Below are 72089 nucleotides of genomic sequence, written 5' to 3'. Positions count from 1 at the left end.
GCCACAACTTTGTTAACTAACCACTGTAGGGGTATAGCCGGATACCCCTACCACCCACCAGGTTCTGAGTCACCACCGAGCTCGAAAACCTACCAAAGTTCATAACGAACCGCTTAACCAAACTCTTGACCAGCAGCCCCTTACAATCCAACTCTCAATCCCCTATGCCCGCCTCCTAGCTCTGTCAAGGCCCCTTTCCACTAAGCTGTGCTTGTTCCATAGGATTACATTACAAAGAGTTCACGGTGTTGGCCTCCAAATTCCCCAGATCTCAATCCGATTGGCCATCTGGAGGATGTGCGAGAACAACAAATCTGACCTATGGAGCCCCCACTTCGTAACTTACAGGATCTGCTGCTAATATCTTGGTGCCAGATACCACAGGACACATTCAGAGGTCTTGTGGAGCCAATGCCTTGACAAGTCAGAGCTTTCTTGGGTGCACAAGGGGAATTTACACAATATTATTGTGTACTGATAAATAGCAACTAAATATCTAAAAGTCCCTTCGGCTATTAAATCCACATGCACTTTCCATAATTATTCTCAAGCAACTAAAACCAAAAGAACAGTTTATGGTGCTTCCCTATCAGTGCATATACGATCCACAAGTATAATGGTAACTAATTCTTAAATAAATAAGGGAAAGAACCCAGAGCCCCTGACGAGCATGTTTCCTCTCTCTGTTCCAACTAGCAACTTCAAAAAAAAAAACACCCCTCTTGTATTTGGCTTAAATCTAATACTGAACTTTTATTTTGTGCTGGGTTCAACAGCTTAGAACACCATAATTAGTCGTACGTAGTGATTTCAAGACTACAACCGCTAAAAGCACAGAAATTGCATGCATATAAAAACACGGAGGATAAATGAACATAACACAACTTCAGAGCACATATAAGACACTTCGATAACAGAGTCATTTTCGCTCAAATGTGTTCTGTAGAGAAGAAACATCTGGAAACCAGTTAGTATCACATTCCTTTATTCTGATATAATTACAGATATCTAGCAGATATGATTTACCATAGTTATTGACATTTGACAACTGCATTCAAAACCCTATTAAATATTTGTGAATCTGGATAACATGGATTTACATCTCGTGACCACTAGCACATCGTGAAGACACCGTGCATAACTCAAACATCACCCGTTATGCTGACAGCACTTGTCGTCCACCCAGCAGCCGTGACTCACAGAGAACCCATAACTTAGCCCACTCAACATCATACGTCATTGCATCTAAATGTGCAACACATCTCCCCAAAGAAACCCTTCCAAACACACTACATGAGAATGTTAGCAGAAAGGTTAGCTAATAGAAAGGGCAACAATAAAACTTCATGGAGTTTCTAATAAATGCATTTTTCATACCATTTATTTTTTTTCCCACCACTTTTACTTCCCATCTGTTTTCTGCCCCTTTCAATGTCTCACTCTTCCTTTTCTCCTTTTTTTTTTTTAACCTCCTATGAAATGGCTTTCGGATTCCTTGATTCCTAGATTCCATGAATCTAACTCTTTATCTTAACTTCCAACTGTCCCGATTTAATAGGGGCAGTCTCCATTTTTGGCCCAAATCCCTCTGTATTTTTTTCTATCCTAATGTCTCTCTTTTCCAGGAGCTCTATATTGTTGACACACTGCACACGCTACTATGGGCACACTTTGACAAAACATACACACAATGACACATGCTGTACACATTCCCAGACACAGTATATACACACTTATTCAAACATTACACACTCAATGACACACACTGCTATACACAGTATACACACAATGACACAATACTACACACACTCAGACACAGTATATGCACACTTATTCAAACAGTACACACTCAATGACACACACTGCTATACACAGTATACACACAATGACACAATACTACACACATTCAGACACAGTATATGCACACTTGTTCAAACAGTACACACTCAATGACACACACTGCTATACACAGTATACACACAATGACACAATACAACACACACTCAGACACAGTATATGCACACTTATTCAAACAGTACACACTCAATGACACACACTGCTATACACAGTATACACACAATGACACAATACTACACACATTCAGACACAGTATATGCACACTTGTTCAAACAGTACACACTCAATGACACACACTGCTATACACAGTATACACACAATGACACAATACTACACACACACTCAGACACATTGTACACACACTGGCACACTGCCACAAACACACATAGTATAGAGACTGACACACATTGCTATGCACACACTCACTCAGAAACAGTATACAAATACACTACTACACAAGTAAGTATTTTTTTAGTAATTCAGGGAATTTTCACTTACTAATATTTTTTTTCTCTCATGTCACTATCTGTGATGCTACATAACATTGGGTAATGTCACGCATATATAAATAATTATGCAAGTTAGCATGTCAGGTATTTTTTTCCAAGAATTGTGGCAAACCCTAAACGTACCCCATTGTTGGCAAGTCCTATCACAGCAACCTAAGGGCTGCTTTTATGAGATTAACCCACTTACTTCAGATATCCTTCCTACTGGGGCTCTCTACAGTGCAATGGTAAATAGGGCCATGGAATGAAGCACCTGTGACAGAGAGGGATGCAAAACTGGGGAGTTGGCCTGGACTCCCAAATATGTTGACATATGAAACCAAGGGGGCTGCACTCACCTGAATGTGTATACATTATAAGGGTGCTGTTGGGGCCAATTTATTCAACATACAAGATCCAGTTTCTATGATTGGGTCTGCCAAGAATGGGGTACATTGACGTTGTGGCAGGCTTATATATACACTCCCTCTAGCATGTAAGCTCATTGAGCAGGGCACTCAATCCCTCTGTTCCTGTGTGTCCAACTCATCTGGTTACAAATACTCTCTGTTTGTCCAACCATTGTGCAGCGCTATGGAACTTGTTGGCGCTTTATAAATAATAAAAATGAATAATAATATATTGTGATAATATACTGTAACTAAAAGTTGCAGGACCAATCTGCATCTCTAAATATTTATAATGGTGATAACTTAGAGGTGTTGCATCTCAAAGCATTTCTTTAATATTCCTAGGTGGTATTCCAGGTATTATGAGAAAATAGCTGGTCTGGTGCAGACTATCAATTGTCAAGGAAATAACAAGGAGCAGGAAAACAAGAGTTCAAATAAATAATGTACAGTTTGTAATACTGTTGTATGCAAGAGTGATACGGCTCAAATCCAGATCCAATAGATTTGTAATGGATGGTGGCAAATAAAGTGTATACAGTCCTGAAATAGAGTCCCCAATATGTAATAACTAGCCCAATTAGGAGTTTTCTTTGTTTTGTATGCAGTGGGGAGAGGCAAGTCTGTGTCCAATTGATAAAGTAACAATCACATTTAAATTATCATAAGAAGCACTTGTGATTCTGTAAAGAATCCGCTATGTTTGGAGTATTTATAATGGTCAAAGTTTGTTTGCGTCAGAGGTGGGTTTTCGGTCAGCTGGCCTATGAAGACGTGCCATGGCAGCAGGAAGCATAATGTGTTAGGTTGTGTTGATCAGGTCAAAGACTTGGGTGCTGGGAAGAAAAGGTATACATGGTGCTCGGTAATTTCATCCTCCAGTCAAAGAGCTGTAATAGTTTGTTGATCTAAATCTTTGGCCAATTTGCCATGGTCGTCTGGAGCTCAACAGGGATGCATCCTCTCATTTGTGTGGTCACGCTCTTCCCTGTAACTGTTTCCGATTTATAATGACTTGGATACAAGACAGGCATTTTACTAATGTTGCAAATTGGCTATTACTGAGGCTGTAAAAAGTTTGATTCATCCACGTTCTGGGAGATACCATTTATGAGTACTGTATGCATGAAGTGACCTGGTAAACATCTCTCAGACAAGAGCATGCATTCTAACTCAAGGAGAGGTTAAAAGTCAAAATAAAACCAACAGTGCAACATGTCCCAAAATCAATTACATGTAAAACCTGTGACGTAAAAGATGATAGTCAATTAAGCCATGATCTACTACAGCTCTAAAATATTTAGTGACTTCACTGACAGCTAAGTTGGCTAAGGCACATGTTGTTGTGGATGAAAACGAAGGTTTTTGGCATTACCCACTGATCAACCAATCTGTTCATAACGTATCTTACTGCCTTTGACCCCAAATATGTTTCCTCCAAACATCTGCTCATTTTGAAGCTGCTTTAGGTGACATTTGGCCCCCGCTGATTTAGACTGTATACTGCATTAGTGACTATATGAGTTGCAGAGCTATGGGCGTTGGAAGTCACCCCTAGTTGTGTTTTAATCTGTTGCTAGGAGTGTCCTACTTTGGATTCCAGGAGAATTATGAATTAATTGCAACCCTGGGAGTTTACAATCTCACACATTGATACCAGTGACATTCCAAATGTGATTTTAAGCCACTCTTAACTCATTAAATCTGTGTTTGAATCATACCTAAATTTGGCCAGTGTTTGGAGTTTACAAATACAGAGTTCACTACTCTAAGACTGCAAGAAGTCGGCCGGATTTCCATCATGGTAACAGAAAGTCAATCGGCGTTAAACAAAATAATTATCATATGTTTTTGTATTTTCATTATTCAAACTCCTATGATTACCTTTCATAAACAATTATTTACTCTTAAAATTCTTTAGACGTTTTACATTCTAGGACAAGACCAATCTTTTTTGAATTTTTATTATTTGTTAATATGTTGTTTCCCTGTTTCTCATGTTTTAAAAGACAGATGCTGTGTTATTTTAATACCATATCGGGAGATATAAAGGGGATGCTCCCCTCTTGGAGTGGAATCTCAGGGGGTGAATTTTCGATAGAAAGAACAAAATATAGGGTGTGCCAAAAATAGGAGGTGGGAGCCAAATGGGAGATACGCTAATAAAACAAAAACAAACACAAAAAAGGCATAAAACAATATATAAGATAAAAAAAATATAAAACAAACCAAGAAAACAGAAACTTGTAATAAGATTGTGTGGGAGGGCCTCTTCTTCTTCCTGAAATTCACTGGTCACAAGAATACTCAGAGTACGTATATCTATAGAGTGCTGGTGTCTTCTTATCCTCTGTGTAATCATTGTTTTCCTCGCTTGGTGTAGCAGGACGAAAGCCACTAATACACAGAATGCCGAAGAGCATTCCTCCCAAAATATAGAGACAGTTTTTAAATTAATAAACTATAAACTAACCATATTTAGTACAAAGTGAGACAGCATAACACCATAACCATAATTAGTACAAAGTGACACCGCATTACACAAGTGGAGGGAAGTGGGACTTTGAACAAAATAAAGCAAAAACAATCTGTTCTAATCAGATGATTTATGACCATGCAACCAGGCAGAAAATAAAGCTTCTAGCATTAACAGCACCTGTAAATATTTATCTATTCATTAGCCCACTTTTGGACTGAACGTCTAGCTCTTGAGCCTATACAGCTTTTTATATTAGGGTACTTCATTGACAATTACTATATTAAATAATATCTAGCCATTTAGTTCACTCACTTGTCCACACCATGTACTGCATATTTGTCGAGCTATTTCTTAACTACCTGTGAAATCAATGTTGGATTGTCTGTAGGTGTCTTGGGACAACTTTGTGGTTGCACTAATATAAATAAATAAATAAAACACATGTTATTGATGGTCGTAAAGGTGTAGTCTGTAGACTACTGATATTGTTTTCCTTGTGCAAATTTTCAAAAATAGAAAATATATACATTTAAGAGACAACAAATGTATTATATCAATTTTTTAAAATGATTACAGTTTAGCAGTTCCCTGTTCCCCCCTTCCTCAACAGCAGTCTGACTGATAATGATTGATGGCTGCCATGAAAAGGAGTTCGGGGCAATTCGACATATGAAAAACTTGAGTTGTTAGTAGAAAATGTCCACAGTGACTCTAGATCTCAGACATTCTTATTGGCTGTAGAAATTATTTATGATGTCATCCATTTGGTTTGCATTGGGACGACTGAATCTGGATGTCCTACGAGAAGACATGTATATTATAAGTAACCCTATAGAGCAGTTAACTATTAATTAGAAAGTAGACTCATAGATATATCATCTTTTTCATAACAGAATTTTTTTTACTTTTTTTTTGCTTATTGATGTTTTTAAATTATTATTTTTTTATCATCCTCAAGTATATTTCAATTAGTAATTTTATGCGCCAATGCAATATACGTTTATTACTATCGTAACGGTTTTCACAGTACGCCCGTATGGAAATTTAGACAAACTAAACAAATTTCAGAGTTGCTGTAGAGAAAACACATAACGAATGGGCTTGCCTATTTATTTATGTCTATGTGAAATAATATATTCACCACATGTAACGTCACAAACATGTTTGAATTTCATATATGACTTTTTTTTCAGGTTTCCAAGCATCTAAAATAATTGTAGCATGTGCTGCTCCACTGAGCCTGAGATTGTGCTGATAATTATTTTGGAATTCAGTCCATACGGTTCTCAGACTTGTCCCAACTGACCAATCTTCTGCTTTTTCTCTACTTGACAGTAATCATAATGCAGAATGCAGTCACAGTTGCTGCTAGACTGTAAGCTCCAAAGCAGCAGCGTTGCATCACAAATCCATGCAGTCATTCTATTCTGAAGCTGTTGCACTCCAGATAATTATTATATTTTGGGTTTGGCCACATCTGATACAAAGGGGGAGATTTATCAAAGTGCAAGACTATATTGCACTTTTTTTGTGTCATTTGTTTTACTCCATTTGTTAAAACTTTTGCTGCTTTGTTTGCGTCCTTTGATTTTTGAACATTCAATTTATCAATCTTTGGTAGACTGTTTCCTCTAGAAAAGTGTTCTGTTTCACTTCTATTTTTCCACCACTAAATTTGGCGGCCTTTTCTGAAATGAAACGTAACTTTTTTAAGAACAAGTGAATACATTTTAACGGGTTAGATAGTGTTGAGTAACTTTTGCAGGTAAACTACATTTTGCAGTCATTGTTGAATGAGTACAGTTTATAAGTCTACATCTGCTTTAAACAACAAACTGAGTTGTAAAAACTGGCTATGAAATTGTAATTGTGTCTCTTCTAAGAAATATATTTAATTGTTTCTTATGCAACACGTTTGTTCCTCTTCTCATATTTGCAAAAAAAAGTCTACATTATGTGACTTTGTTAGCACAAGTACCTCTCACGCCTTTAGCTCATCTCAGATGGGTTTATATGAGAGCGAGGAAGATCTGGCTGACAGAGATGTTACCTACGGGGGATGCCTAGGATTCAGAGGTTAGGTGGGTCTCTGACGTGGCCAACATTGTATATAATAACCATTGCTTTACGAAGAGTGAAGATGGGGGCAAAATGGTACCCTGCCTAGGATCGATTAAAATAGGAGATAGGTTTTGTGACACTCAGTTGAATATAAAATATTTGGTCTCTGTGCCACAGGAATGAACCTTGTTTACCAGGCCATGAATCTGGTATGTAGAGGCAGGGCCGGTGCTAGGATTTTTAGTTACACAGGCGAAGATGCATTTTGGCGCCCCCAACCCTCATTAAAAAAAAAAAATGCATCTTCACCTGTGTGTCTTTCCTCCCAAGCCACAGGCACACAGGCATCATTTTTCAGTCACACAGTCAAAGTCATACAGGTACACTGTCATACAAAGACAGAAATAATCATACAGAGACATACAGACACATACAGTCAGAGACATACAAGCAGAGATATACATGCATACAGAGACATGCAGGCATATAAAGACATACATGCATACAGAGGCATACCGTCATACAGACACATACATACAGACAGGCATACAGAAACATACATACAAAGACATTCAGGCACATACATACAGACATACAGGCATAAAGAAACATACATACAGAGACATACAGGCATGCAGACACATACATACATACAGAGGCATACCGTCATACAGACACATACAGAGGCATACCGTCATATAGACACATACATACATACAAAGACATACAGGCATACAGAGACACACACATACGTACATACAGAGACATAAAGGCATACAGTTACATACATGCATACAGAGACATATATACAGACATTCAGAGACAAACATACATCCAGTTACATACATGCATACAGAGACATACAGAAACATACGTACAAGACATACAGACACATACATACATACAGAGGCATACCGTCATACAGATACATACATACAGACAGGCTTACAGAAAAATACATACTCACACACACACACAAACTCACAGACACATACTCGAACACACACACACTGACAGACACACATACACACACACACACACTGACAGACACACACACTCACTGACAGACACACACACACTGACAGACACACACACACACACACTCACTGACAGACACACACACACACACTGACAGACACACACACACACACACACACACTGACAGACACACACACACACACACTGACAGACACACACAAACTCACAGACACATACTCGAACACACACACACTGACAGACACACACACTCACACTCACATACACACACACATACACACACAGTAATTAATTATCTAAATTAAATGTAAATTTCCCACCCAGCCTCCCTACCTGGAGTGCTGGCGTGGGTCTTTCATTGGTGGTCCAGTGGGGCTGCTGGGAGGCGTGCGGCTGCAGTTGATTAGGAGGCGGCGAGGGAGCTCTCTGATCTCTCTGACCGGCTCCCTCGCAGGCTGTTTTCTGATGCCGCGGGAGCCGGAATATGACGTCATATTCCGGCTCCCGCGGCATCAGCAAAAGGCGCGCGAGGGAGCCGGTCAGAGAGATCAGAGAGCTCCCTCGCCGCCTCCTAATCAACTGCAGCCGCACGCCTCCCAGCAGCTCCGGGGATCCAGGAGGTGACCTGGCAGGAGGGAGCACTTCCCTCCTGCCGGTCACTGGAATTTTGCGCCCCCAGCGCCGGTGCGCCCTAAGGCGGCCGCCTGTGTCGCCTTATGGACGCGCCGGCCCTGTGTAGAGGATAGAGCCCTCAGCACGCGGCGATGTGGTATAATGGCTATTTTATTCAGCCCTCAAACAAGTTGTGACAATGTTTCGACAAGCCACTTGACAAACACACATTGTGTCAAAATGTTGGCTCACTTTGTTTGATGCCTGAATAAAATCACCATAAAACTGTTGGTGGTCCATGAGGACTGGGTTGGAGAACACTGGCATAGACAGCAGGAAGTCTAGTGAAACAGATACATTGAATGATAGTTACATACGAAGGTAAATGGGGCAAGGAGATGTTTCAGAAGGCACTGGTCAACATTCCAATTTGTAGTTTTCTTCAGTGCCCAACATGCAAGAAACTGTTAAGTGTTAACTATTAGTAAGTGATGTTGTTTTTTTTCTATTACAACATGCACATCAAATTTACTGCAACCAAAAAAATTAAAGTTGTTGTGTTTGTTATTTCATGCTTAAAGCCTCGGATAAAAAAATAAATAAAAATAGGAGATTAGGCACTAAATTATGTCACCTTAAATATTCTTAAATCTGGCCATTGGAAATGATGTGTGTCTGGAAGATGTGACCGGTGTGTTAAGATATCCTGTAGAATTCAACTTCCTATCGTTTATTGCCCCTGACTGTTCTTGGGTGTCTCATAAAAGAGTTGTTATCACAAGCTTAACAGCGTGAAGAGTGAGGTCAATAGTCAATAATGTCTACAGGTGGCCTCCAGACTGCAGCCAGTTCATGTGCACGTATGTAATGAGGTCAAACTTACTGATTGATAAGAATCACCCATTTTTCCTATACAGCTGACCACCTACAATTTCCAAGCACTGTGCGATGTGCAATATACGGAAATATCCAATGTTCATGAAGCAATTAAAAAAGATCTTACCTACTGGAAGCACAAGTGATCCAGGATGCATATACATTTTTTTGGATATAGAGAAGTACACATAAAGAGACAGTCAGGACACCATAACAACTTCAACACAGTTGTTATGGTGCTTCCCTACCTTTAGTTGTTAAATTGTTCATAAATGGTCTAGCCCCAAAGTTGGCTCTTCTGCACCATTCTTCGCTGCCCCCGTCCACATCTGCTTTCTTAAATAAGCTAGAGGAAGCCATGGACTGCCACCAGACAGGGGCACCGCTGATTGGCTTTGATTGGTCAGCCGATGCTCTAAGCCACTCAGTAGCTCTCCTTTCATAAAAATGGCATAAGAAAGGTACTACTGTGAAGTTGTTATGGTGCTCAGAGTGTTCTATTGATATGTCATATTTTAGGTAAAAAATCCCTCGAGAGGTCAGAGAATCCAATTTAAAAATAAATAATATTCATTAATCCAGGAGATCAGTATACGATAGTCTAAATTACAATGCAAAGATTTTTGATACACTATGAGAGTTAACATTTTTTAAATTGTGAACTAAGAGATGGCAAGACCCACAAGAAAATACACAATAACATAATGCAGTGTAATTATGTTGCAGAAGGTGTTTGTGAAGGACAAGGCTGGTCTGCAAAATACAAAAACATCTGCCAAGTTCCACTTGTATCAGCTAAGAACTGGAAGATGGGGCAACGTAATGGATTAAAATAGAATGAAAGAAAACTGAAAAAAATGTAACCTAGTTTGACAAATTATGATTTTTTTTTTAGTGTGGCATGTATATACTAGGATTAGAATTTGACATAACTCACATGGCTATGGGCTTTAATATGTCATTGGCTCACCTAACGGGCTATGACAACCTCCACAATTCTGGGAAAGCTTTCCATTAGGTTTTTGATTGTGTCTGCAGGAATGTTTGGCCATTCATCCGAAATTGCATTTGTAAGGATCAGCATTCCAATTTATCCCAAAAGTGTTCACTGGGGTTGAGGTCAGGTCTCTGTACAGCCCACATTTAAGTTCCTCCACATCTAACGCATCAAACTATGTCTTTAATGGCCTCAATGTGTGCATAGTCATGCTGGAATAAGAAAGGGTTGTCACAAAGTTGGAAGCACCAAATTGTCTAAAATATCTTTGTATACTGTAGCATGCAATGCCCATTCACTGGAACTATGGAGCCAAACACAGAGAAACAGCCGTAGACCATTATCACTCCTCTACCAAACGTTATAGTAGATAGATGCCAGGTATTCCAGTAGCTAGCTTTGTCCTGTCACCAAACCCAGATTCTTCTATTAGACAATCAGACAGTGAAAAATTATAAATTACTTCAGAGAGCACATTTTTACCACTCCAGAGTCCGGTGTCAGAGTGCTTTACACCACAACAGCTGTCACCTGGAATTGCGCACGTTAATGTAAGACTTGTACGGCTGCTCGAGCCTGAACACCTGTTTCATGAAGCTCCCGATGCACAGTTTTCATGCTGATGTTTTTTCCAAAGGCAGTTTGGAAATCTGCAGTGAGCGTTGCAACAAATTATCAGAGATTTTTAGACACCACAAGCTTCAGCACTGGGTGCCCCCTCCCCCCTTTCCCCCCTTTATGATTTTTGTGGTCTACCATTTTGTGACTAGGTTGCTGTCGGGCTTCATAATGGCACTTACAGTTGATCAGGTCTAGTAGGCCAAAAATTTAATGAACTAGCATATGGCAAAGGTGGCATCCTATGACAGAGCCACGTTTAAAATCACGAAGCTCTTCAGTAGAACCCACTCTACTGACAATGGTTGTCCATGAAGAATTCACTGCTATGCTAGGTTTTATGTACCCGTTAGCAATCGTTGAGGCTGAAACACCTGAACTTAATAATTAGTAGGAATGTTAACATACTTATGGCGATATATGTCCTAGTTCTGCCTGAAATGTAGGCCTTAAATATTTCTGTTTACAGTATTCTTAATTAATTTAATACAATATTTATAACTAACCAGAGATTTCTGAGATTTTGTTTCTTTGGACCTTTTAGATTTTCATTCTGGTTGTTTTAGCCATTCTATTTTAGTGAAAAATTCACGTGAAATAAATCCTTCGAAATGACAGTTCCTCTTTAAGTTGTACTATAGTAACACAGATATTTACTTTTTCTTCTAGTTAATTGTGAGTACTGGCTTGTTACTGATCTTTGCATTTTTATCAAAGATGAGCAAGACTTTCACATAGGCCTGGGCACTCGTAATAGGTAACTTTGGGGGTATAATCTGGGTATACTGATTTATTTTAAATCTTCTTTTTAACACAATAATGTGACTAAACCACAAGCCTCAATAACGTAAAGGTACACTATAGTCACCCAAACATTTTAGCTTAATTAAGTAGTTTTGGTGTATAGATCATGCCCCCGAAGTTTCACTGCTCAATTCTCTTTTGTTTTTGTTTATGCAGCCCTTGCCACACCTCCCGTGGCTGTGACTGACACAGCCTGCATGAAAACAAAATGGTTTCATTTTCAATCAGATGTTAACTTACTTTAAAAGTTTTTATCTCCTGCTCTGTAATATGAACTTTAATTACATAAAGGAAGTTCCTGTAGGGTCTAGCAAGCTATTAACAGAGTAGAAGATAAGACATTCTAAATTAAACAGAATGTGCAATAAAAGAAGTGTAAACATTAGATGACCCTTTACAGGAAGTGTTTAGGCTGTGCAAGTCACATACAGGGAGGTGTGACTAGTGTTGTATAAACAAAGTGATTTAACTCCTAAATGGCAGAGTATTGAGCAGTGAGACTGGAGGGACATCTATACACCAAAATTAAAAAAAAAAAACTTTTTAAAGATAATGTTGTTTTGGTGACTATAGTGTCCCTTTAACCCGTATTGTGTCTATTCAGTGTAATATAGCGAAAGTTGCATCCTCCAGAAGTTCAGACCTCCCCCTCCTGCCTAAAGGTGGACAGTGTTTCTCATGAAATCATGTGGAACAAGATAATGCATTTTTTTTTAATATACTATAAATGAGATTTATTGCTAAAACATAGAATTAATTTATACATTTATTAGATCAGAGAGATAAAAAATAGGATCGCTTTGTTTTAATCGGATTTATGTAACAAAAATACATGTAACCCAGCCACTTGATCTGTTCTGTGCAGACCATTTACACTAGTATTTAAATCAGTTTTGCGGAGAAGTCTGAATGAATTATTCCAGGCATTTCAAAATATTTTGATACATGTGGCACTTTCTATAGTAACTACAGACATGATTTGAGCGACTGCATAAATTAAATACTTCGTAATTCTCCCCTTTTCCTTAAACATCAGGCAGAATGAAGAGGAGATCGCACTGGAAAAACGAGATAAATTAGTTATTTTTTTAATTGAAACTATACATTTCAAAACCAAGCCACTTATGTAAACATGTATAACATTGAAGGAGTTATTTATTGAGCAGGAAAATCTAATTCAGTTTTGGACATGAGCCTTGTGATTGGTCAGTATCCCAACCTTAGGTTTGGGAAAAACCTTTGGTAAGATAAACATCGCAGCTACTAAAAAAATCCTCCCTCCTCTTTCTTTCCCCTATTCTGCTCTGGTGTGCTTTGCTGTCGTCCAACCAAGGCCAACTATTTCTTCCCAGAAGCCTTTGCTGGAAGGTGCCCAATAAATCCCTAAGCAATGGTTCCCATCATCGTCTTGTCAACAAGACCACCGCTCAGACCACTGAACTCTATTTAGTCCAATCAGTGAGATTACTGAAGAGTCATCCCACGGGAGGCTTCAGATTTAATACTCTATCTACTTCTTTGTTGACTTAATGTGCTGTGAATTTTTTAAGCAATAGGAACGTAAGTAAATGGTGTACAGAGAAATGATGAAAGCTTTATAACATGATGTTGAATCGGTAAAAGGGTCAGACCTGAGTTGCAGAAAATTTACTTAATCACACGGATCCTATATATATAAGCAAGTCACAAAGTGTCATAGTTCATTAGATCCTGGACAGCTAAAAAAAAAAATCAAAGCATCTTTAACTAGTCTTCATATTTGCAACATATGGGAGGAGGTTGTTTTTATAGATGTGTGAGGTCAGCACGGAAGAAGGGAAAGGGCTTAGATTTCAGGTGGGTTACCCCTTGTGGGCACAACATGTGCAGGTCCAAATTCCTTTAAAGTGTCAGTGACCCATAACGATTCCTCACTGCTTTCTATTACAACTTGGCTGTTAAAACACAAGAATCACAGACCGCTTCCTTCTGATCTCTCCTTACCACAACAAACCTCATATGCTATTACCACTTGGACCCACATTTCAGTTACTTCTTCCTTAAAACATACACGTAGAAAATGCACATGTTATTATCATATTCTTGTTGTTTATAAAGCACCAACATTTTGCAGAGCACATTTGAAGCCCCTAATCTTTTATAAAATTGCTGTCTTATTCCCATGAGGGATTAGCTGATCTATACCTATTCAAAGCATTTATTTTATATCGCATTAGTATTTTAAAACCTAGTGGGACTGCAAGTTATGGATGAAGAGAAAGTGATATATAAGTATCCTCTTGATCTTTCTTTCTTTTTGGTTTATAGTGTGTAATTCACTCTTTTACAAACCACATATATACAGTTTAGTGCATTAGCCTATAGCTAGTAACATCTGCTGTTATAGACACCAGATACTTGCAGACTAACAAATTGCTGGTAAAGCACAGAAACACAGATCTTAGCATGCGTCCTTCACTATGTTCAGCAAGTAGCAAGAGGCTAATAGCGACTGGTCGGTGAAACTTAGCAACAGGGTTCTAACAAGTCTTCTTCTAAAAAAAATAGGATGAATAGGGATTTATCTGTCATTAAAGAGACACTCTGTTGCCTAAATAGAAAATGAATAAAACTCACTGTTTAGTAGATATACTCAAAATGAAAATGTGCATGCATTTACTTTTCATTGGGGGTACATCTAAAAACAGCTTGCAAAGGGTGCAGACAGGAAATCTGTAGGTTTTGCAAGTCCTCCTTTTTTCTAACCCCTCCCAGAGTTTCTGTGGCTGTCCAATCATAGACTTCTCAATGCAGTCTTTGCAAGTAAGGTGCTCTGGGCAATTGCTGCCTCTTGAGTTTAGCTCCACTGAACTAAACAACCAGGAAGTAGCAGGATAGTTGTCTGATTGACAGCCAGAGGGGTGTAATCAGGTTAATTTATAACAGTGTCAATTTCGCTTAAAATGTGCACTTTTTACAAAAAAAAAAATTAAAAATAGGACACGCTCTTCATATACAAAACTTTTTAGCTTTAGGGATCTGGAGTGTACCTTTAATCGATTTACACCAGGCCAGAAACTGGTGTTAAACTTTTTAGGATTAGAGGCAGCTGGTAATTATTATTGGCATTTTTATAGCGCCCAAAAATTCCATAGCGCTTTAATGAGTAGCAACAAGATTGTAAACCAGTCGCTTGTTTATAGTAGTTAGCAGCTCCCGTGAAAACAAATTGGGAGCCATTAGCCGCTACTTAGCGACCAGCTTTCAGTAGCAGCAGCCATTATCTCTCTGTCGCTGCATTTGACATTTTGCAGCTACAATAGCAACAGCCACAATAATGAATAGTGGCTGCTCACAAAAAATACTGAAAAGGTTGAAAATTAGCCCAGAGTGTCAGCGAATAAACAATTTTAACCCCTTAAGGACACATGACATGTGTGGCATGTCATGATTCCCTTTTGTTCCAGAAGTTTGGTCCTTAAGGGGTTAAGTCGCAGTGATTCAGTCTTTATGTGCAGTATGCATGGCCGGCCTGTGCGGTGTGTGAGCTGTGCAGGCGTACAGGGCGCCATAGCAGCCATGAGGATTGAGTCAGAGTAAGGACAGGAGGGAAGAGAGGCAATATGAAGGAGGGGTAGAGAGAATTGGGTTAAAAAATAAATTGACATACACAAAAGACCCCCAAAAATACCACACTGTATGCACACAGGCTGACAAAACACAAAAATACACTATTTTGTACATGCTGTTCAAGTATACCCCCACATTTACACACGGCTACCTTACACATATTTATATTTACTGTCACAGTACACAAATACTCCCTCACATTTACACACTTCCATGCTGCACATGTACACCCCCAGGTTTATACTATCATGCTACAAATTACAGGCCACACTTACACTGCCACGCTACACAAACAACATCTACATAATTACTTTGTGGCGGCGCCCTAGTCCAAGCAGGGACTCTCCTCCACTGGGTACTCCAAAATATACTCAGGAACAAGTAAAACACTCCAATGGAACAGTCAGGCACAGTAAAATAATTCAGGAATCTCCCACCTCAGCCCCAGTAACTGGACGACAATCAGCTCTGGGGGTATATCTGAACTTTATTCACACATACACGGCTTTTATGCCATCTCCCATGCAAGGGGTTTCACAGGCAGAAAATGCAATGGTTTCAATCCCAGGATCCCTTGTGCCTGAGAGATAATTGCCTGAGTAAACTCCTCCAATTTAATTATCTCTCAGAAACAAAAATCCCCAAAATATCCCACACCCCAAAAGTCCCCCAAACATACATAGGAACCTAACAGGGTAGTACTAGCGCTAATTTGCAAAGTGAAGAAAACGGATGAGCAACTGTAACACCAAGTTCTTATCTTAAAAGTAGGTCTAGTGGTAGTGTGCTGGTGCAGCGCTAGAAGTTTATATAATTTTAACAGTTGTGAATATTACTGGTAACACTTGTGGATCAACTTAAAATGTGGGTATATACATGGACAGTACCTTTTGGTATACAAAGAATGTCCTAAGTAGATATTCAATACCTTAAAAATAAACAAAATATACAAAACATAGTGTAAACTGTGACAAAAAAAGTGAATTTCAATTAAGAGTGAAAAGTTCCCACTCACACTTTGGAGAGCTAATAGTATATAGCTCAATTTGATAGCTTGTGGGGTCCGTGAAGGCGACCCTATCCCTTCTTTTTTGCTGGATATTCTTTTCTTTAAATTCTGAAATGTTGAAACATATATATGGTGCAGTACCGTATGGTTCCAAATATGTATAAAAAAGAACAGGTTGGTACTTACAGACACAGAGCCATCCACATCGGCTCTGATCAAGGGTATATGTGGTTAAGGACCACACACCTTCTTTAAAAGAGCAGGAACAATGCCAGGAGTGTTGTAAAAATATCTAAGTATATTTATTAGCATAAAACTATATATAACAATATAAAAAACTATGTATAGCAATATAAAAACACTGGATAGGCATATATAAAAGTCCAAATAGATAAAGACCGGTGTATTCCAAGCTCCAGTTAGCTGTCACTAATAATGTCACTTACCTGGCAGAGATGGTCCCTCCCTGGGTTAGCGACCTGTTGGTTTTCCCCGTTTGTATACAGCGGCGGGGATGGGGTAAGGAAAGTTAAAGGAAAACGGGCCTTCTTAGTTAATATAAGCAAGGGAAGTTAGTTGGTCGGTTCAAATGGTATTCTGTTTGTACATGTTTGGTAGGTTTCAAGCCTGTCGGTGGCTCAGAACCTCAGTGTTGTGGGTTATCTGGGTAAACCTCTACCAGGAGTAAGCGAAGGAAATGTTGGCACTTTACATGTTCATATTTATATGGTTGTTATATACTGTTAAATAATGTTGATGATATGGGTCACTGTCTTTTATTTGGTATGTTGGAGATGTTATAATGTTGGGGGTTGGGGTGGGCAATGACCTTAGTATGTTTCTTTATGATGACTTATTATTATTATTATTATTATTATTATTATTATTATTATTAAAGCTGTTTAAATATTGACCCATACACAAGAGTGTTGGTGTCTTATTGGGTGCGTTTTGGGTTAAGGTACTAATATCCCTCCCCTGCCCATATGGCGACTATGCACCTGTCACGACACAGTGAGGACAGGAGGGAGCGAAAATAACAAAATGCACAGACATTCCACATAAACACTCCTGCATTAACAGACAAAATCATACACTCCAATATAGATATAATATACTCAGACATTCCATACACTCTCACTTCTACATTCATATACCATGATATTTGACACAAATAAACCTCCACATTAACAAACACTGACTCCACACAAATACAATTCAACATTCACATAAGCAGTAACATGCCAAACATTATTTTTTATAGAAATTTTGGAACAATATATACTTCCAGTCCTCCTCCTGAGATTGGGCTCTGAATCTGTCGGTGTTCTAAACAGCATTCAATTATTTATTTTTTTAGAGATGAAATAAGAGTACATGCAGTCTTGCAGGATGAGTACTTACACAACAGCAAGTATAGACGGGCTAATCCATCATATTACTGAATAGACCCGTACAAAGATTTGTTGACTATAGTCACCAGAACAACTACAGCTTATTGTATTTGTTCTGGTGAGTAGAATCAGTCCCTTCAGGCTTTTTGCAGTAAACAATGTATTTTCAGAGAAAAGGCAGTTTTTACATTACAGCCTAGAGATACCTTCACTGGCCACTCCTCAGATAGCTACTAGAGGTGCTTACTGTGGCAGTGCTGCCCAGTGACATTAAGTGTCTCCACCCTCTGCATGGAGACACTGAATTTTCCTCAGAGAGATACATTGATTTAATGCATCTCTATGAGGAGATGCTGATTGGTCAGGGCTGTGTTTGGCTTGTGCTGGCTCTGCCCCTGATCTGCCTCCTTAACAATCTCAGACAATTCTATTCTTTGCTATAGAGTAGCAGCAAACTGGAATAAAGCTAAGGTATTACTATATTTAGAGGGGGCAATGTTAGATAGTGTTTTTAACACTACAGGGTCAGGAATGACCCTATTGTGTTCCTTTAAGAGATTCATCAGAATAAAATTCCTGGCAATCCTCGAACGAATTGATTCTAAAAAAGATTTTTTATTTCAAACCAGAACCATCCGAATTAAAAGGGACACTATAATCACCAGAACAACTACAGCTTAATGGTGAGTATAATCATTCTCTTAAGGCATTTTCATGCAAACACTGCCTTTTCAGAGAAAAGGCAGTGTTTACATTGCCCCCTAGGGACACCTCCAAAAGGCCACTCCTCAGATGGCTTCTGGAGGTGCTGCCTGGGGCAATGCTGCACAGTAGGCAGGACTCCCGTTCAGCATCTCCACGCTCTGCATGAAGAAGCTGAATTTTCCTTATAGAGATTCATTCATTCAATACATCTCTATGAGGAGGTGCTGATTGGCCAAAATGGCTTTTGGCCCCACCCCATCCCGTCTCCTTTGGATTATATCCAAAATTGGATTGGCTAAAAAGCAGCACCAAGAAGCCGGATACGAGCGGCGCTGGAAAGAAGGTAAGTTTTAACCCCTTCTAAGGGGAGAAAGCCACCTAAATGGTGGGTTAAACACTATAGGGTCAGGAATACATGTTTGTGTTCCTGACCATACAGTGTTCCTTTAACCCGTTAACGCCGTTACGGCGTTCCATGCCGTCCCCATTATAATGGGCTTTAAAGCCGTTGCGGCGGCATGGAACGCCGTAACGGCTTTGAGCCCCAGGAGGCAAGTTATACTTACCTCCGCCGCGATCCTCTTCTGGGGGGCTGCCTGACAGCCCAGGCAGCCCTCCCACGGCAAATGAGGCCCCCGGGGGCCATGTGATCGCTCTCAAAGAGCGATCACATGGCCCCCTATAGCTGGCTATGGATCTGCCTGCAGGGGGACTGTCTAAAATATCAGACAGTCCCCCTGCTGGTAAGAAAGTATAAAAAAAGAAATTAAGCATGTTAAAAAATAAATTGAAAATATTTTTATATATATATATAATATGTATATATATTATATATATAATATATATACATATTATATATATGTAACGTCATACAAAGTGTATTTTAATACTAATATAAGTATATATATTAGCATTAAAATACACTTAGAATGACGTTACATATATATAATATGTATATATATTATATATATAATAGATGTACATATATATATTATATATATATACGTATAATTAAAATAATAAATAAATAAAATAATAAAATAAATAAATAAAATATTGAAACAATTTTATATAAATTATATATTCATATGTAATTTCATTCTAACTGTATTTTGTTATTAATATATATATATTGGTAACAAAATACACTTAGAATGACATTCTATATATATCTATCTATATATAAAATACAAATAACCGCAAATATATATATATAGATAAATACATATAATTACATAAAAGATTACATTAGTATACACGTAGAATTTAAATACATATATATGTATATATATTAAAATTCTACATGTATATTTAAATAATCTTTTAACATAATTATGTGATTTGATTAATTAAAATTTGATTGACATGCCTGACAACACAGGGAGAAAGTGCAGAGAATTTAATTCGCAAGCACTATATTTGACCCTGTAATTCTCCACGACACCATAAAACCTGTACATAGGGGGTACTGTTTTACTCGGGAGACTTCGCTGAACTCAAATATTAGTGTTTCAAACTGGTAAATTGTTTTACAACGATGATATTTTAAGTAAAAGTGAAGTTTTTTGCATTTTTTTACAAACAAACGGCACTTTTATGGACTATATTATTGTTGTAATATGTTTTACTGTTTTAAAACACTAATATTTGTGTTTAGTGAAGTCTCCCGAGAATAACAGTACCCCCCATGTACAGGTTTTATGGTGTTTTGGAAAGTTAGAGAGTCACATATAAGGCTTGCGTTTCATTTTTTTCACATTGAAATTTGCTAGATTGGTTATGTTGCCTTTGAGAGCGTATGGTAGCCCAGGAATGAGAATTACCCCCATGATGGCATACCATTTGCAAAAGTAGACAACCCGAGGTATTGCAAGTGGGGTATGTCCAGTCTTTCTTAGTAGCCACTTAGTCACAAACACTGGCCAAATATTCGTTTTTTGCTTTTTTCACACAAAAACAAATATGAACGCTAACTTTGGCCAGTGTTTGTGACTAAGTGGCTACTAACAAAGACTAAACATACCCCACTTTCAATACCTTGGCTTGTCTACTTTTTCAAATGGTATGCCATTATGCGGGTAATTCTCATTCCTGGGCTACCACACAGTCTCAAAGGTAACATTACTAATCTGGCAAATTTCAATTTGAAAATGGAACGTTCTATATTTGACCCTGTAACTTTCCAAAACAACATAAAACCTGTTAATGGGGGGTACTGTTGTACTCGTGAGACATCGCTGATTACAAATATGTGCATTTTGTTGCAGTAAAACCTAACAGTATTATGACATTTACAGCTAAAATGTGAGGCGGAACTACACATTTAAAAAAAAAAAAAAAATTCTCACAGTTTTTTTTTATTTTATTCATAATAAATTATATTCCATATATGAATAGTTAATGGTAAATTAAAGCCCTGTTTCTCCTGAACAAAATGATATATAATAAGTGTGGGTGCATATAATATGAAAGAGGGGAACTACGGGTGAACAGACATATAGCGCAAATTCCAGTTTTTGTTTACGTTTTGTTTTGATCAGAACGTGCACTATTGACTCCGTCCTGAAGGGGTTAAAGTCCTTTTCAAAAATATTTTGATTAGGTTGATTGAGCTCAGCTGATTATAATTCTGTTGATTTGCAAATTACCCAATTTGTCAGAAATGTTATCGTTTAATTTGAAGAAGAAAAACAAGGTGCATATCAAACTGTTCAGTTTACTGTCCATAAACCGTGTGTTCTGACGTTCAGGTTAAACTTCATTTACTGAACATATGAAAAAAAAAAAATTTTGTATTTTTGTAACTATACTACTTCTTTAACAGATGTAGACGTTGTATATTCATCTAGACATCTGTTTTCATATGATCCTGATAGGAAACATGACATTAAGCAGTTTATCTGAATTTTAACTGGTTCTTTACTGCATGCGGAACTGAGCTAATGCTATTTGGAAAACATAAGACCTAGTAATCCCATCATGAGATTGCAATCCACAGTTTGATTGCCATTTGATAAACAGAGCACCAGAAGATACACATTACATTCTCGGAACGCCAGGGAAACATCTCATTATCTAACGAGAAAGAGATCGTTAATACGGAGGCCAAGACACCGCACCCAAGCTTATTTTAGGCACTTGTTTTTAACAATAGAGTGATCGCACTAGAAAAATGTTATATTACCCCTTACCTCTAACTGTATAGCACATTATTCCTGATAAGTAATCAGCTAATGGCATGTCTTTTGGCTACTGAAGCAGAATTCAATATCATTTAAATATTTAAAAAGATTGTTTTAAGATGGGAAAAGCTTGAGATCTTACTATCCGATGAGAATGGCTGTCTGGTTTTAGTGTCATTCTCTAGAGCTTATTAAGTAACTTAATATATGGGGATGTGCTGGCTATAGCAAATAAAAAGTTCTGGAGACATCTATAATCGGTCTAGAATGTTTCCAATTAATCATATAATATTAATCCAGAACTGTTCTACCCAGCTCTCACTAGCCATAAATCAGTTAGTATTGGAACGAGGATCAATGCATACCTTCCAACGTTTCAAATGGCCAAAGAACGACATTTTATTTGAAGAGGAATATTTAGGAGTGAGTGCTTTTTAGCTAACTTTTTAGCCACCGGCTCCTTGGTGGCATCATCAGAATTGCCGCTTTTTAGCCAATCCAAATTTGGATGAAATCCAAAGGAGACGGGATGGGGTGGGGCCAAACCCATTTAGACCTAAATTTTGATCATATATATTATAGAAGATATTTAGATGAATAATAAAAATCTATTTAAGTCAAATTAATTTTCACTGCTGATTAAAACTAACGTTATTATTAATTGTATTGTTGTGGTGCTCTGTGGAGCTCTGTGACGCACACGGCACATTTGGTGCTTCTAGAAAAATTTATATATTAAGAGAGAGTGAGTTGTGGTGGGATCAGGATCTTGGTTGGAATGTCGATCTTATAGAAGGAATGCTTCTCAAATATTCCAAATTACCATTTATTAATCTGGATCACAAAAACAAATAACGAAGCACTGTGAAAATGCCATTTGTGTGTGTCTCCGGAGAAATATCAGCTATGGTTTAAGTTCAGCTATTTTGGCCTAAGACTTTAGTACATAACCCTGTTGGAATTTCCCCTTCTGAGAATGTTTTTATACAATACAAATTCAGAGGTAATTGTAGTCTCATTTACAGAACATATATCAATGCACATCTGAATCAGACGGATTTACTATATTTAACTATGATATATCTACCGGTATATACCACTAATAACTATGTAATTATATATAAACGATATAGATAGCAATGTTTAACATGCTGTGATGCGGTCATATTGTATTTTGACTAATAAGCCATTTTATCACTTTTTGCATCTCTATTGAATTGACTATGAAGACCGTGTCACTGTAATTAACTCCTAGATGGGACCGACCCGCAAGGCTCAAGAAAAACAGTACAAAAGAGAAATTTAGTTATTGTGGGTGGGAGAAGACATATCTCCCTTTCTCCGCTTCGATGAGCTGTGAATCTCAGATGAAGCTGTTTTGACAGCAGGAAAATCTTTGATTATTTATCTTGGCAGTGTTTAAATAACTCTCTGTCAGCATCCTGCTTACAAACACTCCACATGTATCTTTCCAAAGGATCCAGGGTGGCCTCTTAACCCTTTGAAGAACAAAAGGGCCAACAAATAAATTTAGTGTGCTTAACCCCTTAAGGATACGTGACATGTCATGATTCCCTTTTATTCCAGAAGTTTGGTCCTTAAGGGTTTAAAATACTAGAGCCCTATTCGTGGTCAACAGTATTGGGACCAAAGCTAGTAGTTTAGGACGGGCTACCTTGACCTCCTCAACCATTCTCTTGATTTTATAGCCTTTGCCCAAGGCAGTACGGTCAGTTTCAACCCTGATTTTAACCATGCAGTATTGCTGACATGTCAAGGACTATAACGAAAACAAGGGGTTTGACCAACTCTGGATCTGAAGGGGTTATTGTTCAGATTATATCTCATCAAACTGACTTAATAAAGATGCTGCCTTATTAGGAGATGACATGAGAAAGTTCAAACTAGTTTGAATTTGTAAAAAAAAAAACATTATTTAATTTTCCTTTTCTAATTGTTGTTTCAGTAAATCATCAGTTGAATGGAGCATGCAACACACGAGAGTTCCAACAGTTTTTAGAAATACATAAAAGCAACCTTCGAGAGATGAAAAAATAGGCTCCCCAAAAGAACAAAACATCTCAGCTGGTATCACACTTTACATCTTGTTAATTTTTTTTATGTTAATGACATTGGGTCGTATGTCAATTTAGAAGTAATTACATTTTGCAAAACGTTGCAGTTTTTTTTTTGTGTAAGGAATGACAATAGAAAAGGAACTGCGCTAAATATTCTAATGGTTACCAAGCATTTAAACGTTTTGTGGAGTTACCCAGAGAAGACGACTGAATTGCTTCTTCAGTCTGAATCTCTTCTATCTTGTCAAGCCGTTGTTCCTTAGTTGATGTTGGTTTCCAGAAGGCAGGTATTAGAGTGTTAGCAGCATTAAGAAAGTGTCTCAAAATGAATTTTGGTATAGATAGATATTATTGGCATTGAAGTCATGTGTAGTAGTACTAAATCTGCTTTAAAAGGTGGGATTTCACCTATAATCTCAGAAATGGTGCTTTTTACCACAATCCAAATTGCTTGATGATATTTCCTGAAATTAGGAAGTGCCAATCCTCTCCAATGTCGAGGAAACCATACTGGGTCATAACAAACGTGATTTCTCGTTCCTCCAAACATATTTAATTATGAAAATTCGTAAGGAGACAAAAAACACTTCAGGTAAAGTATCGTCTGTAATAGGTATAAGCCTGCCTGGTCTACCTTGCAGTGAGCCATAACAGTCAACAGCATGCTGAAATCAATTAACATTTTCAGTGTGAGTAGAAAAGACCAGAAATTACATTTGGCTGTAAAACAAAATGCATGCTGCATGGTTATCCGGTTCTGTGGAACCCAACCTTATCGGACAATCTTTAAGAGATTTTAGTTCATCTTATTTGGCCTTGTATTCTATTATGCATTTGTTTTTCCTCAATCTCTTTATATTTTTTGTTAGTCATAGCCATTGTTAGTATACGTTACTAAAGTGCTTTTGTGATGCTAAAAAGTAGTTTGTCTGCAGTCGGCAATTTAATTATATCCTTAAGTTAATTGCTGGCCTTGTCTTAATACAGACTAAACCAGAAGACATTGAAGAGAAAAGGTTGCTGTGGGTCCTTACCAAGTTACCTGCTAAAACAGCCTCTACAACAAGTTTATGAACACCCAAAATGGCCTTTAGTCTGGTTGCCCATTACTAAACTGGGTGGTGGAAGAGAATCCATCAGAATTACCAGATCAGATCTATTGCCTTCAGTCTGTTGCTCCGTTGTCTGATTGTATACAACACAGAAAATAGTTCCCACATTTGCTATCTCCGCATAGCAGACAGATCTCTAGCACAACAGTGTCGAAGCCACCACACCATGGTCATCAGCCTGTAGAGCTGGGCCTATGAACATGTCGAAGATAAATCAATAGACCACTTTGGATGGTACATCCAAAACCACCAGTTCTAGAGCATCTGGTATCTCCCACTGAAGACTTCATACCCAGTAGATAAAGATCTTTCGCTTCACCCAAGACATTTAATATAACCCATTATGGACCATGTGGTTTTCCTTATTAAATCTTTAATACAAGCTGAATGGGGACAGGGATGGGGACTCTACATTTATGGTGGATAGAAAAATAACTCTACCAATGGCACATTCTACACAAAGAAATACAATACTCTTGCACCTTTCCCTGGTAAGAACACACAAAATGAAGCTGGGGGCTTGGTCAATAAATTACAACATTATTGCATGTTCCAAATAGGCAAAAAATACTGCATTGGTGCATTTCACCAAGAGACAGTTAGCTTGTCTTGCTTTATATTTTATTCCTGCATGTATTTTGTCACAATTTTTTTTCGCTTACCAATAGGCACTTTGGTCAACTTTAACTAATAAAGTTAAAGTTGTAACTACTATATACTACTGTATTGCGCCCAATTTATATGTTTAACATGAACATGGTGGAGGCAAAATATAACAATGTTACGGTTGACCCCAGGCTGGCTGAGGGTTGGACTGCTTAGATGTCCTGCTTCCCAATCTTGGAGAATAGTAGCGAAGTTCCAAACAATATCCCACGATAGTCCTGTAAGTGCAGACATCCAGGTAGCTATAGGTAGAGCTAGTATAAAGCATTTCCCTACAACATGAGTCGAGGCTGCGAGAACTGATTTATTTATCACTCAGGCACTGCTTAAATACATATTTACAGGCCAGGGGAACACCCCTCTGGACCTGATGGTACACAGGATTACAAAGTGTAGCAGCCAATAAGAACAAAGTGCTTTTTCTAGCAACGGTTACAGTAACTCAATTATCTCCAGGTACATGAAATAATAATATAACTTTTATGGACACATGAAAACTGAATAAAATTACATAACTTTTACATCATAGTCTTTGAACACCACATTCAACCCATCCCCAGACAGCTGGGATCTGAGCGCACAAGATATACGAAAAGCGCTCAGATCTCACGAACGGTAGGGGAACGCCATGGGGATGAAGATTGTCTGGAGGGCTGTTCATCAAGTATCAGCCCATGTATTTTCGGCCATAGTGTCCGGCAAGGGGTCGGTGTATCCTTTGTATTGTCAAAAGTGTCGAATGGCACGCTCTTTGGTGCTTTATGCACGAACGGACAGGGCAAGGTGAATCCCAGCAGGGTTCGCGCAGAATAGTGTCCGAAAAGAGTACCAGGCATTTGATGACCAGGTCCCGCTGGGCGTTCGACAACAAAAGATGTCCGCCACCCCGTGTTCGTGCATACAAACGACGACCACCCTGTCGATGATCAATTGGGTTGCGGTTAACCACAAAAATCGCAGCTTCAGTGTGGTTAACCAGGGGCAAATGTCTCAGGTAGGGTGGTCGGTCATTCGGTAGTTGGTTCGTCATTTAATTCGGTACCCCGTTCGACTCTTCTCATGCGAACGGTGACCACCCCGTCGACGATCAATTAGGCTGCGGTTAACCACAAAACCGCAGCTCCTGGGTGTAACAGATACCCATGTTTTGCATTGGATCTGCAATCTATGTTGTAGCAGCCAACGTCCATGTTACCTGGGAACCTCTACCCTTTGTTTTATTCTATGATGTCCCATCATCCACCTTGCCTTGCACTTAAAGACAAAAACTGTTTCTGGTCCTTTAATTGTGTTGTGAAAAGAATGGGTACATTTGCCCTGGCACTTCGGATACAGCCGAAGTGCCGAAGTAGTCAAAGTGGCCGCAATTAGACAGTCGAACATGTGGCGGTGTCCATTTTAATGCAGTCGAATGCGGTCAGCGGTGTGTGCCGTCAAATCCCTGGAACGGAAATCGGCCACACATTTGAACAAACGCCGCTGACCTGTACCTTCCCCTACCCTTCGACACCGCGGCTGGAGACTAAGTCCCGTTCGAATGGGACTTTGTCATCTTTTCAGGGGAAATAGACTGCCACTCGACTAACGACCACTGCAGGAGTTTAACCCCAGTCTACTTCGACAAAAGTGGAAGTGCGCTCGACTATTCGCTTTTGGATGGGACTTTGTCAATTTTCAGGGCAGAAATAGACCGACCACACAGCCTGAATCTGTGGAACTGTTTTGGGCATGCAAACAGGCGTGCGGTCGGTCCAAAGAGACTTTTTCAATATCTCTGGAACCCCTGAACGAATATTTGATATGTTTGTCCCCAAGTTGTGTGGTTCATAAAAATATAAGTTGTGTGATACAAAACCATAAAGTTATAAAAATGTATAAGTTTTAGCTTGGAGATAATTGAGTAGATATAGTAAGAAACTCAATTATCTCCCAAGCAGAGGGGAGGGAATCTGTGGGATGTAACCATTGTCTCATTGGTTAATGCCTAATTGTCTGTGGGCGTCTCCCTTGCAGGGGAGCACTGCATAAAAGCAGAGTCCCTGTCATTAAACATCAGTTCTACTTCACCCTCAATCTAGAGTCCTGTCTCTTATTGGGGGAAATCGCTATATCACTACAAGGGATTGCTATGCTCTGCATGCTCCCTTGGATAATCACTTCTAGGCTCTTTTAAGAGCCTTTCCTGCTTCACTCTCTTGGAGGAGAGGTTCACCCACTGGAACCTGGAGCCTTGTCGTAGGTCCAGGGTGGGTAGGAGACGGTGAGACCCCAACCAAGCTGCGGCGGTTCGTGGGGTCTGCGGTGGTAGTGGTGTCTGTGGAGCGTTTGGAGCCCTCTGTAAGCGCTAGGAGCATCCTTCAACGGAGGTACCCAGTCAGGGTGCCAGGTGATCCGCTACACTGGGCGGTTAATTGGGGACACACTCCTCAGGTAGGATGGCTGACTGTTCGACAGTTTGTTCGGTATTCTGAGAGGTGAGCGGGATTAAATGGCAACACACGCAAGGGGCCGGCCATTCATATGTACGAATGGCTTGCAACAGTTTCTTCTGTAAAAAGCAACAAAATAACAGGGTTGTAGCAGACAGAGGGGACTTTGTAACAAACAACTTATAATCCCCCATAAAAAAATAAATAAAAAGTTATGCCAAATCTTAAAGGAGACTGCAGAGGTTCCCTATTTGAGCCCATGAATCCAAAAAGTCACTTGCTCCATAGGACCTCCTATCAGGTACCTGGAGGAGATTCAGGGTCACAATAGTCAATATGGCTTTGATTTAGTCCCTCTGTATCATCAAACCCTCTAAATGTCTTTCAGAGTTCATCAATCTTGGTGCCGGAGTTGGATGGATCAATTTATTTCTGTGTGATATGAGGTATTATAACATAATGGTCTCTCAAGCCTTCCTGATAGAACATGTTTGTGATGGTTTTCAGGAATTCACAGCTATTCTGGACCTTGGTGGCATCAATTTCTAATAACACTTTTTTTCCTTTTTTTAAATTACATTTCAAGTCCACAATAGCATATTAAAATATTTAACAGTTGTTACATCCATATGATTAGCGTGATATAAATGTGTGGACCATCATTGTGAGGGTACATATCCATATACACAATAATGGGCATTACAAATGGTATAACAATATTGCAAACATTTTCATATAAAATAAACAGTTGCTGCATCCATATGTTTGGAGTGATGTAAATGGGTGGAAACATCGGTGACAGGATACATATCCTTAAACATAATTGACATTACAGATGATATAACAATATTGCAAACATTTAAAAACCTGGTAAGACAGGCAAGAAAGGAAAATATAGCGGGGGTGTGGGAGGAGGAAGGGGGAAAAGAGCATAGACATTTGATTTCAGTTGTCTAGGTCTGTTGTAGTTTAGAGACTATGTATAGGTCTATTATATGTTACCATTGTACAATAGCTATTGGTACATTGCATAGTTGAATGGGCACAGCTAGGGCCGCCATCAGAAATTTTGTAGCCCCCGCCTCCAGGTCTCTTTCCCCCCCCTCCACCCCCACCCAAAAAAGGACACAGATACACACACACACACACACACACTAACAGACACACGCATAAAAGGACATACATACAAACATTAACATAGCAAAAAACAACTCTCGTGGAGGCGTGGCTTGGAGGTCCGCGAACATGGCTGCCTAAACCGTGAGCTCCCCGCCGGCCTAGCACTAAACCTCACCGACCGCACAGCCAAACGCTCGTAATGGGGAAGACTCACCGCACATCGAGTGCCCAAAGACCCGCGGACACCCTGAAAAGTGCTCCGAACCCCTCCATGAAGCAATACCTCGTGGCACAGGCGGACCCGGACCACCAGGCCTCAACTGACTCCACGGCCTCGGGCTTTCCCCGCCCACGGTCCCCACAGGGAGAACATGCACCAACAAACTCCCAATCCTTCACCCCTGAACTGATGTCCATACTCCAGCAATTACCCACGAAAGCAGACCTGAAACAGGCTAATGCTGAACTCCACACCTCCATCACTACAGAGCTCCATGCACTGCGAGAGGAGATACAGGGCCTCAGCCAGAGAGTGGCCCAGCTCGAGGCAGACAGTGACCACATGTCTGCATCTCAGGCAGCAAACACTGACATGCTGCAGTCTCATACGAAGGTACTACAGCAAATGGCATTGCATATTGAGGACTTAGATAACAGGGGTAGGAGACAGAACATCCGCATCAGGGGGGTACCTGAGGGGTTGGACAAGAACACCCCTATTCAAGCCACCTTGTCGGATCTATTTAACAGACTGCTGGCCCGTCCGCTTCAAACGCCTATAGGCTTTGTACGTGCACACCGCGCACTTAGGCCCCAGGGACCCCCTGAAGGCCCATCCCGCGACATCATCTGCTGTCTGGAGAGCTTTCCCCTGAAAGAGGAGATCCTTCGCAAAGCCAGAACCGCAGAAAAAATTCTATTAGAAGGTTCGGAGATCCACCTGTTCCCCGATCTATCTCCAGCAACCCTGGCATACAGAAGAGCAATGAAGCCCCTAACCAGGCAGCTACAAACCGCCCAGCTGCGGTACCGCTGGTGTTTTCCCACAGGACTGCAAGTTGCGACTCCTAACGGCCCCTTCATGGTCCTAGGGGAAGAAGATACCCAGGCTCTCCAGAAGGAGCTGCACCTGCCACCGGAGACACTACCCTGGCCGAACCCGCTGAACTTTTACACCTTCACCCCCAGACCACAAAGTATGGGTCCCCGACCCCAGAGACTGAGGCCACCTCGCACACAGACGACTAGACCAGTGGGGATGCCCAACTGAAAGCTGCCATGCCTGCTCGAAGTCTAGACCTTGGAACTGTTACCCTGATACCATAGGCATGTCACGAACTCTGGACTTTACACTGGGGTACCCCTGAGGCCCCACCACTAAATGGACACTGCCGTGACTTCTCGACACAGCAAGTATTGCTAGAGCTGCAGCTCCAGATAAGGGGGAGGGAGGGCATCCTAGGGAACACCTAAGTGTATGGGGGGGCTAACCCGGGGGGGGGAGGGGGGGATACTATTAACCTGCTTTATTATCGTGGGCGAGAGTCGCATGAGGGGCCTTATGCCCATGTGGAGAATAAATGTGCCCCAACCGCCCGATGGTTAGACCCCACAATACCAACTTCCAGACACACGCCACCGAGACCGGATCTCACCCACAGGGGTGAGGGAAAGCGGAGAGAGGGTGGGGAATTGCCATTAGGGTGATGAGAGATTGGGAGGGAATGGAGATGTGGGTGGGGGGAGGGTCCCGTGACAGGCCACTAGGTGACCTACACGGTGAAGGTACAAATGGGACCCATGTTAAATTGTTGAATTGTTTATTTCCTATGGCTGATATCCTTGTTGAAGTTATTACTGTTCTTTTAAGGTGAGGTTGATAACTATGTTTCATTCCTTAATAGATAGTGCCGTAAGCCGGGGAGACGGAAGGTCCTGACTGGGTGGAGCCCCGAGAGGCCATAGTGGTCAGCGACGACCGATTAGCGAGCGCACTTGGTCCCCTGGGCCCTGCCCACTTGGGAATTCCGGGACTCCTTCGACTGCCCTACTGGAGTGAGCGACAAAAATCAGGTGAGCGGTTCCCCTCCGCCCGTTAACGGCCGGAGGGGCCCCAGCCCCCCGACGCTCTTTTCCAACGCCGCTGTTTACAGCGACTGTATATATTCTACCCCTGACCCTTCCCACCCCTACTACCCTACACTTCCCTATACCCCCCTTACCCCGTCCAAGCACTTGACCGCCGGACGGACGAGACTGCACATCTATACCTGACTGACAGGGATCGACCATGTCCACTGCCCCAGCCCCCATAACGGTTCTCTCCCTCAATGCTAGAGGTTTAAACAAACCCGAGAAAAGATCGGGAGCCTTGAGGGATTTCCTCTCCCATAAGGCGTCCATAGTGTTTCTACAAGAGACACATTTCAGACTGGGATCACGACCAACACTGACCAACCAGCACTACCCCATCGGATACTACAGTGACTTCCAAGGTGGGAAATCAAGGGGGACGGCAATACTGCTCCACAAACGCATTCCGTTTAAAGAAAAGGGGGTGTTGACCGACCCAGAGGGACGATACACTTTTATAAAGGGGGAGATAGCAGGCTCCATGTACACTTTTGCCAACATCTACGCCCCAAATTGTAGACAATATCGCTTCTTGGCCCGGACACTCCGCACCCTTAGGAGTTTCACAGAGGGAGTACAGGTGCTGGGGGGAGACCTTAACGTGGCTCTGGATCCCAAATGGGACTCCTCCCTGGGCCGCTCTCACGTCCCCACCCAACATCTCACAGCAATCAGAGCCCTTTTGGCGAGAGAAAGGCTCGTGGACTGCTGGAGAGCCCTACATCCCGATGAAAGGGATTACACTTTTTACTCACATCCCCATAACTCCTACACCCGAATCGACTACCTCTTCATGCCACAATACTACCTACCGCTGGCACTTCGGGCTGACCAGGGCACTGCTACATGGTCAGACCATGCACCGGTGTCGGTCACCCTGAAGTCCCCGCTATTCAGACCCACGATCTCCAAATGGAGGTTAAATGAGGCCCTACTGGCCAAGCCAGAACTAACGGCCGACATAGAAACTACACTGCAAGAATACTTCACACACAATGGAAATCAAACGCCCCCCACCATACGATGGGAGGCACACAAAAGCGTTGTTAGGGGGCATTTCATACAAAAGGGCACACTTCTCAAGAGACAGAGGGAGGCCCGCATGGCCTCAATACTAGCGGACATACACCACCTTGATACACTCAATAAACGTCTACAACTCCCCACACACCAGGCAACACTGCTTACTTTACGGAGAGAACTGACAACACTCCTACACTCCCAATACCACAGGGATGCATTGCGCAACAGGGCTTTCTTCCACGTAAATGGCAACAAGAGTGGGAAACTGTTAGCACGCATGCTCAATAAAAAGAGACAAGACACTTACATAGACCGCATCCGGGACAAGGGGGGAACCCTACACAGGCACCCCGCTAAGATCCAGGAGATCATTAGGGCATACTACCAGGAACTTTACGCGATTCCGCGACCGCACACAGACTCACACTCCCACAGACTCCGTGACTCTATAGACGAATACCTCTCGGCCCATACAATCCCCTCCCTACCAACAGACATAACGGATCAGCTGGACGAACCCATTACCCCTGAGGAACTTGCGCTTGCGATCAAGAGCTCTAAGCCCGGGAGGAGCCCGGGCCCCGATGGATTGCCCCTAAAATACTATAAGAGATTCGCAGACATACTGTACCCCCCGTTAGTGGACATGTTTAATGCAATCAGAGAGGGACACGATCTCCCCGAGCAGGCACTCACCGCACACATCACCATCATCCCTAAGGAGGGAAAGGACCGGGAGCACTGCGGGAGCTACCGGCCTCTCCCCCTTATCAACACAGATCTTAAACTTCTCGCAAAGGTCCTGGCGACCAGGCTCCAAACACATGTGCCCAATCTGGTACACGCGGACCAGGTGGGGTTCGTGCTGGGTCGGGAGGCCCGGGATAACACCATTAGGGCCCTCACGCTTATGCACAGGACATCTGGAACGGACTCGGGCCTTCTCCTGCTCTCTACAGACGCGGAGAAGGCCTTTGACAGGGTCAACTGGGAATATATGTTCCGGACGCTGACACATATGGGCCTGGGACCACACCTCCGGGGATGGATTGGAGCCCTTTACTCCAAGCCAACCGCGCACGTGTTGGTCAACGGGGTACTAACAGATGCCTTTCCGATACACAATGGCACACGCCAGGGCTGCCCCCTCTCCCCGTTACCATTTGTGCTGGCCCTGGAGCCATTCTTAAACACCATCAGATGCCACCCTGACATCACCGGCCTCTATACAGGAGATACACATCACAAAATAGCCGCATATGCGGACGACCTGCTATTCTTTATCACCAACCCTGAGGTCTCCCTACCCAACCTAGTGCAGGCGTTCCGGGCATTTGGGTTCCTCTCGGGCTTGAAAATTAACTTTTCCAAATCGTATGTACTAAATATCAATGTACCCGCGCATAGAGCTGACCACCTGCGTAGGAGTCACAACTTCCAATGGGCTTCAGACAAGATACGTTACCTAGGCACCTGGCTGACAGTGCACACGACAAATTTATACGCAGCCAACTTCGCCCCCCTGCTGACCCAGTTTCGGAAGGAGATGAGGGAGTGGGCCTATCCCCATATATCCTGGCTAGGTAGGGTGCAAGTAGTAAAGATGAACTTCTTACCGAGACTGCTTTACCTTATCCAGGCACTACCTATAGTGATCCCCACCTCCTTTTTCACGGCACTCCGAGGGGCACTGGGGACCTACGTTTGGGACGGGAGGAGACCCAGACTTAAATATACCTTACTGACACAACCCAAAGACAAGGGCGGTCTTGCCCTACCAGACTTTGCCCTATACTACAGAGCGTGTCACCTGCAACGTGTGGTAGAGTGGTCCAAACCGGGGGTTCACAAACTCTGGAAAATAGCAGAGGAATGCGACGCGGGCATACCAGCCGCCCTCCTTCCGTGGCTCCCCGCAAGGGGGTCAGGGAAGGAAACACGATACTCGGTTTACACTAAAGCGACACTGACGGTGTGGCGAGGCAGTGTCAGACGACATGCCCTCTCCACATACCCATCCCCACTACTACCCCTAGTTCATAACCCAGACTTCCAACCGGGCTTGGACCCGAGGGCCTTCAGGGCACTAGTGAATGACCCCATGCCCCGCCTACGACACATTTGCACTAGACGAGGGATGAAAAGCCTGACAGAAATGTGTGGGGAGACTTCCCAACCCTTCCTAACGCGTTTTAAATATGAACAGTTGCGTAATTTCGTAAAGTTACTCCTGTTATGGTACTTTTTGAAAGTAAACCAAAATGTTCAAAGTCTATCTGTTCCTGTCCAAATCTGAGATGATTAAATTGCGTATACGCAGAAGTAAGCTCACACTGACACATGGAGTTCAGGTTGAAAGCACTTCAGAAAATTTAATACAATCTGGTTGGAAAACAGTTGTGCAGATCTTTTTAAAAGCAAAATGACATCATCATTGAATATCAGATAATAACAAATAAACATCATTGATTGGATTAAACATTATGTGACTAACTTCGTGTCCACCCACCAATATTATTAATTGGCTCAGGGGTTTGAGTGACCAGCTAGGTGTCCTCCCACCGGGAGGTGGTATTGTTCTGGACAAGGGTGTGGACAGAAGGCTCAGGCGCCATCTTTCCCAGCATGAGGTTTACTCGGTGGAAAGGGGGGCTTGAGCGTCATTTTACACAGTCAGTGATATCAGGCCTCATGTCCAGGTGCAAGGTCTCTTATGAATAGAACATTTCATTACTACTGTGTTCTCGTGGCCTTCAAACTATACTATCTTACAAGTCTTAAGGAGTAGCCAGCACCTCCTGGTACTTGTCCTTGTAGGAAACACGGTCTTTGTCTACTGTATTAATTGGGTTGAGAAGTTCAGTCACGTAAGGTAGTTTTAAAATGAACAAGTTAAGTCATGAGGACAAAATGGAGGATTTGAAGAAGTCAGGTCAGGAGGACAAAATGGAGGATTGTCACAATATAAGGTTAAAATGGAGTTAGTACAATAATTCAATACAAGTACAATAATAATTTTTAATAATTCCACATCAGTCCCCCCTATGAAATGTTAGATTCTAAGAGATAAAACTTTATTATGTTAGTATCAGAAGACGTGTTAACCCAAAGGCACAAAAATGACTGGAGTAACGGTTCTCAAAGTCTTCTTAGTTCTTCAGAGGGACATCATAAATAGACAAGCTTACATTACCATATGGACTTGTGTTATCTGGAATATAGGCACAAGTAGTCATGGTGACAGGTAAACGTTGTTGGTTGCAATAGATATAATACATGCAAATCAAAATATTATTATTATTATTAGCAGTGACGGTTGGGAAAATGGACTCAAACTTTCCTTTTACTGCAAAATCATCTGGTACCCCCCTTGGCACACCTATGGCATCAATATATATATATATATCAATCAAACTTTCCCTTTAGAGGGGTGCTCCTCTTTATGTTCTGAAGCATGAATGTGGTGTGTCAAGAGTACCTTGTCATGTATTATGTGTATGGACATAATAACCTTGGCTAGGGCGCATTTGCTTATGCATTGTAGTATTAAACCTGTCCCACGCTACATCAGCGTAGGTGGACTCGGATCATTTAGTCAATATTAATATCACCACAAACTCAGGATGGGCAAATAATCCTGAGGGAGCTTGGCGTTTGGATCTCTTTAGCTTCACGAGGTCTCCTTTTGGGGTCCTCGGCTTTCCATCGATGGCAGGTGGTCAGGCATTATTATGGCCATCAAACACCTACTTGCTGGTATCTTTTTATTTAACAAGTCATTTTTTCTTTAGAGTCAAAAGTGTGTCAAAATCAACAAATGTCACTTCTCATGTTGCAGAGAGAGTCTTGAATCTGGAACAATGAATCCACTGAGTGATCTCTGCAACTTTCACAATGCACTACTGGGTATATGGTCTTGGATGTCACATTGATGACCGGCTAGACTTCTGGCCATCCTGACAAAATGTCTATGATAACTAGTGCATATTTGACCCAGTAGCTCTTTGTCATCTGGATTCTTGAAAGGGATATTGAGAGTTAGCTAGGTGCTTAGGAGTATTTTAGAGATCAAAGAGTTCATGAGGGTCTTGGATAGGTATAAAGTTCCATGGGCTCACTGCCCAGTACATGTTTTTGGGTAAACAGAGCTTAAGAGCGTTGGAGTACAGCCCGTCTTCAAGGGTTGCCCCTTTCTGTTTTTCCAGCTTTGTATTTCTTCAGGGTCAGTAGCTGCTTTGTCATTCTCTTAGAAGCTTGAGATCTGTAGGTAGGATCTACATGGTGAGTATAGAAGTTTCTTTAGCGGACACCATTCTGTCCACTTCCCTTGGTGCACTTGTGGCTTGGTTGGCAGCTTTTAGTCAGCTGAGTGGTGCTTCTTATCTTCCAGATTGATCCAAAATAATGTGCTGCACCCAGGGCATGTCTTGAGTCAGTGTAGATATTGGCATGTCTTCCTTCAGGCATTTTGTATGCCACTGAGAAGGCTGTCAATTCAGCGTCTTGAGCAGATGTGAGTGAGGAAAGTGAAGGTGCTTGACGTACCTGATCTTCTGTAGCAACAGCAAATCCAGTATGGTACCTTTCCTCTTTATCCGCAAACAGAGTGGAGTCAGGATCTGGTAAAGCTACTGCATGCTCTGTTGAAAGGTGTCTTGTTTCTTCTTTCATCTGTTCAAAGCAACCATGAGGAGCAGTAGAAGAGGTTTCCTCACCTATTTCTGTGTGAGATTGGGGGGTATTTGTCTTTCTATTCACAGTTCTCTTGCTGACCCCCCTCTGTAGAGATCTGTAAATTGAATGTTCATGTTTTGTTCTAATGAGTCAGGTTCCTTTCATGAGATTTCTGGGGACTTAGTGTAGAAAAAAACATGAGGGACAGCCACCTCCCTTACAGGTGTCTTACTTCCATGGGAATCTGGGTCAGGACCGCACTATTTCTTTGAGAGTGCCCAAAACAGTTCTTTCATGTCTGAATAATTTTAATTTTTCGTTAGTGTGGTATTCCCCCCTGGGAAGTGGCGGAAGAGTGGCCAGAGCAACTTTTCTTCAAAATATAATGTCAGGTAGAGGCAGAGTCGTCTATGAGTGGAGGAAATTGGTAAGGAATAAGAAGGGAGGAAGCATATAAAGGATACAGATATGGTGGTGGGGAGATGGAAGAATGAGTAGCGGATAGAGTGAGAGGGAAGAAGGTGGAGTAGGAGGAGGAGAAGGAGGAGTAGAGGAGAAGTAGGAGGAGAGAGGAGAAGGTGGAGTGGAAGGAGAAAGTGGAGTAGAGGGAGGAGTAGGAGGAGGAGTAGAGGGGAAGTAGGAGGAGAGAGGAGAAGGTGGAGTAGAGGGAGGAGTAGGAGGAGAAAGTGGAGTAGAGGGAGGAGAAGGAAGAAGAAGGAGGAGTAGAGGGGAAGTAGGAGGAGAGAGGAGAAGGTGGAGTAGAGGGAGGAGTAGGAGGAGGAGAAGAGGAGAAGTAGGAGGAGAGAGGAGAAGGTGGAGTAGAGGAAGGGGTAGGAGGAGAAAGTGGAGTAGAGGGAGGAGTAGGAAGAGGGGGAGGAGTAAGAGCAGGAAGGAGGAGTAGGAGGAGGAGAAGGTGGAGTAGAGGGAGGAGTAGGAGGAGGAGTAGAGGGGAAGTAGGAGGAGAGAGGGGAAGGTGGAGTAGAGGGAGGAGTAGGAGGAGAAAGTGGAGTAGAGGGAGGAGTAGGAAGAAGAAGGAGGAGTAGAGGGGAAGTAGGAGGAGAGAGGAGAAGGTGGAGTAGAGGGAGGAGTAGGAGGAGGAGAAGAGGAGAAGTAGGAGGAGAGAGGAGAAGGTGGAGTAGAGGAAGGGGTAGGAGGAGAAAGTGGAGTAGAGGGAGGAGTAGGAAGAGGGGGAGGAGTAAGAGCAGGAAGGAGGAGTAGGAGGAGGAGAAGGTGGAGTAGAGGGAGGGGCAGTAGGGGAAAGTGGGGGACTGCAGATGAAGGGGAGGGATCGGTGGGAGGAATAAGCGGGGGTGGGCAGGTAAGGGAGCAGACAGGTGATGTAGCAATGGAGGAGACATCAGAAATCAAGACTAGGTAGAAATGCAATGGAGGCTGCAAATAGCCCATGTACAACAACTATTAACTGGCCCTATGCTTTCCCTAGAGAAAAATAATAAAAGGCTAACATGCTCATCTTGTCTCCACAAGCCTCGAACGTTTCACTCCCATGGGTGGCCCATGATGGCTTGCCCACCACTTCTCCACACGGGGTCTTGTGCCCGCGGAGACAGACGCTATCCCTGACTCTCGTTCTTAATTTAATAATTTATAATCTAACATCTCAAAATGTAATTTCTACTTATATCACAAATATACATTATCACAATTTTATGTCTCGTAAATGGGATAAAATTTATTCTACTCTTCACTGATAATGTATTTTTAAAACATACAAAATAGACAAATAACATTGCCTTCTGCAAAATAAATGGAAAAGATAATGGAGATTTTGTTAAGCTTATAAATGGCTATACATTGATTCACATTTCTTGTTCTCCAGTTTCTGGCTGTTGATGACAATGTACAATGTAATAGAGCAGCGGAAAATGCTAGTAGAATGCTTGGTTGCATAGGGAGAGGTATTAGCAGTAGGAAGAGGGAAATGCTCATGCCATTGTACAGAACACTGGTGGGACCTCACTTAGAGTACTGGATACAGTACTGGAGACCATATCTTCAGAAGGATATGGATACCTTAGAGAGAGTTCAAAGAAGGGCTACTAAACTGGTTCATGGATTGCAGGGTAAAATTCACCAGGAAAGGTTAAAGGATCTTGACAGGTATAGCTTGGTGAAAAGACGAGACAGGGGAAATATGATAAAAGCATTTTTAAATACATAAAGGGGAAACAACACAGTAAAAGTGGAGACTATATTTAAAAGAAGGAAAAACTACCATAATAAGAGGACATAGTCTCAAAAATAGAGGGACCAAGGTTTAAAAATAATATCAGGAAGTATTACATTACTGAGAGGGTAGTGGATGCATGGAATAGCCTTCCAACTGGAGTGGTAGAGGTTAACTCAGTAGAAGTGTTTTAAGCATGCGTGGAATAGGCATAAGGCTAAGCACTTGTTGCTAGTAACAGATCTAGAATTAATATACTATAATGCCCAAAGTCTCAATTCCTACGCATATGCAATAATAAAATATCTGGGCTTACAACAAAAATTATGTTAGTCAGTCTTTAAACTTGGCTTATTCATTTGTTCAAGAAATCTTGGTTTATTAGAACTTTCTTTTAGTAAATGTTCTTTAAGATAACCCTTCTTTCAGCATGTTATCAATCTTTGTACACAAAGCTAAAAGACACTTGTTACTTATACGTGAAACGATAGACATATATATTCTATCTACATATTAACACAGACACTTTCCTGATATAGGGAAACTAATAGTAGGATAATTTTAGTAATTGTAACTTTTTTGTTCATAATATATGGGAATTAAGGAAGACAGCATGTCTTTAAGATAGGATGAGCATGACACAATACACGGGCATATGACCTCACTGATATGGTAAGGGCAGAGTGAGGGCAGGAGGAGGCGTGGGTACTAAGGACAACCTTCTTTTGTTCTAGGGGCCATTTTCTTTTAGGGCATTTCAGCTGACAAATGAAAGCAATATACATGTAACAGCCCGTGAAGCTTTGAAATAACATGGTGCAGAAATAAAAAAAATAAATAAAAATAAATAAATAAATAAACTCACGGAATGCAAACAATATACCTACAGCCATTAATCACTTTTCCTCTTCACAATCTAGCTTAACAACTTTGCATATTCCCTCTATCCACATTGCATAGCAATGCAACAAATCACACTTGCCTTTACATTTTTAACTCGTCCAAATAATTCTCTATTCCTGCATCAGATTCACTTTCCTAACCTTTGTAATAAACACTGAGCTACATCCCTGGCTCCTTATCTTATACAACAGTCTTGGAGAAAATACTTTGTTCCATTGCTAAATCTTATTAGTTTCTGAATAATTTTACTGAACGCTGAACTGAAAAACCAGGAATGTCACCCCTCCCTCTCCCCCCTCGCGTCTCACAGAAGGCAAGGAGAGAGCCAGCATGAAGTTTTTTAACCATGTCAGCGCTGGAAAGACAGTTACGTTACAATTATTGCAAAAGCAAAGGGACACAAAAACACAACATTTAATAATACTCTTTAGTGAAACTCAATACAAAACCCCCACCCTCTACCAGGGTAATGGCTAACACAAAATACAAAAACAATTATTATAATATACATACATTCTTAACCCTTTGTGATCTAGTTCTTCCTCAACCCTACCTTCCTGCTGAATAGCATTGCTACTCTGTACCAGTAAGCTTGCTTTCTTCTCTGTCAGTAATCTACCACATGAAGGCACAGCAATTTTACACACTTTAGCAATCTCTATCTTCAACTAGATCACACGCGCTAGCCAGCCCTTATTGGGCTTTTCTAACCCTGTCCCATTCCCCTCCTATACAGGCGTCCCAGATATAGGGGGAAAAGGTTTTAAACAGTGTCTACAATGGTGGACTGACACTCGAGAGGGGTGGGTCCCCCCCCAGTGCGTCTTCCCAAAACGTAGACTAGTCACTAATTGGAGGTGAGAAGTGTGTGACCAATCACTTCTCTCACAATAGAAATAGGAGAGGATAGAATAATAATATAGGAAGTATAGAAAAGGGAAAAGGCAAGGAAAAATCCTTAGAGACAGACACAGGAGTTCATGAGACTCCTAATTAAACAGACAAGACAACAATACAATTGAAATACAGTGCATGCATTACAGTTCAAATGAAATCAACAATAATCCCTTTCCTTCTACATGTGCTTACTCCAAAGTCACCTTTCTCAACCTCGTAGTGTCCCCGCTCGGAGAACGACTTTCATAAGTCTCACTACCAGCGGCCACGGAAAACAACTGACACCGGTCCGAGTTCCGTCAGCCTCCCTCTACACAGCAGTCCACAAGAATGTGGCCACCTCTATCCTCACTCCCGTAGTGCCCCTATAAAACCCACTTATAAGTCTCACTACCACGTGATGCGGAAAACAAGCAATGCCTACTTGAATCCCCCCAGGAAACAGAGTCCCCTGCCACAAGACTAAGTCCCCTACCACAAATAAACAGAAAACTGGAATTCCACCAGCCCCAGCGCTCAGGGTTGTGGTTACCAAAGAAAACCGGAATCCCCCCAGCCGAAGCTGTGGGTTACCAAAACCGGACTCCCCCCAGCCGAAGCTGTGGGTTACCAAAACCGGACTCCCCCCAGCCGAAGCTGTGGGTTACCAAAACCGGACTCCCCCCAGCCGAAGCTGTGGGTTACCAAAACCGGACTCCCCCCAGCCGAAGCTGTGGGTTACCAAAACCGGACTCCCCCCAGCCGAAGCTGTGGGTTACCACGTGCACAAAGAAGCTAGCTAGGCTCTCAAAGTGACACAAGAAGGATCACAGGAAATTATGAGTCTACACAAAATCCACAGTTCCAACAATCCTCTTTTTCCCTACAGCCCCAGCCACGAGGCTCCTAAAAGAGTTAAACAGGAAAAGATGACCCCCAGGAACACATCCACAGGTCAACCCCCCTTTTTCCCTACAACCACAGCACCGTGGTTCCTAAAAGGGGTAAAACAGGCAACAGAAGACCCAGGCAAATCCCCTCAGGTCCACCCCCCTTTATCCCAAAAGGGGTAAAATACAAACAGATAGACAGATATACTGAAGACCCAGGCAAATCCCCTCAGGTCCACCCCCCTTTATCCCAAAAAGGGGAAAACAAGCAAGACAGAACCCCAGGCAAATCCCCTGCAGGTCCACCCCCCCTTTATCTCAAAATGGGGAAACAGGCAAACAATTCAAACACAATTCAAACACACCCAGGCAACAGATAGACTAAAATGCAGGTAAACAAGTGAGTAACGAGACACCGGGCAAGATATTACCTGTCTTTGATGTCCTCCCGGGAAGCAGTCACAGACACGTGGACGGGTCAATCAAAGGGGCCGGAACATACCGGTGGCTCTGCAGAAGTCTCTACCGTGTACTTGGAGGTGATCAGTCTCCCTTCCTACCCCCAGGATTCCCCCGTCCAACAGCATCTTCCTTAGGACGGCTCACCGGCCAGAGGCCATAGCCCGATGCCCCACGTTGGGCGCCAAGTTGTTATGGTACTTTTTGAAAGTAAACCAAAATGTTCAAAGTCTATCTGTTCCTGTCCAAATCTGAGATGATTAAATTGCGTATACGCAGAAGTAAGCTCACACTGACACATGGAGTTCAGGTTGAAAGCACTTCAGAAAATTTAATACAATCTGGTTGGAAAACAGTTGTGCAGATCTTTTTAAAAGCAAAATGACATCATCATTGAATATCAGATAATAACAAATAAACATCATTGATTGGATTAAACATTATGTGACTAACTTCGTGTCCACCCACCAATATTATTAATTGGCTCAGGGGTTTGAGTGACCAGCTAGGTGTCCTCCCACCGGGAGGTGGTATTGTTCTGGACAAGGGTGTGGACAGAAGGCTCAGGCGCCATCTTTCCCAGCATGAGGTTTACTCGGTGGAAAGGGGGGCTTGAGCGTCATTTTACACAGTCAGTGATATCAGGCCTCATGTCCAGGTGCAAGGTCTCTTATGAATAGAACATTTCATTACTACTGTGTTCTCGTGGCCTTCAAACTATACTATCTTACAAGTCTTAAGGAGTAGCCAGCACCTCCTGGTACTTGTCCTTGTAGGAAACACGGTCTTTGTCTACTGTATTAATTGGGTTGAGAAGTTCAGTCACGTAAGGTAGTTTTAAAATGAACAAGTTAAGTCATGAGGACAAAATGGAGGATTTGAAGAAGTCAGGTCAGGAGGACAAAATGGAGGATTGTCACAATATAAGGTTAAAATGGAGTTAGTACAATAATTCAATACAAGTACAATAATAATTTTTAATAATTCCACATCACTCCCACAAGGCCAGGCACTCGGCAGAGATCTCACGGTCTTTGAACGACTATGCTCTGACCCGGACCCCTTACCACACGGGGTATCGCACCTGTACTCCCTTCTCCAGTCACACACACCAACTACACCTCCGAACTTCATGGGCAAATGGGAGGAATCCCTGAAACGCACCTTTAGCGCCCCGGAATGGGAGAAGATGTGCAATATCATACACCACTGCTCCATATTCAGCAAGAGCCAAGAGACTGCCTATAAACTGCTCACACGCTGGTATCGCACACCGGCCACAGCACACCACATAGACACAAATGCATCTCGCCTCTGCTGGAGGTGCGAAAAGGAAATAGGCACACTTAGACATCTCTGGTGGGACTGCGAACTGATACAACCCTTCTGGCACACAATTCACGCTATCATTGCCCGCTTTTCGGACAATCCCCCACCATATGAACCAGCAGCCATGCTGCTCCACCACACAAATGTCCCCACATCCAAATATAAAAAATCACTCACGATCCGGATCATAAATATAGCTAAGCAGACGATCCCAAGGTACTGGAAGACGAAAGAGACCCCGTCCTTACCCTTCTGGTTTGCTCAAATGGAAGACCTCAGAGCCATAGAGGAACTCACTATGTACGCGGCTGGTCCGCAACAACAAACATACCTAGACATCTGGACGCAGTGGATACTGACGACAGTGAAACCAGAATTCCAGACGATACTGACGACCCTAGCACCTACATGCCCAAGACCGACTGACACAGAGACGACATACTAACCCTATTCCTCCTTCCCTATCCAACCCAATCCCCCCCTCCCCGACTCCCGTCCCAGTTGATACGCACCGACCAGGAAGGTGCGGAGCCCTAACCATGTACTAAAGGCCTAAGTAGGCCGGTTACCCGACAGGGACAGGGTGAGGCTACAAAAGAGTGTGACTATTCTCGTATGACATTCCTGGACCTTCCGGGGTCCATAAGACCCGAAATGTACGTTACAGGTTAGAACCCGTCCTAATTTCTGACACGGTTGTAATTGGAAGACTTCATCAGAGCCCGGTCCCTTAGACAGGACCACTTAATATGGTTAAGGACCTGCGAGTCCGATGTTGTTACGGGCCTGCGCGCCCAACCTCGTAAGTTTGATGCAATACCTTATACTTTCTTATGATCAGACACATGTTGTGTCCTAAACGAATGTTTTATATGCAACTGGAGACCTGCGAGTCTCATTTTGACCCGTTTGACAATAAAAATTATATTTACAAAAAAAACAACTCTCGCAACTTGTTCTTTGCTCAAGATAGTAATCGCTGCAATATTTATATGGTATATGAGATAAATGGGGTGTGCAGAATGGGTTTCCTTGTTTGGTAACTCAATTCAGCTACACTTTTCCAGAAGGCTGCTAGTTTTGGACATGCCCATCAAATGTGAAGCATGTCACCGAGCCCTTCTTGGCATCTCCAACACTTGTTGGGTATGCTAAGGTTTGGGCGGTGTAAAAGCATTGGTACCAAGTACCATCTGTATAATAGTTTTCTAGTTAGTTCTCCGTGATTGGCGCACAGTGTGAGTTTTTTTTTGTGGGAGGCAAATAGTTTGATCTTTAAGTCTTATTTTTGTATGTACAGACAAAACCAAACAGATTAACAAATACACGAGAAGTATGGATTATGCTTTACTTTATTAATTATGTGACATACAGTTCAATATTTATACACTAAACTTTATTTAGGCTTACAAAAATCAGAATACATTTTAACAAAACTTTGTCTAGCACGGATAACACGTTTAAACTTCTGTACATAAGAACTTTAGGCATTATATGGGAACATAATATGATTACCTAGAACTCTGCAGAAAAAAAAAAAAGCGCCTAATACTACCTCATCTCATGTTTGAAAGCGATGCAAACTTTTGACCATATCGAACAGAATAGACTTCTTATAAGAAGCACATAGTGCTACATACACATCTGATAAATAGCCTTTATCTTTAAAATCATGAACACAATCTCCTATATCTTGCTTTCGTTTTCCAGACTGGGAAAATAATATTTTTGTTTACAGTCAGTGTCCATCCACATGGAAACATAAGAAAAATTTAGATTAATTTTTGGGGTGATCAAAAGTGTAAAAAAAATTAGGGGGGGGAGGGGGAGGAAGTGTACATAGGAAATAATTTTACATAATCTGTCATCTTCTAGAGCACACAGTTTTGTAAAAGAAAAAAAAACTATTTGTTATTGATCTTTGTATCGGAAAAAATACTTTGATATACATTTTATTTTTACTTCATTCTCTAGGGTTAGTAGACTTGTGCACAAATTCTTTTCAGTTTGTATGAACGAATCAAGCTCGAACAAAAGCGATCCATCTGTGATCAGGTAAATCCCAGACGGGTCGATCAATTCAGGTATAGATTGAAAGTAATTTGATTCATTTTACCAGATGAAAAAGAATTTGGGCACAATTCTTAGGGTTAATATAATGCAGAAGTAAAAAGACAAAAAAATATAAATACGAACGTTTCCACAAAAAGTATTAGAAGAAAAAAAAAATTATATATGTAACCAATATGGTTTAGAGAAGCACAAAAATGTGTTTTTAAATTATCCCACCACACCCCCAACCCTAACCCTGAAAACAAAGACATACATAATAGTTGGGGAAAAAGGGGTGGAGGAGAGAGACACCAAAGACACAATAAATTTAAGGTCATAAAATTCAATGAGAAGTATAATGTGCAAGATCATAAAGCAAGTCATTCAGTTGAACCTTGCTTACCCAGGCTATTTGAAAACATTGTTAGATTTGCGAAACAGAAAATCATAAAACAATTTCTTTGGACCATAATTTGTTTGCTTTCAGCTGTAGTCGCATTTAAATCATGGTAGCTCAGTATTTTAACAATTCAATGGATTCACTAATATCAGTCTTACTTCTATTAAATAAACTTGGGACTTTGTAGAAAATTTGTGCTGCTAACTTAAAAAAATATATATATAGTGCAACAATGAAAACTCCAATGAAAACCATGTCTAATGGGAATTCATACCAGGTCCAGGAGTTCCATAGTGGTGTGGCTCAAGGTCTCCTCCATTAGCAACAATGAAAACAAGTAGCAAGACTGCCAACTGGGGACAAGAAAAAAAAAAAATCCATCCATCGTGGGGGTTTGGGGAGGAGACGACTTTATTGTAAGATAGTTTAAAAATAAAATTCTATGACAAAGAGGGAGGGACAGAAAAAGAGGGGGTAAGAAAAGTATGTTGACTAATGTATGAAATACATGTCAGTGCCAACATACAAATGCGTTTATTTTTTGCACCCCTCTGTACATAGCCTGGATATTTTTGGGGTGGTGACCCCAGTTAGAGTTCCATCTGCTTGTTCTTATTAGAACATATCTAAATTAAGATTTTATACAAAGCAACAAAACAAAACATGGGCAAGTAGGGACATTCTAAAGAACTTTTTATTTTATTTTTTAAAGAGAATGAATTGCTGAAGTTTTATAGGACCCTTTAGTCTATAAGAATGCAGGTTAAAAAGTAATTATTTAAAACATACAAGCTACACTTATTTTTTTTTTTAGGATATTTGCTAAACATGACTCCTGGTGATCACAAAAGTGGACAATTCCCAATCTGCATGAAAAGGGCTGCCACCCTCAAGGTTTAAATGGAACATGGGGAAACTGAACGTTTTGAGCCCAGGGATGATTTAAGATGATATATGAGAAGAATATAAAAAAAAAAAAAAAAAATCTATAAATATATTTGTCAAGATTCCTGCACAAAATAAATAACAGTGCTATTCGCCACACAACTAATTTTAGCTGATGTAAGTTGAAATGGGAAAAGTAGGCTACAATAACCATGCTGTGACAAGAGCGAAGATTTTTTTTTTTTTTTTTTTTTTTAATTTTTCCAGATAAGCCAATTACATTTAATTTTCTTAGGTTTGTTATAACTCAGCCCAAGTGACAACCACAAGTATTAGACATGCTGAGTTTGTGATGCAGTTTTGGAAATTGTGCAATGTATACATTGTTAGTAACTACATCATCATTCTTAAATATTAATTACTAGGCTACTCAATTAATAGTTAAACTTGACTCGGTATTTGATTTTCTCTCACTACCCAGTGTAAAGCCATTTAGAAACTTCCAATATATATTAAAAAAAAAAAACCCACACAAAGAAACACACACACACACACCTTTTGGTAGTGGTTTGATTACCACCATATACATTTTGCAGAGCCTTAAGATAACCATTACATTATTCACTTTAAATCATGCAGTCACTTTGGCAGTTGTAAGCCGAGAAGACAAAGTTCCCATATAGGCCATAGAAAAAGGTTTCCTTGTTCAAGAATATATTTGGCTTAATCGTTGGACGTATTCTTTTGGTTGAACAAAAAAAATAAAAAAAATTAAAACACACACACACCACACCGCCAAATTAAAGTGAAGACTACTTTTTTTTTTTTTTTTTTTTTTTTAACCCTCTTACAACCCAAATCTATCACATAAATCTAAAGGGGCACTGGATAGACATTGAAAAGTGTACTTCTATATTAAACACCAAATATGTGAAGCCAAGTGATCTGTAATCTGCAACTTTCTATAAGCAGAGTATGTATGTTCTATAACATTCATATAAAAAGCTGCATCAGAACGTCTTTTAGTGTCTTAACACTAGCTTTCCACGGCCAATGCTGTTGTGAAAGCCTTTACTTCCATCCGGACCTCGTGGCAGACGAAGTACTCCACTGGGAAGGCCACTTGAAGCAGCAGATTTCACTGCTAGAGGGCTGCAGGGTAAAGACTTGTTGTCTATGCGCAGGTTGTGGGCAGCAGCTCTGCGTCTTTGCACCCAAGGACTATAAGATCCAATACCACTGTCCAAAGAATATTCGGTTATCCTGCGGCACATTTCTGGGCTTGTAGCAGGACTGAAACAACCACCATTCATGAGCTCAGTAGCCAATGGAGAGGGATTAGTATGGTAAGGCTGGGAGAAGTTTTTACGTACCAGCAGTGGACTGGATCGAGGACTACTGAAAGCAAGTGGCTTAAGCGATAAATTTGGGCTTGTGAGGTTTGAAGTGGAGAGGTAACGGGGTGTCGATACAGGAGAAGCAGGTGTGCTGTCTGACTCAGATGAACTGTAAAATGTTATGTCTTCCATGGCATACTGAAGTCTTTCCGAGACTCTATTTTGCTTCTTTGCCACCTTCTTGCTAGGCAAATAAGAGTCTTCAATTTCATCAGATTCCATCCCACTATTTTTGCGTATGCCACGACTACTTACTGGTATCACTTTTAAAGAATCACTAACTGAGTGTTGATCCATGCAATATGCCTCAAGGGCTTTACGGGCCCCTTCCAAGTTCTCAAATTCTACAAGAGCACTTTTTTTGGTAGTCAGTTCAGTGTACCTGGATATATACTTTTTAACATAACAAGGTACCTCTTTACCTGGTTTCAAAATACGAACAGATGTTATAACCCCATATGGTGCAAATAGAGCTGTGACAATCTCCATGAAGGTCTGGTGGCATATAGAAGGTCTTTGCTCAGAATCGCTAAAATTCCAAGCTAGAAGTAGTTTAGTGGGAGGTAGTCCTAAAAGAGTATCTGGAATTGGCGTTTTTCTTCTCACTTTTGTCTCCTCCTCATTAACCTCAAGAATTTCTGAAAACTGCAGAGCATATAATGTTTTTCTCCAATCACGTGCAAGATTCTTCACCTGTAACATAAATAGTCCCAAATCAGTAAAAATGTGTGTATGCCCATAATCGTTTTAAAAAAAGGAAAGATGTGGGTGGAGAAAGATGGCCTGAATTGGGGTGGTATTTAATAGGTCTACATACAGGTGAAACAAAATAAGCTTGTACTAAAAATGTGATGGGCACATTGTTCGAATTGACAGATGTGTTTAGAGATCTTCTCACATCATTTTTCAAGATTCAGAACAAATGTGGACACCTCCCACGTTATTTTTTTACAGTTTGTTTTTTTTACTCGAGATCTGGACCCGCAGAATGTTGGTAGAAGTTGGCGGGTTTTGAACTTCGATTAATGGCTCAAAAAAATTTTATAGTAGTTTTCTGTTGCACAGAATAATGGTTTCTCTGATTTGCTTTGCCTTTACATATGCCCACCTGCTAGAACCCTTTTATCTAAATATTTATACTTGTAATTAATATTTTCTGTGTCTCTCTAGGAGCTCCTCCTAACCTCCCTTTATGACATGACTGCCCTAGCGGAACAGATTTTTGTTGATGTTGTTTCCATGATAGAGCAATGCTTTTCCAGCCATATTTTTAGTGTCAGTCCTATTTAGCTTTGATTCTGTGACCTACCAGCTTTTACTATTCTGCTATAGTGTTAATTTAACAGTTTGTACGACTCCTTTGTGCTACAAATTTAAAAAAATAAAAGAAAATAAATTATATAAAGTTTTTTTTATTTAATTAATTCAATAAAGGGTCTGTAACGAGAAGACTCCAAATCGTTAAATAATTTTGATTTTGTGGGTCCATAAATTCTTATAAATGCCTTCCCATTTTTACTATACGAGATGCACAATTTTATATTAACATTTAATTAAATATTTAAAATACAACTCAAATTCATCCCTTAAGGCCACTGTAAAGAGAATTTTGCCATACTAAAGGTTTCTTCACAGTAGGTCATTGAAATTTAAAAGCCAGTTTGAAACATGTTGTATGGTTTTGATAGAGTGCAGATCTTCAAAGCCCTGGGGAGGGAGGGGGTGTATGCCCTTGTGTTTTAGAAAATGGTTAAGATCATGGTCAATTAATTTAAATCCTTTTAGGATCTCTCTCAGGGGAAATCAGATTGCCATTTTTTGTAGTCGGGAAAGAATTTTCTCATATATAGAGATAAAATTGGAAATCATTTAAGCAATTTTTTCCCCTCTCTAGTTAACCAAGATTAAACATTTATCAAGAGACTATAAAAAAAAAAAAATATATATATATAAAAAGATAAGTCAGAGGGGGGCCCAACTATGCAACAATAAAATGTTTCTTGAATCAAGTTCTATACTAAAGCTGGTTTGGCTTCTTTTTCTTAACACAAAGTCACTTGATAATGGTTATATGTAGCTTGTGTGTGCCAATTTTAGCTACATACTTGTTCAACCCTATTTCAGGCATAATTAACCTTCATGACTTTTTTTGGGGGGGGGGGGGAGGGGGGGATACATAGGCCGTTCTATAGAGTTGTACATTGGAAGAGCTTTCCATTGAGTTAGTTGTTGGATTGCCACCCATTAAAAAAAATAAAAAATAAAAAATAAAAAGACAGTAGTGTGTAGCAAGTTTTCATGCATTTGCACCTCTTATTCCCGCTAACTCTTCTAGGAGTAGCAGATCTCATCGACTTTGCATTTAAAAGAGGGAAAGTGTTAAAAAGCCAAGGGGTTACTGGTATATCAGTTAACTGGAATTTCTAATACAAAACTGTATTCCTAACACAATCGTGTCCCTCTGCAACAACTGTCCAGTCTACCCCCTCCTCCCCCCCCCCCCCCCCCCCGCAAATAAAAGGTTTAATACCCCTGTAAACACTCACCTGATTTCTGTGTCAATGTCCATCATTGCTGGATCGGGATCCTTCTCTACCGAGAAACCCAACATGCATGAGCGGCAAGTGCCACACGCACTTTAGGCCTTCACCATAGGGAAGCATAAGTGGTTTCCGATGAGGTTTTTCAAGAATCTAGACTTCATGCACAGCGTGAGGATGTCCAGCATTGTTTCATGGGGTTAAACTGGTAGACAGCCACTAGATTCAGTTTTAATCCCGCAATGTAAACCCTGCAGTTTCTCTAAAACTGCAATGTTTCACATTGCAGGGCTAAAGGGACAGGGACACTACACCCAGACCACTTCAAGAAGTCTAAAAATGGTCATAATTTTGCATATCTTATATTTAACTGTATGATTGTGGGAAATCAAAGAAAAGGGGGGGCAGAGCAGGTTTAGTTAGGCATCTCATTATTTCAAGTGTCATAAAAAGGAGTTCATATTTTATGGCCATGCTTCTTTACAAGAGGGACATGAGGATTGGCAAGATCAAAAAAAATAAAGAAAAATACTTTGAAGGGTACACTAATACTGAGAATTTGTTAAACACTACAGAGGGTATCTACACAGAGAGAGAGATTGGTCTTAAGAGAGCTGGAACAGAGACTCATCCTTGGAGTTCAGAGGGAAGTTTATCACTTCTATCGGTTCTATCACGTATTGATGTCAAAGCTAGAGTGACATCACTTCCCAGCACCGAACATCATTTAAAGGGATATGAAGGAGCAGCTCAAAATGTCTGTGCTACAAGGTGCACATAGCAATCATGTTGTCGGCCATGGAACCTAGATTGATCAAGTAAGGTGCCAGGGAGCCCACTGTAGAACAATAATTGCTGGGATATCTAAGGAAATCTCCCTTCCTGGCCAGTTTCTTACACTAGTCAGGCTTCACTCACTGAACCTTCAGACTGACCCAAAGGACAGCCAACTGGGATTTTTCCCAGTGAGCCAATCTGGTCCTTTTTAGAGAGGTCAGACAAATGTAACAGATGTATTGCCATTTTGACCTTCATACATTAGCACTGACCTTCTTAAAGGAGGTGAGTAGTTTTATGCTGACATAACCCATTTTATTCTTCTGCACATGTTTGAGCAGAAAAGCATCACGAGACAAGTTCTCATCCGAGAGATAGAACTCCACCTGGCTCACAATCTTCTGCACAAGTGTCATATCAGGGATCCCACTGTCACCTTCATAGGAGTCATCATCCAGTGTTTCAGTCACATCACAGAAACTCCTACAGGGATTAGAGAATAATATGAAGAGACTGTCCTGCAAAAACACACGAAGCAAAAAAATAATTTTGAAAAAATAAAAATGTTATAACCCACAACAAAAACAAAATAATTATACTACTAAAGACTTAATTACTTGCCATTCAAGAGTTATTTATCTGATAGAATGTACCTGTGGATTTGGCTATGTAGGCCCCTTCAAATCTGTATACAAGAACATATAAGGAATATAATGAACGGATTTGAAAAAAAAAAAGTCTTGCACTTCATTTTAAGCAAAAACACAATCAAGATCCCCCCAAAAATTGAGTTTCACAGGTATTCAGTTAGTAAAAACCAATTGGAGAGGGGAAGACTTGACTAGAAAGATGGGGCAGAGCGAGATGAAGTGGATTTTCAACTTAAGACCACCTGGAAGTATTTAACAGTGATTTTGAAATATGCCACTTTATTTAACTTATACTACAACCCCAAAAAAATTTCTATTCAAACTATATACCTTTAATAACTATTTGATGGTGCTAGAAGAGGGGAATGATAATTGATCATCAATATTATGCACGTTAAGAAAACTTCTGTAATACCTAGATTGAGAATGTCACTAATAATATATTAACCCCCCTAATTTCCCCCCAATATAAAATTTGAATATTATATTTTTTTGTATTTCTATTTTACATCCAATTCAGTATGATCTCTTTAAAGTAAATAGATTTTTTGACCTATTAGAGACATTGCCAATCTCATATTCCAACGATATACATATATACACATTTGATCCATAATTTGTGTTTTCTCTTGTTCTCCCATAGGATCCTAGACCGGGAATATTTAAAAGCAGCACGATTGGAAGGAAATTATATGCCTAGTGAAAAAGGCCCACTGGGTGTGGGCGAAACGCGTCTCTACTATAAGCCACATTTTGAACATTTGCTTTTAACTTTATCTTCATTATATTTTACTATTCATTTGTTGAATTTTATAATTTAAAGTTTAATACATTTATACAGTCCTACTGGCTTTATCCACTACTTGTTGCTAAAGAAGGGAAGGTGCCTCCTCTATAGGCACCTAGGTCTACAACTCAGAGCCAGATCTTATTGGCTCTGAAAAAAAGGCGAGCAGAACCACCAGCATTTTAGGTTTGTGTATTAGAATGTATTATACTAGATAATTCTTCCTTCTATCTTGTTTCTGGAGTTGACACATGTATGATACACGTTTTATTTCATTATTTTCATGGATTTACACTATATATAGTTTTATATGTACTTACTGTACGCCTAAGTTCAACACCCTCTTTAGGGTAAGTGTATTTTCTTATTTCTATATAGCGCTCCACTCACCTAATTAGTATAGATTTGGGTATAGAACTCACATCTTACTGATTTACTAGGTATAAAGAGACTCTTGCACTCCAGCTTTCTTCAAACAGAATACAACTTCACAAATAATATGAGTGCAGTTTTGACTGCATTTTTTCTGACTTTACCATTGTATGCCTGCATAAACCTTTGAAATGGACCTAGAGGAACACAAAGCTTTGTGCATTCTAGGGAGGTGCCCTCAAAGATGGATTATGAGGCAGGAGAAGGCCTTGGGGTATGGTAGAAGCATTAAAGACATGCAGGTTAGCTTTGTTTCTTTTGTGCACCTTGTTCATTCTGCCAAAGAGAAAGTTGTTCATGTCTTATGTCCAAAACAATGGCCACCTGGCCTTAATGACCTCTAACTTAAGACATGTTCATTACTTTCTTGTTGCCTAGGGATGGTCAACACCTCTTAAACACTATAAAAATTGTCTGTGTATCTCTCCAATATTGCTGTATGGTTAAACATTTTCAAGCTTTAAAACAACAACAACAACAACATCTGCATAAAAGAAAGGAAAGACGGATTTTAAGGAAATTCCAAAGAGAGACACTCACTGGTTTCTTAAATTTAATTATTTGGGGTTTATTCTAAACTAAAAACAATTAGATAATTTTAAGTTTATACAAATGGTCAAATGCAAATATTGACAAGACATTTCCAATTCACTATAATTTAGTATTCCGTGAATAAATCAAATTTAAAAATAATAAATAAATAAGGAGAGGGTGGGGGAGGGGAGTGGAACGGGAAAATGGAATTGTCTAGCTTGTGTAGATCTGGACCGAATAATTTTAGTTGCTGAATTCAACATCCTAAAATAGTCCTGTGGATACAGTTATGGTCTGAACAAACAGTTACTAAGAAACTTAAGTTCAATAACATTTGTAAAAAGGTCTATGAAACTGTCAAAGTAGCACAGTCAGCAACTAAGGATCCCTGAGAACTACACAGTTCTACCTGTGACATACAAAGGGAACATACACCGTTCGCCAGGACCTGTTTTACAGAGGCTGAATCCAAATTTGTACGTGTACATCTGCTTTAGGTAAATTCTGATTTCTTTTTTACTTTTAATTTTTATTAAGTTGAACTCGAAACGAAAAAGGTTTACATATAATATAAAAATACAGTCAAATATTCACTTTGGGTATATATTTTTAGCAAGCATTATAGTAGAATGCCACAGATGGAAAGGACTACAGAAACTAGAGTGTTAAAAATGACTCAAAATGTCACTGAAACCATTACTGGAAGTAGGTATGATACATTATATTGATATTTTCCTGCTAAAGATGGCGGCTGAAAACTATTCAATATACCCAACAATCCATATCCAGTTACGATGCGTTTGGCCAATTCTGTAGGGACTAAAACAATTGATTTCCAATGAGGAAGAGGAATTTGTTCTTTTCGTTGAGGTCAGAAATTAGGTTACCAAGCTATCAAGTAATAACAGACAAGATCCTGTGGTGGTCCATAAAAAGGAGAGTGAGTCAAATGTACTTTAATAATACAGACACCATTAACTCTTGACTAGACTTAAACACTGCAAGAGAGTAAGACACCAAATAAAAGGGTATGGGTTATGCATAGGGCCACATTTTAAAATCTCTTTAAAAGTTAACATGTGCTCGCCGTGAGCCAAGGAGTTTAGCAAGTTTACTTTCTCAGGGGACTAAAGCAGTTTCTCATTAATGAATTATTGAAGACAATTTCTTACTGGATTACAGCTCTAAAGCAGGAACCTCAAACTCTGCCCCCAGATATTGATGGCCTACAACCAGGCCTGGACTGGCAGTTGGGCAAACACCCAGTGGGCAGCAATGGCCTAAGTCGGCAGATAGCTTTAAAGGATCTCCCCTGCCGTCCCCCTGCCATCCCATGCAAGGCATCACTTGCACTACGAGGCAGAACTGCCCCTTCATGGGTACAGAAGGGAAGAATTGAGCCGGACACCCCCTGTGTAGGCCAGGCAGCCTCACAGTCTCCCTTTTGCGACCTCCAATATGGACCAAATTACCAGCACACTGAAATCACCAGGGATCAACATGCTCCCTCTCCCGTGTAAGGCAATAAAAAGGAGGCCGGGGAGGAAGTCAAATGTGATATAGAATATATATATATATATATATATATATATATATATATATATATATACAGCAATTTCCAAAGATAGCACTCCAGGGTCTTGATAAAAAATAACTTATTTTCCTTGTCCTGACATGTCCTGACGAAAGCCTGAGGGGATCAGGCTGAAACGTTGACACTTTGTCGTTTTAGCAAGGAAAATAAAAGTTATTTTTTATCAAGACCCTGGAGTGCTATCTTTGGAAATTGCTGTATATTTTGGCTGACAAGCACCGGGCATTGAACTACTGAACAGGTGGAGTGCAAGATTCGTTTTTTATATATATATATATATATATATATATATATATATATATATATATATATATATATATATATATTTAAATTAAGCCACTATCCTATATCTTATATACATACACACACAAAATACACTACTTGCACCCTATGCAAGCTATAAACACACTACACCCCCAGCACACACACACACAGAACACATTCTATGCCTCCCAAAACATACACTACACTCTTATCACACCCCCTATACCACTTATATACACACACACACACAAATCCCTGGTGCATTTACATACACTGTATATCCCCTATATACACACACACACACACACACACACACACACTTTATACCCCCTAAAGCTCCTAGATACACACACACACAAATACAGCCCTTACATGCACTCAACACCCCCAATGCCCCCCCCCCCCCCCCACACACACACACACACACACACACTCTACACGCCCTATAAACATGCAAAAACATGTACTTTACAGCCCAGAAACACACACACACACACACACACTCTCTCCTCTATACACATGCAAGTGTGCATGCAACTTCCAAACACATACAACACACTAACGGCACAGATCCACTTTTGTGGTCTGGTATCCCACTATTTAGGACAGCAAAGACAATATAAAAAAAAACACACACACAAAAAACCCACACACCAGACAACACAGGACATCAACTCCACCGCAGAGCACTGGATGCTCTGGAGGGGCATAACACACACCATTTCTGGCCCCGCCTCTCATAGTAGGCTTCTCTGCCTTTAACTGCCCACGCTAAAGGTTTCTCCCAGTCCGGCCCTGCCTACAACTCTCAGAATCTTGGGAGTTGTAGTTTAGAACCATATGGAGTAGCCCAAGTTTAAAATACCAGAAGCATTTTTCACACGAGAAGTCACTGGTAACAAAATGTGCCCATTTTCCTTATTCGAATATGTTATGGCCGCAAATTCCACAGGAAATACTGAAGTAATACATAATTTCATAGAGAAGATGGTACTCTTGACCCAGAACAAAAAAGGGTACCCAGCAGGATAGATGTCAGGATTAACAGTGTAAGCACAGTCCTTAATTTCAGAAGCCCCTCAGTAGAGGACAAAGGGCATCACTACTTAAACATGATAGATCCATATGGCACCACTAGAACAATAAAAAAAAAAAAAAAAAATGATAATATGTAGGCTTATAAACAACTGCAGACAATTTAATGGGCAATTTAGAAACAAAAGAATCTTGCAAATAAAGTTACATTTTGGAGGTGGGCTACAAAAGGTGTTGGATACCTAGATGATCATGTATCATTCATTAAATATAGATTAATATGCAAAGTAATGCTTTTAATGGGCAGCAGACATGAATAGTGATGAATCTCGTCTTACCCATTCAAGTTATCAAAGTATCGATTCTGTGATCTCCGGTTTATATTGCAATTTTGCTCACGGAGAACAAGACCAGAATCAAAGGAGTGCGGATGCATTTCAACAGGAAGGCTACGGTAACTATGCACTGATCTTAGATGTTCACAACCTGGAGCAGACATCGTTCCTAAAAAAAAATAACTTTCAAAAAAAAAAAAGTAAAAAAAATACCAAAAATAACAAAAAAACTAAGATTTTTTAAATAAAATTCCATATATACAAACAAGACAAATGCTTAAACCTACAGTTAAATAGCAAACTTTGTATTATTTACAGTTGTCTTGAGTACCAATTGATCAAGTGAAATCATTTTAAAACTTCATTAGTCTTCAATGTGATGACTACGAATAGAGATGAATTTCAAAGCATTCTTCCTTGCAAATATGCATTTCAAATTATACATTTTTATGCTGGTAAGACAGAAGTAAACAAAAACAAAAAAAAAAAAAAACAACCACACATTTCATTTGACCAGGTTTACAGATTTTTACATTTTCGATACCTGGCCTTGCTGGAAGAGGAGAAAAGTTGAGGACAAGTCACAAAACTTGTTACTGTAGTGGAAGTTGAAGTACAATATAGCAATATTCTCATGTGGTATTTTTAGTACAGCTCTTCTTTCACACTTGAGTTTTTCAGCTTCTGTGGAATTATATCCATACTGGAAGACAGAAAATAAAAATAACTAAAAATGTTAAAAACCGCAACAAAACATTGGAAGGAGAAGGGGCTGTGGGGGAAATAAAAATAAAAACCACCACCACCACAACATACACTGCACAAGAAAATAAACCCAATATCAAATGTAGGGCCACCAGGGACTTTTGCACCATATCGGTGCAGACTTAGATCTCCAAAAACTCAGTTTCCATGCTTTTTAATATCAGCTCTAAATTAGATTGGCGTCATAAGCACCTGCCCTAAAGATCAGTGAAGCCACTGTTCCAATATTCAGAATTTGTTACTTTAATCATCATCATGCCAGATATATATTTCTTATATAAATACACAGTGTTCCTGCAAGCGATTCAATAGTAGCAAAATAGGAATCACTATCAGAGTTTAATCCACTTTACAACTTGGCGTAAGATCAAACACTTAAATGAAAGGGGAAAAAAAAACCTCAAACACTTCTGTTAAAACAGACCTTTAAAGTCTTACACATTCTTACTGGGTGCCCTGACATGCTTAATTATAGGAAAATTCTAGTTACCATAATAATCCATGTACAAGGTCTTAAATCTGGTCCCACGAGATTCCTTTGGGCCCCAGCCCTAATCTAAATTACAAAACATAGAGCAGCAGACTGTTTGGAAAACGATCCGTAATATTATGCATATATTAATCCTACCGCACACCATGGATATCATAGGTTGGGACTACAAAATTAACTTGATACTCGAGGAAAGGGGAGAGATATAAATAAAAAAAAAAAAAGTTTATATATAAAATAATTAAAAAAAATAAATAAAATAAGGGGTTTTCAAATTAGCCAATACAAAAATAAAAATAAAGTTATATACTTTACAATTACTTCTGCAATGTAATCATTTCAAAGATTGTTTTATTTTTAAAGTATTGAATCATTTGGAAAGCTTAGAAAAATCAATTGTTACATTAAGTTTTTATAGGTCACTTGTTTTATCCTAAAAATTCACATTTCCCTTTTTAGTTCTCCACAAATACCACTTTAGTAAATAAAACCCAAATAGTTTGTCACCTTTGTCACATGGGTAATTTAGATTTGTGAAATAGATTAAGAAAACAGAAGGGGGGGGGGGGGAGTCAGAGCCAGCACCTGCACGAGCTAGACGCGTTTTGGAGCAAGTCGGCCATACCAGACCGAGCAGATATCGACCCCGATTCTGGGCTCAAAGTGCTACGGCCCAATCCCAGATACCATTGGGAAGAAAAGCAAGAAATTGCGCTCAGACCCGGGCTCCCGAGATATAGGCACTTTCCTGCGCAAGATGGCGCCCACTGAGGCATATACATCACGGTCCTCAGATGAGGACAGCATTCCAGCCGACCTCTCCCCTCTGAGGCGGCGAACAGGGCCATGCAGAGGCGGAAGAATCAGCTCCCTCCAAAAAGGCAGACATTAAAGCCTTAATGAAGGAGATCCAGGCCATATTTAATGCGGACATGGCATCAGTCATGGAACCATGGAAGCAGTAACCATGCTTGCAGCATAAGACAGCATAGAAGGCTCCAGGCCCGCCCAATCAGCTACAGATGCTGCCACAGAAGCCGTGTGCTGACCACCAGGCCCAAATAGCCAACTTTGAGGACAAGAACAGGGCATGCAAACCTGAGGATAATAGGAGTGCCAAAAGCGATATCAGGAGCAGAGCTCCCTCACTATTGCCAGAGGCTTATAGCCACTCTCCTCGTAACCAAACAACTGGTGGTGGATTCCTGCTTCCGACACAGAGCGATCAACGCAGCACAAGAAGTACCCAGGGATGTTTTGTGAAAAGGAGGGGTATTCATGGGAGCAGTCAGGGGCACCCCCCAGTCTCTCTTGAGGAGGCACAGCTGGCATTTTACCGGGAATTTTCTAATCATACGCTGTCATGGCGGAGAACCCTCAAGCCAACCACCCAGCTCCTTCAGGAGAGTTCGATCCCTTACAATATTCCTGTAGCAACCAAACTGCCAACCTGATCTTTGCAGCTGCAGAAATCTGTGCCCTCAAATTACACACACACACAGTGTTCCTCAACTGTGTTTAGTTTACTTTTCTTTTCCTTGTCTTTAAGTTCGTTGAAACGGTTTATAATACATTTGTTATCCTGGCTCCGTAAGCTTCCGATAAAGTGTTAAGACAGCATATCTCTGTCCCCCCCCCCCACCTCACTGAGCACGCAAGTGGCCCTCCCTGTACCATTATTGCCAACTCATGCATGCTACGCTTACGGCCACGGCCTTCTACTTAAGCACCCATGCACTACAACTCCACTTATTAGCTATGGAAAGCTATCCAGCCACATGTACCTACCATAGGCGCCTTAATCAGAGCCTTTGGTTCATGGCCCTTTGCCACTAAGCCACAAAAAGTCCATCATTAGCATCCCCCCAGGTGCAAGCTTAATTACACGCGAGTCTGGGTTTCCCAGCTCCCAATATTAAAAAAAACGAGTGCGATCTGTTCAGTGATGTATGTCTAGCAGTAGTGTCGATATTGTATACATGCTATATTCATTGCAAAAAACACAATAAAATAAAATAAAATAAAATAAAATAAAAACCAAAACCAGAAAAAAAAAAAAAAAGAAAAAAAGAGAAAAGAGAAAAGCAAGGGAAAGGAGATGAACCCCCACTGGCAAGTAAACGGTTATATAGAGAGAAAAAATAAAAATAAATAAATAAAAAACACACACCTCTGCCATCAGCCTTTGGCTAACAATATTGTTTTATTTCATAACGTCACTTTACATGACATAATTAAAATATTACATTTGTGATAACCTTTTCTGAAGCCCCATTTTCCTTTGAATTGATATTATAGATTTAGAAAGTGCGATCATAATCCAGGTCCGTCGACACACAGTGCAAATGAGGAGAATAAACATTGTTGTGCTCAATTTTAGGCCATTTCCCATTTTCATACTCCTTAATGGGAAACTATAGTGCCAGGAAAACAAAGTTGTTCCCTATAGTGCCTCCTCCCAGTGGTGTATTTTGGATTTGTGCTGCCCTAGGCACGATGGTGCTCGTATACACTGACAAACAATGACGTGCACACGAACTGACCGAGACACACAAATTATTATTTATTTTTAATTTTAGATTAAATCCACCCAGCCTCCCTGGGAGAGCTGGAGTGGGTTACTTACCTGCGGTCCAGTGGGGCTGCTGGGCGGGCAGGCAGCAGGCGGACAGGCTGAGTAGGCAGCGAGGGAGCTCTGATTTTCCTGCTCAGCTCCCTTGCACGCCGCTTAGTGATGCCGGGAGCCGGAACAACATCATATTCCGGCCCCCGGCTTCATTAAGCGGCGCGCGAGGGAGCTGAGCAGGAAGAGCTCAGGTGAGCATGCTCCCTCGCTGCCCACCTCGGGGGGGGGGGGGGGGGGGGGGACTCAAAAGTGCCCAGCTCTGGAGCCCCCCCCCCCAGGACACAAGGCATCTGCCTGGGTGTTTGGGGCGGCTTTTTTTGCCACCCAATGCCTTGTTTGCCCACGATAGATACATCACTGCCTCCTCCCGTGGTTAATAATTCCCTTCCGTCAATGTCCCTCAGCGAAGATTCAGGCTCAGCCCCTTGACGTCGGCGGGGCTGACCAAATGCGGCGATAGATGCACTTACATTAGTACTTCCCCCATTGGAAAGCATGTATAATGCTTTCCTATGGAGTTTTACAGGACATGCATAGCGTGAGGATATCCAGCATCATTTAGGTTACCAAGAGTACCAGGCAGCCACTAGAGGTGGAGTTAACCCTCAAAAAGATAATTATTGCAGTTTATTAAAAACTGCAATAGTTACCTTTGCAGGGTTAAACTGACAGGGATACTGCACCCAGACCACTTCAATGAGTGTCCCTTTAATTTGCCTTTTCTGACACTATTTAAAAAAAAAAAAAAAAAAAAAATTAAAAACATAACAAAATGGTCACAAATATGAAAGTGATTGCGACAGTTTTTATGGATGACCTCCTTTGTTTCCTATTTCTGTGCTTACTGCCAACTACAAAATACGGTGTTTATAACAATGATTGACAGGGAGCCAAGATGGAGGCGCCCAGATGCAGGATAAAGAGGTGTGGATTTCTACATTTAAATTTTGGCTTTCCCACATCACAAGTACATATTTGTTAAAGATAGTTGATAAGTAAACATAATATTAAAATTCCTGGGAAGCGGCACCTGCCTTTTAAATTCAGTATGTTGTGCACTCTGAAATCCTGTCATAACAATTCATTTCAACATTCATAAGTATTATCTCTCCCATTTCCAGAGGCAGATACAATCTGAATAAATGGAATCCAGAAGTGTGAGAATTTTGGGCGTAAGCATACCAATTTTGTATAATTGCACTGGTGAAAAAAAAAAATAGTATAAACCCTGCCGGCTATTCTGAATGAACATAACATGTCAGACTTGATTTTAATGCATAAGTATACGAGGAGTAAAGCTTTGACTTATATAATAAAATCACACATAAAGCAAAATTTCAATATCATACACACCAAGATATTGTCTCATTATTGCAGCTTAAATCTTAACTACTCACAAACGGTTTATGCCCAAAGTCTCCTCCAGGACCAGATTTCTCTGCCCCTGATGCGCTCAGCCAAATCGGTGGCTACCAATTAATAATAAAAAAAATGTAAAATAATTTTTTATTTTTTTTTAAATGACTTGCGAAACATACGTTTCTCAAGACCTTTTGTGAATGGGAAACCACTGATTGGCTAAGAGAATCAGCTAAATGCACTTAGCTAATCAGCAGCAGCGCTATCCACAGCAGTCCTAGGCTCCCGTTTGTAAGTGGGCAAAACAATCTGGTACTGTGAGGAGACTTTGGGGTAAAACCATTCGACCCCTAAATAGGCAAGTTCTCCTGGCACTACAACAGCTTGATTTCTATTAAGTTGTTATGGTGCTCCACCATTTATTGCAATAGACAAATCAAAAATAGATACCGTTTTTGGGTTTGTTGAGCTATAAGGGATATGGATTAAGAGGATGCATCAAAACATGCTTGCTTGCAGTATGAATCATTCATATGCTGCTGTGTTTTTCTTGGATTTAATTGGTACTACAGCATTGGATATGTCCATAGTGTACAGTATCTCCAAGTGCGGACAAGAATATGAATAAGGGATCGGTTCAGGAGGGATGCAGGGTAGGAGGAAGAGCCAGTTTGATCAAGTCTAGTACATTTTGCCACTCATGGGAGAGGGAAAAAAATAAAAATCAGCTCACAGAACATTTGACAACATAGTTTTCTACACTAAACATGGTGATACATTTAAATGCAATTAATTAGCCAATGAGCTCTCAGTAGGCAAGATATGAATAAAAAAAGTTGAATGTTTTTTTTCGGTTTTACTGATAACTCAGCAAATATTTACCAAGTCAACCCCCATAAGTGTCACTGCTGCCTGAAACAAACTTATACACAAATGCATCTCAAGTGACATGCTTATTGCCATTACCGAACAAATCATTGCTGGGATAAAGGCAATTCAGTGTCAAAAGTTTAGCAAAGATTTGTTTTCCCCAAGGAGGAGTGACTTCATAGCCAAGTAGGCACAACTAGCGTTGCAGTTTCCAATTATTGTTAAGGAATTCAATATTTTCAAGGGTTTTATATATATATATATATATATATATATATATATATATATATATATATATATATATATGTATATATATATATATATATTTATTTATTTATTTATTAGGATTAATTACTAAAATGAGAATTGCTTAAAATGCAACATGAATTTCAAAGCGTAGACTACAAATAAGGAAACTTCTAGTCAATTCAGTTTCTGGTTTAGCCATTTTGGCCTTAAATCTTAAACTCACTCAGAATTCCCAAGTAAATCAAGTTTACTAAATAATCCTTTAAGAACCATTAGAAAAATCGAGAACTCTACCATGGCTCTCAATTATATAGATACAAAATGTGCAAGGTGTCTGGCACTACCATCAAGCTTTTGTATTTACATATAGATTTATCTTGTTTTTAATTACACTTTATAGAACTAAAGTATAACAATATAAAAGAGGCAAGAATACCGGCTTTGGATTCCATACTTACGCCCATGCTGAAATACTTGAGCCAGTATCTTTAGTCTCAGAAAAAAAGTAATAAATGTAGCAGCTGTATTGCCAAGATCCTGGATGATACATGCAATGCTACATATTTTATATTCACTTTTATTCACACAGTGCGCTAGTCATCACATTATATGTTATAATATAATCCCTTTTTAATATAGGATTATACTTTGCAATTTCAGCAGCATTGAAAATGCAAAATCAAACCCTTAACGCAGACAGTGCATGTACAAAGATCTCACTTTATTAGTCAGTAGTAACTAATGACAGATTTATTGCAGATTGGTACAACTCACCTAAAACTGACAGTGTCCTCACCATTTCCTCCCCCTCTGCAAAACAAAGAAATGAACTAAGACCACAGATGGATGATCCCACTTAGTTGGTCTATCAGGTAATTTAACTAATAAACCTGATTCAATTTAATTGCTACGAAGGCATACTCCCTGTTGAGTGATAGCTAAATTAGACTAAAAACTCGAGACCATTTAGCAAGATCTCAAACGGCCCTGATAGTATGCTGTCAGTGTCAGTCATGCAAACGATAATATTATGAAAGCTGTCATGGAATAACTCACTAAAATGAGTATTTAAATTGAATTTCAAACTTAAGGACAAAATAGTCAAACTGTAAAAATTCTCTAAATCCGTTACGCTTTCAGTGCGGCTAGTCTGCCCATGAAATTATTTTTCAATTCTTACTTTAGTAAATAAATAATGCCGTAAATGAACTCTGTTAACCTGGGATTATTGATGGAAAATATGTCAAACAAAAACAAGAGATTATTTATTTTATTTTGGAGCAATTGTTAGAAATGGTTACGTATGCAACTGAACCCATTAACCCCTTAAGGACACATGACATGTGTGACATGGCATGATTCCCTTTTATTCTACAAGTTTGGTCCTTAAGGGGTTAAAGGAAAATGTTTCGTACACCTAATGTAGTCCTAAACAGCAGCATTGCATTAAATTCACAATTCTTTACATTCCACATAAATCACATTGCATTGAATAAAAAGCATTGACATGGCACCCCCTCCCTCTAATACAATTTTATAATGTCACTTAGTATACTTCAATTTGCTAATCAATAATCAAAATCAATTGCTGCTGGGCAGTCTCATCGTGATGATTTATTAGATAGTAGTTGTTGATTCCATCAGAACACCATTATTATTATTATAAATTCATATATAGTGTTTTTATGAAGGACATAATGAAGCAGTGGTTCCCAGCTCAGTCATTAAAGGGACACTATGGGTACAAATACAAGTTTACTGCCTTTGATCGGTATTGGCCTCGTAAATATACTGTATTTTTCTGCAAAATTAAATCTTTATAGTTTTTGAAAAAAAAAAAAATCATTTGCAGATTTCTGCTCCACAAGCCTGCCTCTGTAGTCACGCCCCTCATGCCAGAAAGACTTCCTTATTAAATGTACACACACAGTCTCAGACCCAACAGCACTGTGTGAGCAGCTTTTAATTTACAACCTGGCTGCAGACAGTCAGAGAAACTACAAAGAGGTAGTGATATCCTTATTTGATGTCCCTGTGGGTGTCCTCTTCTTCTAAGACAGGCTTCTTTCTGACCATTTAGCACTGTCAGTGGCTTAGCTTTGTGCACACATTTGATAAGGAAGTCTTTTTCTGGAGTGAGGGGGTGTGGCTAAGGAGGCAGGCTTATGGTGCATCAGTAAAAAAAAGTAATTTTTTTTATGCAAAAACGATAAAGATTTAAGCATGGGGAGAAAAATACAAAATATTAATGAGGCCAAAACCTATCTAATGCATCAAAGTTAATTTGGTACCTGTCCCTTTAAGAAACATCAACAATTAAGGATTTATCAATTTCCTAGTTGTTTCTGTGGGGATAATGACAAAAACCTGGACAGTTAGGTTCCCTTGTGGACTAGGTTGGGAGCGTTTGATCTAAAGAGAGGTGTATACAACTACAGGGTGGCCCATAAGTCCCTACCCATACATATATCTTATGTATCTGTGTGCTGGCTGGGTAGGGACTTATGGGCCACCCTGTAGAATAACCAAATTATATCTGCCCCCTTTACACCCCCCGACTGGACTCCTGACTGGACTTTATATATATATATAAAAAAAATAGGGGTTGCATTGTGTGTATAAGGAGCTGTAGTTATAATGATGGGCGGGCTTGCAGCGCTGGATACATAGAAGTAGTCTCTGTATTCATTGTTCAGAGGCTTGCAGTGTCGCGGCTTCCTGTACCACTGTGATGTGAGCACTCTGACTATAGTTTTGGAATAATTTGCAAACTAAATTAATTTGCAATAAACAAATGTTATTTGCAATTATGCTAATCGTTTATACGCGAATGCGGGGTATGGTTGCATAGCCTGACAGTCATGCACACAGTAGTGCCAGTGTGAAGGGGTAATTGGAAACAGAAACCCTGAGGGGTTCAAATGTCAATTTTTTTTCTTCACACAGATGATTGTTTGACTTGATGTAAAAACTGGATTAAACACTAAATTTGTTTCTGGAAGAGCTTGGAGTGCACCCCTTTTTTCGTTTGCAGCTTATTCAACGTGGGTTTCTGCACCCAGGCAAGTGAATTGTTTTGTGCCAAGCACATGTATAATTCATATATATATGGGTTGGTATATATATATTCCCACACATCTTTTACTGACTACACTCAAGCTCAGTGGCGTACATACCAGGGTCGCAGGGGTCGCGGCTGCGACCGGGCCCGGCCCACCAGGGGGCCCGGCCGCCCCTGCGACCCTGTATGTACGCTCTGGGCCAGCCTCTTCTCCTGGGGGGCCCTGAAGCCGGCCACCTCCGGGCCCCCCGAGGCTGGCCCTGCTTACACCCGGCGGGCAGTCAGGCTGGCCGGTGCGCGAGGGAACACTCTCCCTTGAGTGCTTCCTCTTCAGCTCCCTCGCGCACCGCACTGATACCGGAGCCGGAAGATGACGTCATCTTCCGGCGCCGGCATCCCTACGCGGCGCGCGAGGGAGCTGAAGAGGAAGCACTCAGGGGAGAGTGCTCTCTCGCGCACCGGCCAGCCTGACTGCCCGCCGGGTGACCGCCCCCCAGGAGCCCAGCAGCACCACTGGACCCCAGGGAATCCCCTCAGCACTCCAAAAGGTAGGGAGGCTGGGGGGATTAAATTTAAAAAAAAACATGTGTAAGTGTGTGTGAGTGTTAGTGTGTGTGAGTGTGTGTGTGTGAGTGTGTGTGAGTTAGTGTGAGTGTTAGTGTGTGTGTGTGTTAGTGTGTGTGTGTGAGTGTTAGTGTGTGTGTGAGTGTGTGTGAGTGTGTGTGTGTGAGTTAGTGTGAGTGTTAGTGTGTGTTAGTGTGTGTGAGTGAGTGTTAGTGAGTGAGTGTGTGTGTGTGTGTGTGAGTGTTAGTGTGTGTGAGTGTTAGTGTGTGTGAGTGAGTGTTAGTGTGTGTGAGTGAGTGTTAGTGTGTGTGAGTGAGTGTGTGTGTGAGTGTTAGTGTGTGTGAGTTAGTGTGAGTGTTAGTGTGTGTGAGTGAGTGTGTGTGTTAGTGTGAGTGTTAGTGTGTGTGAGTGAGTGTGTGTGAGTGTTAGTGTGTGTGAGTTAGTGTGAGTGTTAGTGTGTGTGTGTGTGTGAGTGTTAGTGTGTGTGAGTGAGTGTTTGTGTGTGTGAGTGAGTGTTAGTGTGTGTGAGTGAGTGTTAGTGTGTGTGAGTGAGTGTTAGTGAGTGTGTGTGTGAGTGTTAGTGTGTGTGTGTGAGTGAGTGTTAGTGTGTGTGTGAGTGTGTGTGTGAGTGAGTGTTATTGTGTGTGAGTGAGTGTTAGTGTGTGTGTGTGAGTGAGTGTGTGTGAGTGTTAGTGGGAGTGAGTGAGTGTGTGTGTGAGTGTTAGTGTGTGTGTGTGTGTGTGTGTGTTAGTGTGAGTGTTGGTGTTTGTGTTAGAGTGTGTGTGCCTGCTAGTGAGTGTCAGTGAGTGTGTTACTGTGTGTGTCTGTTACTGAGTGTGTTTGTGTGTGTGTGTGTTAGTGAGTCTGTTTGATGTCTGTTAGTGAGTGTGTGTTTGTCAGTGAGAGTGTATGTTTTGTAAGTGAGTGTGTATGTATGTCTGCCGCTGAGTGTGTCTCTGTCAGTAAATGTGTGTGTCTGTTAGCTAGTGTGTATGCATTTGTTTGTGAGAGTGTGTGTGTGTGTATCTTCAGCACTTACCTTTCTCCAGCGCCGGACTCCCATGGCGCTGGGGATCCCTCCGCCTCTCAGCTCCGAATGCGCATGCACGGCAAGAGCCGCGCACGCATTCAAACCGCCCATAGGAAAGCATTACTCAATGCTTTCCTATGGACGTTCAGTGTCTTAAAATGGCGGAAGTGCCTCTAGCGGCTGTCAGTGAGACAGCCACTAGATGCTGGATTAACCCTCAGTGAAACATAACAGTTTCTATGAAACTGCTATGCTTTCAGCTGCAGGGTTAAAACTAGAGGGACCTGACACCCAGACCACTTCATTGAGCTGATGTGATCTGGGTGTCTGTAGTGGTCCTTTAACCCCTTAAGGACACATGACATGTGTGACATGTCATGATTCCCTTTTATTCCAGAAGTTTGGTCCTTAAGGGGTTAAGTGTGTGTGCATCTGCATGCACTGGCGTACATACCGCGATCGCAGCCCTGCGACCAGGTGCCCGCCGCCATGTGTTGCTGCCCCGGCCCGCGCAGAGTAAGCGCGAGGGGGGGGGGCCCACGGATCAATTTTCGCACCGGGGCCCCATGGGTCATGTGTACGCCACTGCTCAAGCTGATCTTTGTAAAACTGAGGATGTCCCTGCTCTGTGGTGGGAGTGAATCAGGAAATACCATAGAGACTAACCGTTGGTTTTCAAACACTCTCGAACCGACGGTGTATGTATATGGCCGAACGATCCAGTCATATACTAAAGGAAGCGTGTCTAAATCGTTTACATATAATTCAGTTAAAAAAATATATATATATATTCTTTCAATACTTGATGAAAGAGATATTATAATTAAAAAATATTTTTGAGATGACAGTTGTACCTTAACAAAATTATCTTCAGATTTCTATTTAGAAATTATGCCTTGCGCTCAAACTCCCACTACTCCCGGGTGGCGGCAATGGTCACAGTATACATCGGCTGACATTAGTTATTTATTTTATTTCTATATAGGATTAAAACCACTTACAACGGTTTCTCCTTTTGATGAACTTTTGAGGTTTTCATTTGGCTTGCATGTAGACATTTTGGCAATGGCGATGCTAAATTAAATATTCACAGAATAATGTGAGCTGTGCAAATCATTTGACATTTGAGGAGGGATTCTCAATGAACTATTACTTTAGTACATACTTCAGATTTTTATCAGTGTTAATTTTTGGCGGCAAATTTCAATTTTGTTTTTGACTAAAAAGCCATTTTAGTTTCAGTCGTATTTTAGTCATCTGGATTGTTTTAGTTTTAATCTACTTTTAGCGGACTAAATCTCCAGTAGATTTTAGTCAACACGACTAAAATCTAATTAGTTTAATTAAACCCTTTATCTGTCTCTTTTGCCTCTTCCCCAGCCCCCCATGTATCTCAATGCCAAGCCCCCTATGTGTCTTATTTCTTCTCCTCCCCCATGTGTCTTACACGCCAGTTTTAATTTTGGCGGCAAATTTCAGTTTAGTTTTATTCATAGTGTTTTGACTAAAAAGCCATTTTAATTTTAGTCGTATTTTAGTCGTTTGAATTGTTTTAGTTTTAGTCTACCTAAATATTTTATATATGTAGGGAGAGTGTGTCAGGTTGCTAGTTAGGTGTGGGGGATAACCCCTTATTGAAATATATGAGAGAGCGAAAGGAAAGGCAGGATCGTAGGTAGATAATTCCTAATACCTCTCGACCTAAACCTTTCAATTAGAGAAGCAACCCATAGATAAATAGTAGAATAAAATAAAACATAACCTTTAATTAACAACTATTAAAACTAAAGTATTAAAAATATCATGGCTAATAGTGCTACAAACAAGGGGAGGGGAGGGGTATTGGCTAGAAAGTACAAGAATATCTATAGTACCTGGGAGCAGGGAGGGGAATACACTAGTAATCTGTAAACAGGCATCCAATGAGGTGCCTACAAGTGCACCCTTACATAGTGACATCCCCAAAGGTCTCCAATCCCCAACTCCCAATAACGAAATCTAAGTCAGGCCCCTACCTCTCGCCTAAATAGCTAGCCGTTTCTAACTAGTAGATAGATATCGTTAACCGATACCAGCTAGTAGAACAATGTCACTGGATTGATATCACTTAAGTTAAAATCGTAGCGTGGTGGCTAATCATAGAGATATAAAGTATATTTAAGCTGCAGCATAAATCCCTTATCGAACAATGCTACTCACTGCTCTAAACTGTCCCGCCACGCGTTTCGCTGAATACTGGCTCTTCCCCTTGTTTGTAGCACTATTAGCCATGATATTTTTTTTTTTTTTTTTTTTGACAATCTTTATTTTATCATTTTTGTCATTTTATGTGTTATACAGTTTCTGATCAAAGTCAACAGTGCATGGTAACAAAGGCAAACAGAAAAAACATTGCGCAGGTACAGCCTAAGTGGGTAATAAGTAGGCAGTTGTAATCGTTCTCTGAGCATGGTTAACAATACATGGTGACAGAGGTAAACAAGTATCATTGCGCAGGTACAGCCTAGGCGGCTTATGAGTAGGAGGTTGTATGCAGGTTCTGTACAGGGTCAACAATATATGGCGATGTAAGCTGTCAGTGAGCATCGCGCAGGTACAGTCCGTGCGACTTGTGGGTAGATAGTTGTGAACCAGCTCTGGTCAGGGTTATCAGTACATGTTAACAGTGGCAAACAATGAACCTTGCGCAGTTACAGCCTGGGCGACTGTGGGTAGGTAATTGTGTACTGGCTTTCAGTAAGATGGGGGCAGGGCAACTGAGTTACCCTCTTGACTGGGGTACCATCATCAGTAGTTGGGTAGTAGCACGGTGGGTTGGGGAGCGTGGGTGTGGTGTAGCAGGTAGTCTGAACTGGGTGTGTGTGTATGTGCTTAGTTTGTGTGTTGGTGTCTTAGTTACTATCGATAGTACCGACGTTATGTATTGTGACTTAGCGATGCGAGGGACGTCTTGTGTAGTCCGTCTTTATCTCTGTGTGTACGTGTGTCGGGTAGTGGGATTGTTCCAGAAGAGTATGTGGCTGTGTCAGGTCTGCGGGAGTGGGGGTTGTTGGGTCAGTTGGGTGATGTCGACTGTCTTTCGCGGTGGGATTGGGGTTAGGTCATTATGTGGTCCCGGGCCCGTCTCCAATCCCCCTAGAGACAAACTCCCTCCAAGGGTGCCAGGTTTGAGCGCATTTGTCAGAACGTCCCTGCAGGGAGGCGGTCATTATCTCCATATTGTATATGTCCTCCACTCTGGCCACCCATTGCTGGAAGGTGGGCGTTGCCGTTTGTTTCCAGAGTGTCGGGATGAGTGATTTTGCGGCTGTGAGCAATTGCATCGTTAGACTTTTCCGATAGACTGCTGTGGGTAGTGTCGTATGGTTAAGGAGCATCGCCAGTGGCTGGAGTGGTATGTCGGCTCCGGTGATGTCC

General features: G+C 40.8%; 1 protein-coding gene across 1 annotated transcript; it reads right to left on the bottom strand.

The window, feature by feature from the left end:
* Positions 1 to 48335: 48335 nt before the first annotated feature.
* On the bottom strand, positions 48336 to 57830 carry LOC134610381 (la-related protein 6-like). Its single transcript, XM_063453333.1, has 3 exons — positions 57662 to 57830; positions 52300 to 52510; positions 48336 to 49403 (listed from the first exon to the last, which is right to left on the bottom strand). Exons 1-3 carry the CDS (start codon positions 57820 to 57822, stop codon positions 48336 to 48338), a joined length of 1440 nt encoding a protein of 479 aa, XP_063309403.1. The 5' UTR covers positions 57823 to 57830.
* Between the last annotated feature and the right edge of the window lie 14259 nt (positions 57831 to 72089).

Source organism: Pelobates fuscus, chromosome 5 (genome assembly GCF_036172605.1).
Source record: "Pelobates fuscus isolate aPelFus1 chromosome 5, aPelFus1.pri, whole genome shotgun sequence".
NCBI classification, from domain to species: Eukaryota; Metazoa; Chordata; class Amphibia; order Anura; family Pelobatidae; genus Pelobates; species Pelobates fuscus.
Note: the sequence above shows the minus strand (reverse complement) of the source record. Positions and strands in the feature narration are given on the sequence as shown.

What these genes read in the sequence shown, in the direction of transcription:
- LOC134610381 (XM_063453333.1), bottom strand. Translation starts at nt 57,822, where the DNA reads ATGTCTGCTCCAGGTTGTGAACATCTAAGATCAGTGCATAGTTACCGT. An exon ending in TACTTTGATAACTTGAATGG is followed by an intron (nt 52,511 to 57,661) that starts GTAAGACGAGAT and finishes TAATCCCTGTAG; the next exon opens with GAGTTTCTGTGATGTGACTG. An exon ending in TACTCACCTCCTTTAAGAAG is followed by an intron (nt 49,404 to 52,299) that starts GTCAGTGCTAAT and finishes TTTATGTTACAG; the next exon opens with GTGAAGAATCTTGCACGTGA.